This window comes from Astatotilapia calliptera, chromosome 7 (assembly GCF_900246225.1).
Source record: "Astatotilapia calliptera chromosome 7, fAstCal1.2, whole genome shotgun sequence".
NCBI lineage: Eukaryota > Metazoa > Chordata > Actinopteri > Cichliformes > Cichlidae > Astatotilapia > Astatotilapia calliptera.
In genome coordinates this window covers 16,153,007-16,213,954 of record NC_039308.1, presented here as the reverse complement: position 1 = coordinate 16,213,954, position 60,948 = coordinate 16,153,007, and the positions used below count along the sequence as shown (strand labels likewise).

The 60,948-nt window shown below is 39.7% G+C and overlaps 3 protein-coding genes and 1 long non-coding RNA gene across 7 annotated transcripts in view; 1 reads left to right on the top strand and 3 right to left on the bottom strand.

Annotated features, from left to right (window-relative positions):
- Positions 1–4,482: 4,482 nt before the first annotated feature.
- On the bottom strand, positions 4,483–13,569 carry cacfd1 (calcium channel flower domain containing 1). 3 transcript variants are annotated; one of them, XM_026173375.1, is made up of 7 exons: positions 12,681–13,569; positions 12,198–12,314; positions 11,995–12,081; positions 9,060–9,132; positions 8,381–8,506; positions 8,121–8,228; positions 4,483–7,723 (listed from the first exon to the last, which is right to left on the bottom strand). In XM_026173375.1, exons 1-7 carry the CDS (start codon positions 12,787–12,789, stop codon positions 7,633–7,635), a joined length of 711 nt encoding a protein of 236 aa, XP_026029160.1. In that variant the 5' UTR covers positions 12,790–13,569; the 3' UTR covers positions 4,483–7,632. The 3 variants fall into 3 exon arrangements, with proteins under 3 accessions (XP_026029160.1, XP_026029161.1, XP_026029162.1); XM_026173376.1 differs by having other exon boundaries at positions 12,220–12,314; positions 12,681–12,739; XM_026173377.1 differs by lacking the exons at positions 11,995–12,081; positions 12,198–12,314.
- A 394-nt stretch (positions 13,570–13,963) lies between these two features.
- Positions 13,964–17,028, bottom strand: ptcd2 (pentatricopeptide repeat domain 2). Of its 2 annotated transcripts, XM_026173367.1 has the most exons (10): positions 16,876–17,028; positions 16,481–16,573; positions 16,267–16,396; positions 16,064–16,181; positions 15,882–15,960; positions 15,692–15,783; positions 15,481–15,594; positions 15,225–15,299; positions 15,037–15,150; positions 13,964–14,747 (listed from the first exon to the last, which is right to left on the bottom strand). In XM_026173367.1, the coding sequence occupies exons 1-10, from the start codon at positions 17,003–17,005 to the stop codon at positions 14,526–14,528; spliced, it is 1,167 nt and encodes a 388-aa protein (XP_026029152.1). In that variant the 5' UTR covers positions 17,006–17,028; the 3' UTR covers positions 13,964–14,525. The 2 variants fall into 2 exon arrangements, with proteins under 2 accessions (XP_026029152.1, XP_026029153.1); XM_026173368.1 differs by lacking the exon at positions 15,225–15,299.
- A 5,707-nt stretch (positions 17,029–22,735) lies between these two features.
- Positions 22,736–42,858, bottom strand: map1b (microtubule-associated protein 1B). The gene is made up of 7 exons (XM_026173350.1): positions 42,414–42,858; positions 40,616–40,717; positions 32,683–32,765; positions 31,824–31,964; positions 26,499–31,641; positions 26,096–26,334; positions 22,736–25,046 (listed from the first exon to the last, which is right to left on the bottom strand). Exons 1-7 carry the CDS (start codon positions 42,595–42,597, stop codon positions 24,891–24,893), a joined length of 6,048 nt encoding a protein of 2,015 aa, XP_026029135.1. The 5' UTR covers positions 42,598–42,858; the 3' UTR covers positions 22,736–24,890.
- A 17,078-nt stretch (positions 42,859–59,936) lies between these two features.
- The window catches only part of LOC113025534 (uncharacterized), a 1,792-nt gene continuing 780 nt past the window's right edge, over positions 59,937–60,948 (top strand). The window contains exons 1-3 of the long non-coding RNA XR_003272809.1: positions 59,937–60,117; positions 60,473–60,510; positions 60,818–60,902. This is a non-coding gene — a long non-coding RNA (uncharacterized LOC113025534). The remainder of the gene's footprint in view (positions 60,118–60,472; positions 60,511–60,817; positions 60,903–60,948) is intronic.

The following is a 60,948-nucleotide window of genomic DNA, read 5'->3' as shown; positions in this document are numbered from 1 at the left end:
CATTTAAACTAACATAATCATCCTGCTGCAACCAGGTTTCTGTAAGGCAGAGTAAATTAATTTGTTGATCAATTATTAAGTCATGTACTAACAGAGACTTGGAGGAGAGAGACCTAATATTTAATAATCCACATTTCACTGTTTTACTCTTTGGTTCAGATGTGGATACTTTATTGTTCTTTCTTTGTAATTGTTTATGTTTAAGTTGTTTGTTGCTGGTTTTTAGTTTGTTTTTTGTCTGTTTGGGAGCTGACACAGTCTCTATGGAGATGGGTTTTTGGGGGGGTAGCAGGAGGAGAGAAGCTGCAGAGAGGCGTGTAAGACTGCAACTCTGCTTCCTGGTCCCAACTCTGGATAGTCATATTTTGGGGGGGTTTAATAAATTTGTCCATATTTCTAGAAATGAGAGCTGCTCCATCCAAAGTGGGATGGATGCGGTCTCTCCTAACAAGACCAGGTTTCCTCCAGAAGGTTTGCCAATTATCTATGAAGCCCACATCATTTCTGGGATTTAACCTGCAGTTAAATGAGCATCCATGTTTACCACCTGAGCTACAAGCTGTGCTTTAGGCCATTTTTATTTGCTTTGTAAATATCTCTGTCCACTGTCTGCTCTTCTGTAATCTTAGTATCTGGTCATTGTGAATATGAAAAGGTCTCATTAATGATGTAATAGACTAATGGAAACATTCCTGTTTGATCTTATCCACATGCGGTGCAGCTGATCTACATCTGGCTGTGTTAGTGTTATTTCACACTTATCTAATCTGCAGAACACATCAGGTAACTCCTTGTCTAGTCATCTGACTTTAACAGCTGTTATTAAACATAAACCACACAGAAGACTCAGACTGTGACAAATCACAGAGTTCAGATAATGAAAACATGCGGAGACATAATTACACAAGACATAAACAGGCTTGTGATGGGAGCAGGTTTGCAGTGAAGCATCATTGTATGTATGTATATGCTTAGGGCCATACTTTTTTGAAATTTTGCGCCTGTTTTTTCTCATCTAACAGTCAAGATCTGGTTGAAGTTCAGCTTTAATTAAAGGGATTTAACAAAAGTATTAAAGTAGATGATTGCAGCTTCACAACATCAAAAACACTTTTGAGGGAGTAGGTGTATCATTGTCAAAGACACCATCATGAATTTAAATACAGAAAGCATAGAACAAGGTGCAAACCACTAGTTACACTTGAGTCCAAGAGTGTCAGACTAGATAATACCAGAAAACATCTAAAACAGCCTGCACTGTTCTGGAAAAAATTATTTAGAATAGATGAAACCAAGATGAAGTTGTATCAGAATGATTGGAAAAGAAAAAAATATGGAGAAGGAAAGAAGAGCTCATGATCCAAAGCATACTACATCGTCTGTTAGACATGGTGAAGGCTATGTTATGGCTTTTCATTGATGATGTAGCTGCTGCTGGGAGTAGCAGGATGAACTCTAATGTGTACAGAGATATACTTGATCATACAAATGGACAATGAGTCAAAACATGCTGTAAACATTACCCAAGAGTTTCTCAAGGCAAAGACATGAATTCTTCAGTGGCCAGAAGAAAATAGAAAATAGAATCACATGTTCAAACATGAGAACTTTATTCAGAATTCTCAGAGCAGTTTTACAGATAGCATTATTTATGTGTTGCACATTCCAGGAAGCAATGCAAAATGTAATACTGATGTATTGTGAAATGACTCACTACAAAGGAAATTTAAATAGTAGTTAATAAATAGGTAATTTATTATACAGCATACTTTAGGGGAAGTGCTGGTAAATCAAGTCAGACTGGGTTTATTTTTCATGAGTTTTTAGATACAAATAATTCAAAGAAAACTAATAAAAAAGCAATAGTGTATGGCAAAATGTAAAAAAAAAAAACAGGGAACTCTGGAGTATCCTTAATTTCTGTGGTGTGACACTGAGATGTGAAGCATTTAATTTTTCTTTGATCACTGCTTTTAAATTATATGTGATTTAGATTTGTCCGACATGACAGCAAAAAAAGGGGAAACAAATTGCAGTTTGATTTTACTGCAAGCTCGTGATAGAAATATTAAAGTCAGTAGGCTAAGCAAAAGAAAGAGAAACTATACTTGATGAAATCAAATAGGAGTGCTAGTTTCGTCTGGGAAAAGAATTAAGCTTGTATGTTTTAATAAAATCCTCAAGGTTATTTCCTTCTAACTCAGTTCAGTGTGGTTGATCAACAGTCTGGTTTCAATTTCCATTCACCTGCAGACACTGATCCATGTTGACAGGGCATAAGAAATATCAAAAGCTTGCCACTGTAAAGGGCCACCACTCAAGATCAACCACAGTTACAAACACAGTGGTTTGATTGGGTTGGATGACACATAGCATTATAAAAAATGTTTTTTAAAAAGCCCAAATATTTTTGCTTGTAACAATACAAAAAGCGGAAGCATAAGAGATAACACTGAAATCTCTTTTTAATGATAACAGTAATATCTATCAATATCATCTATGTGACACTGAAACCTTTCTATGAATCATCTGCACACAGTGTGTCTTTTGTCCCGCCGCTCCCTGAGCCTGATTCTGCCAGAGGTTTCTTCCTGTTAAAAGGGAGTTTTTCCTTCCCACTGTCACCAAGTGGGAACTCAAAGGGGGTTGTCTGGTTTTTGGGGTTTTCTCTGTATTATTGCAGAATCATTACCTTACAACCACCTTGAGGTGAATCTTGTGATGTGGTGATGTATAAATAAAACTGAAACTGAATGAAATTCAATAAACAGTTGTCACAAACACAGTTTGTGCAGTTTAAAAAAATGGCAGAGAGGACTTCATGAAAAATAAACAAATTTTACTTGCTTTCATTTGGTTTTTCAAAACATAAAGGGGCCATTTTTTCCAAGATTATCATTCAAAGTAAGGCTTATTTGTCTGAAAGGATCTTAAAATGTCAGTGGGAAATTGTTTTATTAAGAAAACACAATCAAAGGTGCCCCAAAACATTCTAACACTTAACAAAATTACCCCCAAACCCCCAGCGTATAACAGAAATCTTTTTATAAAATTTAGTCTTTCATCAGTATTCATCTTCTTGCCTAACTCCACACTTCAGACAGAGAGATGCTTTGTCTTTTGAAGCTTTCAGAAGGAGCAGGATGTTCTGCCCAGATTCAACCACAGCTGAATAATTTAAAGAGGAAAAAGGTTCTACCTAGCTGCAGTAAATGGAAATAACATTTGAAAAAGAACTGAAAAGAACCACGCGTGACTGTGACATATCATACTTACTTTTCCCAGGTGTACAACTTTTTAACAAGAGTAATCATTAATGGCAAAAAACAAAATAAATTAAAATAAACACTTCCAGTTCTAAGGTTTTGCATATGAGAACAGCAGTTCAATTCAATTTAATTCAGTTTTATACATATAGCACTAATTCACAACAACAGTTGCCTCAAGGCGCTTTACATTGTCAGGTAAAGTCTCTACAGAGAAAACCCCAACAATCATATGATCCCCTATGAGCAAGTACTTTGTTGACAGTGGGAAGGAAAACTCCTTTTTAACAGGAAGAAACCTCAAGCAGAACCTAGTTCAGGGAGAGGCAGCCTGGTTTGGGATGAGGGGAGGAAACATGATAAATCTAACCAGGACCCCTAGCAGGTCTTAAAATTGGATGAATGACAAAACATGATATATTACACCACACCACTATTTATTAAACAGAAACCAAACCAAAACTAAGAAGCAGCATGTGAATACTAAACACATCCTTAATACTTTCTCCCACTTTTTATAGAGAAGCTCAGGAGGTGTGTGCATCTCCATTAAAAAACAGAAGTTTTGGCAGCTTGTTGACATCAGCAAAGATCTTGTCAATGCCAGTCAATCTGGGTGTGGTTATACAGCCACTTAGAAATAGCGTGTCATTCTACAGTCAGAAAGATTATTCAAGTGGAAAAGCATTCAACACAGTTGCCAATCTTCCCACGAGTGGATGACCCCAAGGTCAAAGTGTGCATTACTCTGCAAAAGAGCTACATCTCCAACTCTTTAGTTAGGATGTTATATGAGAAAACTTTTGACAGCAGAAGTAGAAAGCAACTAAACAAGAAGAAGAAAGCCTCTTCTCTTAAAAAGAACATGGCAACACAACGTAAGTTTGTAAAGCTGCATTTGAACAAACTACAAGATTTCTGGAAGTCCTCTGGACAGATGAGAACAAAGTGGAGATGTTAGGCCGTCATTTTTGCTAAATAAGTAATGCATGTCATGTACAGTATTTACCTAATAAGAGGATTTGGTAAAAAGCAGTTTTTTATTATGTCTTATACACGAAATATTTGAAATGACAGAGGACAGAACTGCAGTTACTAAGTTAGATGGGCTCTGACATTAATATAAACATGTAAACTTTGACCTGATCATCGTGATAGAAGAAATACAAACCTGAGAGTGATACAAAAAGGTACAGAAGAAGCCAACACCACGCAGTAGTAGCAATTTTGTTTATTCACTAATTTGTAACATGATCAGGATTCACATCACAACACACATTATTCACATATCCCTTACAGCACAAGATACACTCAACACCTGCAGCAATTTGTTTTGTTGTGGATGGCCGTGGACAGAGAAAGCAGTGTTAAACAGCAGTGGAGCGCTTTTATAGTGTTAGACTTTAGCATATCACTGGATTGGATGTGTGTGAAGGCTGTTTTGTGTGTGTTTTAATTGCATGACAAAATGCTTTTCACGTTGACTCGGGTGATACAGTAAAATCGTAGAGTCATGCTTCGACTAGGACCTACGCACAGGCTGGTTGTGTGTGCTGTGCACTGTTAACTATGATACCTGAGAGCTGATGGTGATGGTATGAATAATTCACTCAGTCAAGACTTAAGGTAGAAACAGCTGTAAGAGGTATGTGTAAACACTTATTCCATCCTTATTACTGCTAAAATAACAATGGCAAGGCCCAAAAACAAACCACACACACGGTACACTGGTGAGCACTGCATACCTCATTTGAGTGAAACCATTGCGGTGGTGACTGTGTGGGATACAGACCAATTACTCCCTGAATCAAGACACTTCCCTTCATTAAACTGTGGATGGGTTTTGGTAGAGCATAAGAGAGCAGTATGTCAGACACAAAGAAATCAGCAGATACTTATTAACGGATTCTAAAGCGGGAAAAGAAACCCCAGCTACACAAAGATTCCCAAATGAGTGCACAGTTTTGCTCCTCGTTTCATGACGTTTCACAAAATCTACATGCCACAAGTTGGCGACTGGTCTCTTGTCCGTTAGCAGCACAAGCAGGTTTTGCCATTCAACTGAAAGCTACACAAATACCTCAACTGAACTTAAGCCAACTGAAAAGTTAATGTATAAAAAGCACAAAACAAAAATAAAGATAAAAGGTCTCTATCTTTGGATGCACCAGATACATTCTCCAATGTTAAAAATATCCCTCAAATATGACGTCAAGCTGCAGTTTAGACCTGTGTGTGCTCAGAAGCTATGCTACTGAAATCACTGGCCAGAGATTTATAAAAGGTTTTGGTTGACAGACATTAAGTGCCTAGACTGAGGATGTCACACATAAGGCTTGGGGGCCAGAATCAGTCCGGCAAAGACTCCAATCTGGCCCACAGAATGGCTTTGATATTGGACTTTTAACTGTGTTTTCATGAGCTTTAGAGCTTTTTATACACATAAGGACCTCCCCGATTGCCATCCATACTACCCTAAAGTAATTAAGTAATAGATAAACAATTAAATCACAGAAAAGATTGCGTTTTTTCACTATTAAATGCAGAATTTTTTTTCTACAATGAGTCCACATTAGAATCAGCACAATCCTTCAGTTTTGTAGTTACCAGAACATTTTTTTCTGTAATTTTACACATTTATTTGTGCTCATGCATTTCGTTCATGTACTACAGCAACATTTTTTGATCATGTAGAAAAATCTGCACTTTTCTGCATCTGAGGGATTTTTAAATGTGTAGTAAAATGTCTTTACACTGACAGAACAAGGAGTTTCAGGTCCAGCCCACTTAAGATAAAAACAAGTCACATGTGGCCCATGACATAAAATGACTTTGACATTCCTGGTCTAGAAATTTCTAGATTGTTGATAAAAGGTCATGAAATCAAAACATAGCCACATACAAAAATATTACACGCAAATCATATGTTGTTAACTCAGTAAAACCAAAGAGGAATGTTAATTATCGTCAGAAGACAATAGTCCTTAACATTCTCAAATACAATAATACATTCTGGAGTGACAGCGCTTATCCCCGCAATCGCTTTTTATCGTCCAGACTTACTAAGTGAAGCAAATTCGCACATGAGTGAAATCCTCAGATAGTATTTATAAGTGTGGTTAGTGTTTTTTCTGCGTTAAATATTGCCGCAGGTAGCAGTAAACTGTGTATCATGTGATTTAAATATTCTCCTCCTTGTATTTTGTGCGTTGAGAAAGTAAACTTCTAGAAATACATACGCAACAGGGCCAGTCGCAAAAGTTTGCACCACTTAAATGCAATCTTGTCGCTGCAGTGTCATTGTGAATGCTGACAATGTTATTTTTTTGTTTTGAACGCCAAACCCAGTTTGTGCCGGTGCAATGCGCAAGTAAACATAGCTCAAAGTTCTCTAGCAGATCCGGTCTCAGCCTTCAGAGGATACAGAAAATAAACCTGTGTCTCTCAAGATGAGCTGTGGCTCATCCGCAACTTGAGAAGGCTTCCCTCCCCAACTGATTCTGAGTATTACTGAAGTGTGATCTGACACATGTGTGATGCACATCATGCCTCGCAGCTGCAAACGTAGCCTCCTGAGGCTGAAGAGAATCCCAAAATGTGACGAATCTGATCTGAGGACAGCTGAGAAAAGAGTCACGTTCTTCCAGGCAATAATTCCACTCTCCCAGCTCTGCGAGGGCAGCTCTGTTTGCTACAATTCCTGCTCCTGATACACGCGGTTCTTTACCTCGGGACATTGTGCATTATTAAAGTGTAATAACTTTTTTGTTGTTGTTTTTTTTAACCCGCTGATGTGTTGCACTGCTGACACTGTGTACCACGCTGTGCCCAAAACAAAAGTATACCCACTCTGGCCACACGGTTGTTAAATTGCATTGAGACACGGTGCCACAGCAGGGAGGCACACTCACACGCAAAGAATGCAAAGGGGCGAATTCCTCTGACACACAACTCTGAACTGCAGCCTTAAAGTCAAAGTGAATAACCTGAAGTCAAATATGTACAATTTACAATCACATTAATTTCTGATCAGATTTCCTGAAAGGCTTTATGGGCGACAACAACGTCAGTTTAAAAAAAAGAAAGAGAGAAAAATAAAGGCTGTATGACTGAAACCAGCAAAACACAACAAAACATAAAAACTAAGTTTTAAATATAAGTGATCAGGTCACAATCATGAATCCCGTTCATAGGGCAAGTACCAAATAACAGGCTGAATCTGTTTTGCAGGTGAGCGCAACAAGAATGTAACATTTTAGTAAAGAAAGGGGTGCGGAGAAAGAGGTAGGATGGATAGAGGACAGGAGAAAAATCCCAAGTGTAGAACAGAGGAGGAGGGAAAGAAACAACAGCTGGTGAAAAGGCCTCACTCTGGAGCCCCGTTTGTCGTTCCTGTCATCCTCTCTTCATCCCCCTGTTTCTGATGCTGCAGTCTGGCGTAAGTCACTGCATCTCCCCTGGAAGAGGAGGGAAAGGAAAGACAGGGGTGCAGGAGAGTGATGGTAATAATAAAATGTTAAGTTCAGGGAAGTGTGGGGAGGAAAAAAGAAAGAAAGAATGACAGGAATAGATGACACTGTTAACTGCAAGGTTAATGGACAGCTCATCTTGAAAAGTGAAAAGTTACTTTACGTGAATAAACAACAACAAAAGAAACCACATAAATCACATTAGAACTGTTAGAGCATTTAAACTTGAGATTAAAAACATGATAACTTGTTATAATGAAACGTTTAATGTTTAATGTGAGAGCCTGTTTCAATGGGATATAATGTGGGTGAGATATCAAAAAACACGTTATTGCACAGTCTGTACTGTGTAGATATTTCAGATGCATTATATTTTCTTTCTTACTTTTTGCCTAAAGAAGCGAGGCCGTACAGCACTCCTGTAGCAAAGGCGATGGCGTTCCCAAACAAGGTTGTAAAGGAGAAACTCAAGAATACAGGAAACAGAGCCATCCTGAGAACAGGCAAAGTCATTGAATCTGATTAAGTACATTTCCAAGATTATATGCGATGTGCACAACTATCAGAAAACCCAAGTTCCAAATGTTTTTTATTTTTCCCCCCATATAGTTCATTTCTGTCTCCAGTGGCATAAATCATCCTCACCCACAATAGAAGAAGGCCTTCTGCCAGGGTTTGAGTTTGTCTGCACGAGCTGCGACCGCATTAGCAAACTCGATGAACTGACAACAAAACGGGACTTCACAGAGGAACAACACAAAGGCGTTCAACCTTGAGAAGGAAGGAGAGGATACGTAAGCACGGCAAGGAAATCATTCTTTGCCCTTTCCTTTTACTAAAAGCAGCAGCTAGTTGGAAAAGACGTATTGTGCTGTCATGGAAACAACAACAAAGTTCTCACAGTGAGCCAGCTAGCCAAATTGGAGATACAGTTACCACTTAACCTGCTTATAACTTAAAAATCCTACCTAAAATAAAGAATTGTTAAGGCACTTTGGCGCAAGATGCTCCAATTTACTCTTCATTCCTCCTTTGTTAGAGTAGGTGTGGTTAGGTGCTATATGAGACTTCTGCTCAATATCAATGTATAGTTCGCTGAAAGGCTCTTCATTTGGTGTTTTTAATCATTACTTTACACAAACTGGACCAGAAAAGGCAACTTTCTGATTGTCCTTGAATGCGCTACATCACCAACACACAGTGTTGCCTAAAAAGAGGTCATTTGGTATTATGTTTACTGCATTTCCACCTCTAAACTGTCCTTTAAACTATCTAGCTGTGTGGCATGTGAATATTACAAAAGTGCGACACTAATGGGACTTACACCATCCACACTCCAGCAGCAATGTTTAGAGGGTTCACAGTGACACAGTTCCACACTCCTGAGATGGCACAGGCTGCATGATTTGGACAGGACAAAACACAAAGCAAAGGGCTGTTATTATGACACCACAGAAGCAGATCATTGCGTGATAGAGAAAATAATCCGTCCCATACATCCGGCTGAAGCTGTTAATACAGTTCAGCCACTTCAGTGTCGAAAGTTGTGTGGGAAAGTTGTCATGTGTAAGCTGCTTAGTGACGTGGAAAATATGAAACTTACGAATGCAAAAGGACGACAAACACAGAATGAAAGAGGTCTCGTGAGCGCTACAACTGTGCTCTGTGTTTGTTCTGAAACAAATAAACGAAAATCAAATAAACTGGTCAAATACAGCACGCCTATCTCGATGAAAGGGCGATTATGAAACAAGGCCTGGCCCAAAGATTAACTACACAGAATAAATTTGAGAGAAATCAGGTCAAAAATCAAAGCAGGCTGCCTTTTTCATGTACAAGAGAATTTGTTTCAGAGTGTTTTAATAATAACTGCATCATAACTTTAATAATAACTGCATCATAACCCTCTTTTTGGCTAGCATTTGTTTGAAACCTTTTAATCCTTTCACTCGCAGCATTTCTCCACAGTGATTATGATAGACAACATCTACTCAGTGTGAGGAAGATTTTCCACTGCTAAGACGCAGAAGGTCCACTATTGTATGTAAAAAAATAAATATGTGTACAGCAGAAAATGAGACAGACCAAAAGCTCAGTAGAAAATGGTGAGTTCAAAAGCTGTGTAAAAAAGCCATGTCTACTTCCTACGTGTAAGGATTTCTGGCAGGCTCTAATGTATCCAACTTGGCATCTCACATATCACGGATGTGTGTGAAATAAAGCAATTAACACAGAAAATGAACTAATGGTGTAAATTACTGCCAGTTTGAGTCACACTAATGTAATGCAGTCAACTGTAAACACAAGAAGTGCTATCTATATACACGATATCCATGTAGAATAGAACAGGTAAAGTTTTGGGGTTGGCTCTTATTATATCTTCAGTCTGCTGTGTGTGTGTGTATATCCACTACATTGAAATTACAATACTTCATATTAGGGCTGGGCCATATTATACCGTTCACGGTAATACCGGTATAATGTTAGGCAACGATAGGAAAATGAAATATCGCGATAGAATGGGAGTAAAACGCGCGTGCGCAGTGCCTTTGTTTTCATACGCACATGGCCGATTGTTGAGTGAAACAGATGAACCAGAATTGGTTTGTAAAAATGGTGCAACTTCCGTGATGTGGAACTGGTTTGGTGTTTGTCCGTCAGATACACAACAAAGCACATTTTTTGCAGAACATGCAAGCGGCCGTTGTTATTGTCGTATTTGTCGGACTAAGATGCTCTTAAATCTGGGAGTAATCTGGGTCCTAAACTCCGTATCTTCAGGTCAAACAACACTGCAGCATCACTTAGAGTTAAAAACTGTCTAAATTCTTTCATCTTTAATAAAACGATCAGCATTGCTGCTTTACCAGGTGTAACTATGAAGTTTAACTTCCAGGCATCCATGAAAACAAAAGTTATTACATTTAACGGAGTTAGAAGTTAGCAGGAAGCTAGCGGAAGTTAGCTCGCTAGTTTCGCTAGTTACCTAAGCATGATATAGCATGTTCTGACTGAGAGATTTCTGAAAAAATTCAAACGTACAGCTCTGCTATCACTTCCAACATAAATGAAGACAGGAAACTAAACAGCAGTGACGTTTGTAGGGTTACTGAAGTTGGGCTAGCTGGTATATAATGATGTGCTACGTGATCGCTAGCGACACAGCTATGTTAGCATAACATAAACAGTGAAGCTGGAGGACGAACACTAACACTTTTCCACTTATAAAAGTTAACGTGAAGGTTCTTCATGGTTAGAGACAAATGCAATCGCATGGCAGGATGCTGTAAACGGACCAAACTTCAGTCAGGAGAACAACTGAGATAATCCATCCACAATACGAGGTTAGTCATTAATATACTGCAACAACATGGGAATAGAGCAGCTGCCAGAGAATTCAACATTAATGAAACAATGGTACAGAAGTGGAGGAAGCAAGAAGAATGAGTTTAATAAAGTTTGATTTATCTGACTGCTTTGTTTCGCTTAATGTGCCTTATAATCCTGTGCACCTTATGGTCCGAAAAATACGTACTGCACACTGCAGTTTAATGTTGCAAAGCACCTCTTTTTAACTTCAGTGGATATTATACATGGTTATGCTCAGGATATGTCAGCCCATTTCTACTAGAAATGCCTTTTGGTTAAACTTTCAGCAAGGAATTTGCATTTGCACTGTTACATTTTTATAAAGCTTTAATGTACATAAAAACCAGCTTCTTAAGTGAAAATAAATGGAAGGTTGTCTTTTTGCGCTAGTAATGTTGTGGAGTTGTATTTTGTCTCGCATCAATTATATCGTCGGTTATATCGTTATTGCAAATTTTCAAATATATATCGTGATAAATATTTTTGGCCATATCGCCCTGCTCTACTTCATATGTGAAGTCCACAGCTATTTTTTTTAAAAAGAAGATATATCTGAAAAAAATCTCACTGCTTCTAAATCTTATGCTAAATACTGTATTAAGTAATATTGAGGACAGGACTCTCAGCTCTGCAAAATCTGCAAAACAACAACAACAACAAAAAGGAAATGCAAAAGGTTATTTGCCAGTCGTTAATGTTATAAATAAAAAAACCCACCTTGCACTAAATCGTGAAAACCCTTGAGTGCAGAACCCCAATCTATGTCTACACAGAGTTGTATTTTTAGGGTGGAGTTGAGAGAGTATTCAAGTCTTGCAGTTTTCACCACTGTGGTAACTAAACCAAATAACACCACAGAGCAGCTTCATGCTGAAACTCATCCACTGCACCTTCAGACAATCCAGCTTCCTTAATAATACAGAAGCCACTGAATATGCAGCTGTTAATGTGATACGGCCACGGTGACTCTGGTGTCACTGTGAAGGAGAGATGGATACAGGGAGAGGAAGGGTGGATCAGGGATACTGCAAAAACTGCAGAGCCAGCAGTTATATTTAAATAAATAAATAAATAAATAAATAAATAGCCTCACATGAAACTCCTGAGGGGAATACCTGAGTATGTGCACCGCGGTTCGTTTTGGCAGAACAAGCTGCTATGGCATGAAAAAACAAACAAACAAACAGACGGTGCCCAGGAGTGGCTGCTGCTGCAGCGAGGGGGACAAAGCAGTGACAAAGCTTTTGTTTAGTGGCTGTGCAGTTAAATTGCGGCATATTCACAATCTAAAACAGATGTTACGTTATAAAAAAATGCCATGTCACTCTGCAGCTGCCCCTCATCTGCATACTGAGGAGGTCACATAACAGTATCAATTACGGCGTAAAGATTAATCACATAGCTGTCACACAAAATAAGTAAATGTCGTGACCTGGCACACAGCAGCAGCAGTGGTCATAGTGCACAGTCTGTGGTATTAACTAAAGCTAAGCGTGTTGTCATGGCAGGATTTGGGTTTCTGTGGACATAACGTTATTTACTCGAGGAGTGACATAAGACTTTGACAACTACTTACATATTCCTCCCAAAACCCCAGCTATTTTGCAGAGCCATCTGTACCACCATGTCATTCCATCATCATCCGGAGCGGATTTTGTAGGCGCTGCCGTCTCTTCGGTGCTCATTGTGTTTTTCTAGCTACGCTTGCTAAAGCTAACCAAAGCCAGTATTTACAAATGTCAGACCACCAAACACCCAAATATGAATCTCTAAATTAATGTAACAGTACCCAGCAAACTACTTTCTAACCATCTTACTCCGACCTCGCAGTCCCTTCGAATAGTTTTATATCTTTTTCAGTTTATACGTCTTTTTTAAAATAAATTATTTTCTTTCCTTTGTCTGCTCCAGTTGGGGTCAGCTGCCCGATGTTACGAGGAGCTTCTACACACGGCTTATGACAGTCCCAGCGAACCGGCAAGCTAACGCTAAAAAGCACCGCCACCAGCGGCCGCTAGGCGAGGATGTCGCCGCACCGCCTCATATAACTTCAAAATCAGTCACATAAACAAAAAAACAAACACGCTCTCTTTCTGCTGTTTCCAAACTGTCCAACCGGTGTGTTCAGGTTAATTTAGCAGCTCAGTCTTTCGCCTCTTTACGTGTTAAATAGACGTAAGCATTGCATTGTGGGAAGGGTCTGATGTACGTCACGGTTTGTTTACATCCGGGCAAATTCCTACGGGCGGGTTTGGTTGGCATTTGTACTTAATTTATGCTGTTACAGTAGAAATACTAGCATTTCACATCCATCTGTTGGCATTGTAATAATTTTCTACTAAAGTAATGTTATTTTTAAGTTGTCGCATTAGGTGCTGGGAGTGTACACTCAAGACTAGCCACAGTATTGTGGCTGGTTAGTACCATTTAAGACCTCTCCCAACTAAATTACATGTTTAAATTACAGAAATCTCAATTTCTTTTTCAGTATCTACTAAATAGAATTTTCCTTTAAAAAACAAATGTTTCTGTAACACATTTCTTTTATTCTTCATAGTACAGGCCATGTAGAAACACTGAGTTGTACAGTTACAATTGAATTTCTTTTTCTCATAAGATATCTCAGGGATTTTTAAATGTGTAATTAAATGTCTTTAGACTCACAGATCTGGCCCACTTTCCCCCCATTCATATAGATAAGACACACTAAACCTTTAAACCACACTAAAGATGTGGGAAATATCTAGTGTCGACTACAGGGAAAACTCACAACATACCCAGTGTTTGCTCTTTACAATCGCCAGTGTCCTCTTTAGAAAGTATGAGAAAGCAAAATCATTTGATTCCAGCAACACCCCCCAAAACTTTAGATTTTTAATAAATCTGTCTTTGAGCACTCATTCATACACATAACACACTTCTCCCCCAACAAACAGAAAACCCACTTATGACCTCCAAACGAGCCTTACAAATAAACCTGTCCCTGTTTCTGATTGCTTGGTAGCTAACGATAGTTAATGCATATGACACAAGACTGTCAAATGACTCAGCATTAAAGATGGCAAGCTACCTTTTCACAAAAGTGTTGCTTTGTGCCTTCACATAATAATTCATTAGTCTAAGAGTATGCACAGGTACTGTGAATTTATTTTAAACACATTTAACATAAAATATTAAAGTGTTCTTTATTGAAGATGGCATAGACTCTGTCAATGATGCTGATGCAGTAGAAAAATAAACTTTCCTCTTGGCAATTTTGCTTCTTTAGGTGCAATGCTATGGGCTGTTGTATCTGCACTGGCGAGGACAAGCGTGTTTTAATAGGCTGCTGGTCAGGGCCCTTAAATATCATATGAGTGCGTTTATAACATCAAAGTCAAATCTGGGAAATGTCAGAGTGTTTAAATGGACAACTCTAGCCTCACTCTGACAGTAAAGTGGACTGTAGAGGCTTTAGAGTTCTCCGGCTAGTTCTCCTCTCCAGTGTTATTGGCGCTGGTTTCCTCTTCCCTGTGGGCGTGCGGCACAGCATGTCATCGAGCGTCTGCTGAGTCACCTGACCGTCTCTTTCAAGCTGAGTCACTACCTGCTCCACTTTTATTATATGCGGCCTGCCTTGACTCCGCAAACGTAGCAAATCCACCTGAAACGGATGACACCAAGTCAACTCTTGGGCAGATGATTGTTCTCTCAAGCTTGAGAGAACAATCTGAGTAACATTTCCTCAGAGTAGCATGGATTAATAATAACAGCACAAGGATACATCAAAATTCCTTTGGACTAGATTTTCCAATGTTTAAAACAGGACAAAAAATGTGTAGAACTTTAAATGCACCACTCATCTTGTAAGCATTTACACTAACAACAATTATGTAATCCTAACCAATCGCCTGGCAGCTGCAGTAATTTTAAGTAGCTGTAGTTTCACTTACCACCTCCTGAGAAAACTCTGGCTTTTTTACAAAAGATGGACTTTTTGGCAACATGGCTGCAGAAAGGATAGAAATAGCCTCTGCCAATGCTCCAGACATTGTTAGTATTAGGACCTAAAGTACAAACAAATTACACAGAATGACAGGAAGAAGTAATGCACATTACATTTTACATGCTGCACCTTTACCTTAAAGTTTTGGCATAATCTGCTGTCGGTGCTCATAATTTGTGAAAATAATGACTGAGCCTTTTCAAGGTCACCCTGGAAAACACACACACACACACACACACACACACACACACACACACACACACACACACACACACACACACACACACACACACACACACACACACACACACACACACACACACACACACGATGCTCTAAATATGTGCTATATCTCACTTCATGCAAAAGAGGTACATAATGTAAAACTCACTCTTCGAAGTGCTAGTGCTACAGCGAAACAGTAAGTATGCCTCGGGATGAACTGCCCTCTGGTCTGTTCCTCTTCAATGAGCGCGATGCAGATCCGGTAGGTCTCTGCCGTATTCTGACCAACACAAAAACAGGGCATCGGTCCAAATATAAGAATAAATGAGGTTGTAATGTTGAATGGACATAAAAGAGTAAAATATCTGAAACATTACCAGCTTATAGCAGGTACCAGCTGCTAACGTGAGTGTGTCTTTGTTGAATGGTATGCCTTGGCTCCTCATGGTTCTTAGAACCTCCAAAGCATCTGCAATAGTTAAAAGTTTGCATTATTATATAAATATCATAATCACTGTGGGAGAAAAACAAACAAACAAAAAACACAGGAGTTAATCTGTTACTTACTTTCAAAGGAGCCTTTCATGAACAACATGTCTATGGCTATATTAAAGGATGTGGTGTCGTGGAAAAATCCTTTCATGATCTGTTCAGACAGCAGAAAATAAAATGTTATTAGTCAAACACTAAAGTATATGCCCAGTCTAGTTATTGTTGTTTAACTCAAGTTTGGATGTTACCCAGTTTACCTTGTCTGTTATTGTAGCAAAAGCCATGCTCTCCAGACCCAACTCATAGCACAGTCTCATGAAGAGAGGACCAAATTTGAAGTCTCCATACAACAAGTTACGGTTTTCTGTGTGATACCTTATGAGAGCAAGCCAGCAATGGGTAAGTGAGATTTGGATGGATTGTTTTTTAACAAATATCCCTGTATGAATGCTGCACTTACCTATAGATGGCATCTCTGGCTATTTGCATGTCATCTGCTGACTGGCACAGGTGAAGGAGAAGCTTCAAATCATCCCGCAATATCAGCTCATTCCTTTGCAGCTTCTGACTGAATAGGTTAATATAATTCCCTGTAGTGTGAGGTTTACACAAAAGTAAGTTTTATATGACATAAATTTGCAGAGCTGGGCCAGTGGCAAGAATAACTACTTTACCTTCCGATCCATTGACATGGTGAGCCACTGCCAGCTTTCTTTGCTGGAAGTCTTGTAGCTTGATAACATCTTCCGACAACAAATGCCTTTTTGCTGTAGGGTGGTTAAAATATGTGAATGAATCCATAATCAGTTACCCATACATGGCAATCATATATGGGCAAAAATAATAATAACTATACGAGAAGAAAGCTCTTACGAGTCCCTGTGATAAGGTAGCCGTGCATAGAATAGCTTGCACAATACTCACATAGCCAAAGAGAACAACTGTACCTTGCTTTAATTCACGTGTGCTTGCTTTACAGGGTGCTAGCTCCCCCGCTATGCAAACCAGGCAGTTTTCGTACTACCTTTTAAGAGTGACAACATTTGTTGGCGACTTTTGTTTGTCTTACCTCCTATGCAGCCTTCAATCCAGCCTAGCTGTAAAACACCGTAAAAAACTCCTTTAGAGGGCTCATATAATAACGACCGACAACATTTACCAAGTCTGCCCAGCGCCATATCTCCCACAGGCTGTACCATGGCAATGAAATCAAAGGGGATGTTATTGGTAATAATAAAGCAAGGTTTTAAATAAAAAATAATTTCCGCCCTGGAAATTAAGCCATATCAAAATAAAACACTTAAAAATGTCAATATTTTATTTAACCTGAATAATATAATTAGTTATTATTTTTAATTCCGTCATGTGCAATTTCCAGTTGGTATGATCCAAAATGGCACCGCTTAATGACCCGGCTCAGTTTCTTTAAGCAGGTCGAAGGAGACAGATTTTTTATTATACATCAGAAATGATGTGATCGTCATTTAAAACGAAGCTTTAACTATGTTATTTGAATCGTGGTTTCCAGAAAGGCCACGCGAAATTTTATTACTGAACAAAACGGCAGCAAACAGGAAAATGTGTTTTTCTGTTAACCAGCAGGCGGTGCTGTTGTGCTGCAGAACATTTCTGGTTTGGCGTCATTGCTTGGAGCAGCTACAGTGTTTGTACTGTACCCACACAGTGAGGTATAATATACACAGTTTAATAATGTAAAATGCAGGGACTCAGAAAGTCAACTATGAGTTTACACTCATATGGTATTAGTCTTTGTTACTATATTGCTGTTTACTGTAATATTTGTTACTGAACAAACAAAAAAAATGTTTTATTTATATTTAAGTCATTTCTGGGCCTGTTTGACATTTACAGTGCTAAGATAAATTCACCTCCTCTGTAAAATGTTTCTTCTGTTTCAAGCTATCATTCCAGATCCCCTTGTTGCTTTGGGCTCCTCTATGTCTATATTTTTAAAAGGTGAATCAAAAACTCACATCATGTTCTCTAATGAGCAAACACCTATATCATGCCAAATCATATTTTGCACTTACAATAAAATAAGATAAGATAAGATAGGATAAGATAAGATAATACAATTTGTGTAAGAGTTCCATAATTTACATTATAAAATCCAAAACCATTCCAAACTTGTATGCCAATTTCATGTCATGCAGAAAAAAAAAAGAAAATATGGGTTACAAGTAGGGCTATGAATGAATTCATAAATTTTTTAAAATATATTTTTTATTGAGCGTCAAGAATGTAATACAAAGATATACATGTAACGAAGTTACAATGCTTCTTTTTATATGTGTACCCCACCCCAAGAACATATTGGACACCAATCCAGAAAGAAAGAAAAATAAATAAATAAATAAATAAATAAATAAATTTAAATGAGGTACATCAAAATTCACCATATTTAAAGATGTGCACTTAAAAGGCAATAGTTTGCACAAAATGAATCGTCATCATAACAATAAGGGTATACGGTAGCTGCCAAGCGAGTATCAGATGGGTATGGTTTAATTTTCTCTAAATGTTTTAACAATGTATCCCAAACTGCAAAGAATCTCTCCTTCAACCCCTTGAGAGTATACTTTATTTTTTCCAGCTGTATAAATTGTGTCAGGTCACTGAACCACAGAGGCAATTTGGGTGGCTTTTGTGACTTCCAATGCAATAATATCCTTCTGCACGCAAGCAGTGTAGTAAAAGCTATTATGTTTTTTGAATTCCTCTAATTACTTTAAAGGAACATTACTTTAACATAAAAGGCTGCAGTAAGTGCCAAACTCTGCTGCTAGTTAGTGTACCCATTGACCCGGACAGTATTATATAATCATGCCTTTGCATGCTTTTTTTTTTAATCTTTCTCATGGTGGGGGTGTAAGAAAAATGTCAAAAATGTTAAAATTCAGACAGACTACTACAGTAAAAGAAAAATATACATGTTGTTTATTAGCAGTAAATCAATTCATAAATGGAACCCAGTATGCAGTAGTTTTTCACTCTCTTTTTTTCTCATTTCCTACAGGTTTGCATGTTTAGGTGGTTTCTCCCTGAAGGCAGTGGGCAGCTATAGATGAAGCAATTTTTCAGTCTGAAGCTGTTTTGCAAAGCAGTGTAAGTTTTAAGTTTTGAAAACGTAATTCCTATAATTGAGGTATTTTCTTAAATGAACTCCTAAGATGGATAGTCTTTCACAGAGAAAATAGGGCTGTGACTGGGAGGATCCCCAACAGTTGCCTTGGCAACATGAACTCAGCCCATCCGGCTGAGATTGCTGGCTCAGCCAATCAGACACAGGGCCTTGTATAATTTATGGTTTCCTGCAAGGTGTATGTGTCTCTATGGGTTTCTCCTTCTCTCCCTCTCCATCTCTCTCTCTCTTTCTGTTTTTATAACAGCATATGGCTGTTTTCACATACTTTAAAACCTGTGTTGCTTATCTATAACCACAGGCTGAGTGATCAGTGTGATGGCAGCTTGTGCAAAGTTGCTGGAATGATGCAATAATCGACAGGGAGCACGACACTGTTTGTAGGGGTTCTATTTTAGCACTCAGACTCCGATTTCCCTTGACAAATGGCCAGGTTCAGCTGACAGATCACAGCACTTACATCTTCTTTGATTTATCCCTGCGTGCACTTCCCTTTAGTTTTGGAAATTGCCTGGGGTGCCCCATCATCATTAATAAATGTCCCCACTGAGACAGTTTTGGAGCAGAAAAAAAAAGAAAAACAGCTGGCAATGATTACTGTGAGAGGCTGGTTGTGTTAGACATATAAAGCCACAGCTTTTCTTCATCTGTAGAATGCCTTATGATTACACTGATTGCAGGCTGATCTTAAAGGCCCATGGCTGTGCTTAGGGTTTGAAGAAACAGTAGGGATTCTCCCTTATTTGCATAACTTATAAATAAGTAGTAGGCCAAAGGAAATATGCATACATTATAAAAGAAAAAAGGCTGTCCGTTTACTAGAGTGCTGTATATTAGCTAAAAGCCCTGAAAGCTTGGCTTGCAAAGCTCAGTGTTCACTTGCTCTGAGACATCAAACATGTGAAGCTGTGGTCTCCCACTGCACAACAAAATGACTCTGAATGGTGAAGACATTTCCTATCATCTTGATCTGCTGTGTTCCTTCTTGGTGATCTGTTCTTTCTCAGCCGGTACCTCTGGAGCATCAGATCTGAAAGGCTCTTGTGTTTAGTTCATGCTGCAGAAAGTCTGAAATAATCAGTCTCCTTTCTGCCTTTTCTTTTTCATTCTTCATATTCTTGTGACACGTTTCTTGTTCTCTGTGTAGCTATCAATCTATCCATATATTTTTGTTTTTATCTTTAAATCTGCTGTGAGCTGCACACTTTGGAGTGGCATTGGTTTGTTAGCATCTGTTTAAGCATCTTCCAACAAACAATAAAGCATATGTAATTCATGTTTTTGTATAGCTTCGCTGGCAATGAGATGCCAATGTCAGAACAACTAGAAAGCACTGCAGACAATTTTACACTAACGTTATACTTTTTTTTATCCATCAACAACTTTTACTGTGCACACTTAGTTAATTAGTTTTTAAATATATATTTCTTTTACAGTTTGACAGATTCTCAATAGTTATGCATGAATTGTTTCAACAAAGTGATCGATCAAAAGTAGCTAATGACTTGTATCTTCAAGCCTTTTAGTCATGGCTGTGCTTTGAGCTGAATAATACCAATGCTAATCCACAAATGCTCATTATTTTTATTTGGAACATTAGCATGATAATGTTAACTAAATGGTAACAAACATCTAACAGCTTTGGACAAAAATGACCTGTGACGGTAAGAAAAACTAATTCATTTTGAATATAATTAAATGTTATGTAGATTAATCTGGTTGTCAAATCAATCAGTAATACAAAAAAAACCATGAAAATATGAATGTAAGTATATAATCTATTGGCAGTATATAAACCAAAGCTTAAAACACATTTACAAGATTATATTAATACCCCTACAGATTGTATTAAAGCACTCTCACTCTTAGCTATTTTAGCCTCATCACATCCCCTTAGACTAACTAAATGAGGCTTCCAGTCCACTCTGTAAATCTCTGTGGGGACATAAATCTCTCCTCAATTCTGACTTTCAGGGACATTTGTTGGCAATGAGGCTAAAAGAAGTAATTTCCACTCGGCCACAATTTCACTTTACAGCCAACAATCCCTGCCACATGACTGAAAATGAACAGATAGTGTAGAGGAGTTTCTATGTAGCCAGTGACAGATTTCTAATGATAGATATAGTACCAACAGATGCAAATACAGGTGCTCTTAGTTTGGGTGGCTAAACCAAGGCATGCTGGGCATTTAATTTAAAATAAATAGAGATCACTGTATAAAGTAGATTATATTAGTATGTAAATTTTGTTCACTTGCAAAAAATGTAAATGTAAAAAAAAAAAAAAATCCTCAATGTACCTACTTTTTCTGAAACTTTTACTTTAGTAACATTATGAGGCTGACTGTAGTTTTTGTTACCGTGGCAGGAATTTTCAGAGGTCCGTGGTCCTCAAGAAATCTTATAATTACCTTGGTGACAAGGTAATTATATGACTTTAAATTGAAACTAGCACTCTATACCCTGTAAAATAGACTCACTGGACACTGTATTAGATACACCTGTTCAGCCGATTGTTAATGCAAATATCTAATACACAATCACATGGCAGCAACTCAGTGCATGAAAATATGTATATGTAGAAAAACAACAGCAAACTAAAAACATAACCGATGCCATGCAGAAGAGCACTGCTGAACACACAGCACCTTGAAACTTCAAGCAGATGAGCTACAGAAGCAGAAGATTGCACCGGTTGCCACTTCTGTTAGCTAAGAACAGGAAACTAAGGCTACAGTTCACATCAGTTCACCAAAAGTGGACAACAGAAGACAAATGGTAAATTCAGAATTTAGCATAAAAAAATAAAAGCATGGATCCATCCTGGCTTAGGCTACTGGTGGTAGGCTGCTCATGGTATAATGGTTTGAGGGATATTTTCTTGGCCTCAGTGCCAGTTGAGTATTGTTTAATTATTTATAACACAATTGCCTACCTGACTATTGTTGCGTACCATGCCCGAACCTTTGTTACGATAATGTGTACCCATCTTCTGATGGCTGCTTCCAGCTCAATAACACACGATAAGAAGATCAGATCATCTGAAACTGTTTGCTGGAACATGACAGTGAAACTTTACTGTACTCAATTTGTCTGTCTGCACAGTCTCCATATCTCAATCCGCTAGTGCACTTTTGGGATGTGTAATTTTTACATCACTTATGTGTAGCCAACAAGTTTGCAGCAGCTATGTGACGCTATCATGACAATATGGACCAAAATCTCAGGAAGAATGTTTCCAGAACCTTGTTGAGTCTATTGAGGAGGATGTCCATTATGGACAACACTCTCATTGCCTGCATGAGACTGTGGAGGACATGAGCAGCTCATTTAGCACATACATACCATAATATACAATATATGTGTGTATATTATCACCCCCACTGCACTTTATGTACATATGAAAAAATCTCTGAGGCTATTTGACTGTATATAGCAGCCATTTCTAAATAGCACAAACCACTCTTGTATAGTTTTTTTTGGTTTTTATATTTGTACACTATTTTTCATATTTATTCATTTTTCTTTTTTAAATACAGCTGTAATTCATCCTGACTCATTCCTGCTGATGTAACAACAGTTTCCCCAGTGTGGGATTAATAAAGTCTATGTCTCTGTCCAATTATTAAGTAGTAAATGTCTAGTAAGAGCAGACATTACGCCTGGATGACTTCATCTACCTAATGAATTTGTGCAAACATGAGTGGTTGTCAAAGGATCTGAGTTTTTTCTGGTGTAAGAAAGAAAAAAACATACCAAAAGTCTTATTTTTTTCAACAGATTTTATTGTGGTTGTTTTTTTAATGTTTGTTCCTTAGTAGTGGTTCCTCTTACATTAGATTCACCATATGGGTAGAGGAAATATTGCACACAAACATCAGAAAGCACTAAGGAGTATTTTTTACTTGAAACTAAGTCCTATAAGTTACACATGAGTCCGGGGGAAAAGGGCAGAGACGATCGATGCAAAGATCACAAGACACCTATACCACACAGCTGCAGACAAACATTATTAAAGTTCTCCTGGGAGAAAGATCAGGAGACAAGGCAGATAAAGAGACAGAGAGAGAAAAAAGAGAAAGTGCAGAGAAAGAAGAGAGAGAAAAGAGTAGTGTCAGTTCAAAGTTTGCAGGTTGCTGTTTGCTCGACAGTAAGGTTGTAGTGTTAGCTTCAGGTTGACCTGCAGGAAAACTGCCTTATTGTGGTATCATGAACACCTGGCATCACTTGACTCATATCTCGTACCGTTTGTGTGTCGAGTGAATAGCCCCAAATATGAAAAGCCTGTTTGAATTGGTAAATGTTTCTCCAGAAGCTGGCCTGTCAAAGTTGATCTGTTGTCTCTGTACTGTTAGTTTGTTATGTGTCGTGTTTGTGTTTAAAGTGTCTAGTCTTGGTTTTACATACTTTCATCTAAAACACACAAGTCACTCACTTTCACCTCTGTGTGCTGCCCCTCCACGAGAGAAAAAAGCTTCTACTAGAGGCTGATTCCCTTCTCATTCGTGACTAATTTTTCAGCCTCCTTATGCTGAACCCTCCACCTAGAAAATCTACAATGTGCTGCATTCAGTATCATGTTTATATCAACACTGTGACACTGGCAATTCCTTGGAGCATAGAATACATGTGTCATGGCAAGATTTGCGAAAACCCTAAAATGCTCCTCAAATGTCTTTATTTAGCCTACGTAGCCCTGTTGGTCTTAAAGCAAATTTGAGCAAAACCCCCAAGAAAAAAAAAAAAAAATACTAATTTATCATAACTCATGCATGTCTTCCAAACACTTCATCTGCCACAAAGCTATTTATAATTATAGTACAATGCTTTAGAAAAACAAGACATTTTAAGGTTTATGAAAATATCCTGCTTCACCAGCTTTCCAGTGGGAAAAGGCTAGCTCCCCCCATTGCGCATTGATTACATACAAAACGTTCATAAGAAACAAGATTGGATATTCTTTTCTAGAAAGAACTTAAAATCTGTAAATAAATCAGCAAGCTGAAATAAAAGGCATTCCTCTTTGTAGATTATGCAGATGTGACAAAGACAGGGGAGAGCGCCATGAAGCAACTTCCTGTTGCACAGTGTAAAAGGCTGCCTGGACGATCAAGCACGTTAACTGAAATTTAAACGTAATAACTTACTTATACACAGACAGCGGCGTAAACCAGACAAAAAAAAGACGCTAAATCAATTAAAATCCAGCCAGCTCAAAAAAAAAACAAAACGCAGAGAACATTTTCATAACGGTGGAGCAATCAGATTTGCCCGTTATGAATAAGATAAGTTAGACATCATTAATGTTAATCAGTGTTCAGTGTCCATTCAAGTAGAATCATATTTGCTATCGTTCAACTCTATAACCTTTTAACATCATTCTTAGGATTGACTCCCGGTGCTTAAAGCCACCTGTCTAATCTGCAAGATCTGTGCCACTTCTTATACATTCACTTTGATTCCCTAAGGCAGTAACAGAAAACATGCTATATTTATCCTTTGGTGTGGATAACAGACATTTTCTTTTTCAAGTCGTCGTGTTTGCTGAAAGTGGTTAGGCTGATTGAAAGCTTTCTCACGTATGATGTGGGGATGCAGAGGAAAACTCGATACATCAACAACAACATCATTTTCTTGAACTTCACTAGACTCAGCATAACTGGACAATCATAGCTTGGCTTGCTTATTTGGTTTCTTCTCTCCCCCAGTACTCTACCTGCATGAAACATCACCCTTTGTATGGACTCCTTCAGAGCTGATCTGTGTTACTGTTAGTACATAGGAGGAAAGTTTGGTAATCAGTCCTTGTTGCCGATATTTATTTCATTCTGTGTTTAGGTGTCTGCTTAGGTTTTATGCTACATGAATTGGTTTTCTTACTTAAAATTGGGACCCTTCCTGATCTCTCAAGGAACAGGCCTACATTTCTATCTTACAAGCTGGGAAGGATTCGTCCTGCATGACGACAGTGCTGCTGCTGGCCAGTACCATGACGTTCAACTCCTGTTGCTTGTCATGAGTCTCCTGGTACCACTCTCTCATCACATCAGTGTCATGGGTTGGAATGAGCGTAACCTAACATGGGCGACAAAGAGACTCAACTGAAATGGCATCTTGAATTTGAATAATCATATATAAACATTAACTTTAGTTGAAGCAGAGGTTTGTTTGTTTGTTTTTTTTAATTTTTGCTGTACCTTAAATAGAAAAATGCTGCAAAAGCACACAAAACACAATGGAAATAGAAAAGAAATGATGCAAAAGCTGAAAACAATTAAAAATCATGATACAGAACAGAAGTGTTGAAGGGGAAACCATATTGTGTGTTGCAACGAGGTGTGTCTGATAGCACTGTGTTGATGTTGGTCCAGGATCTGCACTGCAAATGATGAATCACATTGTTGCAAAGTCATAGCTCTGCAATGTCAGGAAAAAATGCATTTGTTTACACAAAACTCTCTTCTGGAACAAATGGTAAGCATTTTAAGTGTTTTCTTTTTTATTAATTATATTATCAAGTTAAGTTTGCTGTTATCCAAATTTAGGTTACTCATGCTGCTTTGCTAGTGATACTTTTAAAAACATGAACTAATTTCTTGGATAATGCTAACTGAATGCTCAGACATCGTCATTGGTCAGTTACAACATTGCTCCTGGACTAAAATTATTGTGAATTTAGAGAAACAACTGGGATATCAGACAGTGCATGGAACGGCTGTGGAAGTGAAGTGACAAGGTAACAGTAACAGTTTGCTAATAGCAAACAATGTATTAACAGTATTATATGAATCACAGAAAATACATCTGACTTCTGCAACACTGATGAACCCTGTGCTTTTGTTAAGCATGTCTCAGTGCAGTCCTTTGCATGTTTTGGTTTCTGTCACATGTGCTAGTCTGTGACATTAGCGTATCCCCAGACACGCCTCTGTTGTGTTTTGTGAGTACTCAACTTCTGCTGTGTTTTTTTTTTCCATTTCCATTGCATTTTATTCAGCATCTGTTGTGTTCGGTGCACTTTTGCAGCATTTTTCTCTTTCCTGGTGTTTTCTTAAGTTGCAGTCCATTTGACCTCTTGGACCACTGTATTGCATTATTACATTATATTAATACTTGGTACTTACTTGCATATTGTTTCCCCACTGGGCTTTTCCTTCAAGCAAAGCATCAAGGACAGCCCGATTGGGTTCCTGAGCTGCCTGGTCATTGCCACTTACTACATAGTAAGAGGACCGCACACGCTTAAAGAACTCAGCATCCACATTTTTGGCACTGCAGTGATTAGGGATGTAAACCAAATCCATGTACATCGGAGGGCAGTTTGGTAGAGATGTCCCACCTGATACCTTTCCACTTCCTGTACCTGAAAAAAATGTAAATTTGCCTCAGATGACATTTAGGAAATAATAACTAAAAACAAAAGATACTGTGCCGCAAATAGATGTCAAAAACTGATATGTGATACACTATACACACACACACATATATATATATATATATACATATATATATATATATAGTACTCACCTGATGTGGTGCTTTTTACCCCTCTGGAGGCAGAGGTATTGGTTGCATTTTTGGCATCTTTCCCTTCTCCTACACCCTTCTTTGGAGAGGCCATCTTTGAGTCCTTCACTTTTGATAGACCAACCTTTCTAGATGGTGATGAAGATTTTTTGGAAAGTTTTTTCTTGTTGGGCTTTTCGCCTCCTTCTGTGTTAGCATTGTGGAGGTTTTCTTCAGCCTTGAGGGCCTCTGGATCGACCATGCAGACGTCATGGTGACCTGAAGATGGAGCAGGGTCCCTGAGTGCAACGGGAGGAGGATCAGCATGCCTGTAGGTGAGGGTTCTGTCAGTAGGCAGAGTCTCAGAGTCATCTTCAGAGTCAATGTTTGCATCTGCTGTAATTGAGGGGCACTCTTCTGTCCCTGGTGGAACATCTGAATCTGTCTGGGAGGGAGCAGATTCACTAATGGATGTTGGTGGTGTCTCCTCACATTGCCTGGTGTAGAGCTTACCTCCTGGTGGTGGAGGTCCTCCTCCTGACTTGGCCAGAGGTTTCTCATCGTCCAAGGCATTCTCTTCATTGATGAAATACTCCAGAGGGTTAGGGTTGATGAAAGATGGGGAGAGTTCTGTTTTGGGGTGACGGTATTCACATGAAGTAACTAGGCAGAGGTCCACATCTGTCTTAGATGGAGCACAGGGGCTCCTCTTAGTGGAGTCTGGGTCTTTGGAGCCACAGGCAGAATTATACTGATCACAAGAGAGTGGCAGATGTGATGGGGAAGGAAGTTTAGGGCTCACAGGGGATTTTTTCTCAAATGTATAATCATCACATTTAAAGGGATTAGTTTCCTTTGCCTGGAAAAGTGTCTCCTCTTTTGAAAGAGTGAAAGAAGAGGATGGGGAAGTAGCTTTTGGGGGTGAGGGTGACCTGTCATATTCTTGGTATGTGTCAGATTTATCAGCTATATCCTCCACAGATGGTGAAATGGGGCTGCTGCTTTCTTTACCTGCTGGACCTCCAAGCACAGGGGATGGCTCACTGGAATGGGGAGAGTGGATTAGTGAGGTTGCTTTGGGGGTGACTGGAGACTTTTCTGTTTGCTCAACCACAGCACGTGTCATCTCTGTCATTTGACATGGGGTTGTTGCAGAGGGAGTAGACTGAGATGCATCTGATGGGGTTGCAGAAGTGGCACAAACTGAATCATTTTCTTCAAAAAGTGATGGATTTTCCACTGCAGAGGTTGGGTCTCCAGATGCTCTTATGTCAGTTGCATCTGAAGGACTGTAGTCAACCTCAGTTGGGCCATTTTCTGTAGCACGTGAGCTGCCCACTGATGGGTGCTCTGGGGACTGCTTGCTGAAGTCCAGGGCTAAGGAATGGTCAGGGGATTCCTGACCAAACTCTATTGACATGGTAGAGTGCTCTGGGGATTTTGTATCCTGCATCTGTGTCCTGCTTTTTGTTTTGGGGGAGATGTCTGGGGAGATTGACATTGGCCTTGGGCTATCATCCTTGGATGGAGATCCCTCTGCCTCATGGAAAGTGGTTGGGGTCTGAACCACAGAGACGGACAAAGAGTCGTCTACTTCAGTTGAGTGAGGAGAGCCCACTTCGGCATGAAGGGAAGGAGAGTCCGTGGTTGGTTCTGGCAAGGAGCTGGTGGCCAAGGAAGCTGTGGATGCTGAAGCTAAATGTGAGAAAGTGTCCTCTGCTACTACTTCCTCCAGAGGAGTTCCAGACTTATCTGATGTAGTGCCCTCTGAAATTGACATTTTACTCTCTTCTTTGAACGCTGTGAAAGGGTTGATGTCTGATTCATGTTTGGTCAGTGGTGCTGAAAAAAAGACGGAATGACTGTTTTCTCCTGTTTTCTTAGGATCTATATCAAAGGGGGACTTTTCCTTCTTTGTTGGAGAATCAGGTTCAGCTGTTGGCGAGCTCTTTGGTGAGGATGCTACCCTCTCTACTGGGGAGGAACTTTCTAGTTCCTGTTCATGAGGCTCTGGGGTAACTCTGTTGGAGGAATCTTCTTTATCACTTGTAACCTCCACAATTACTGGACCCTGTTCTTTTCTTTCTTCTGATGCAGTTGCCAGAGCTCCCGCTTTTTCATCTACGGGTGACTGATAGTAGGGAGTGTGACCAGATGACTGAGGCGAATTAGCACCTTCTAATGTCTTATCATCTGGGCTAATGGAGGAATCTGCTGTTGCTCTGGTGTATCCTGCCAGTGTGGTGGATAATTCTATTGGAGGAGCAAACACTGATGGTGAATCAGAAATATCCTTATTGTCAACTGAGGGAGATCGCACAAAAGGTACTGTTGTGGATACTGAACTGAGTTTAGATGAATCAGCATCATACTGAGCCGTGGCAAAGCATTTAGCTTTTCCTGCAGAGAGAAAATCCTTAGAGAATTTATCTTCTTCTAGAGATGAAGGCGGAGATATTGTAGAAGCAGAATGGTTGTAGTCCTGACCTTCAGTGGCATCACTCTGAGAGCGATTTAAACATGGAATATCCTGAAGTTGAGAGAGCTTCTTTCTGTCACACTCTGATGTGTCAAACCTGCCAACATCCCGTGACGGAGACTCATTCTCGTCATTGGTGGCTTCATCGCTCATAATGTCCCTGGGAGTCATCATCTCATCCATCGGAGTAGGCACACTAGAGATTTCAATGGTGGACTGGGTGTGGCCAGATGTGACAGTGTAATCTTCAGGAGGTTCGTCTCTGTTCTCTTCATCGGAGGCTGTTGAACTCTCAAAGCCAACTGGCACCATTTCATCATGGATAGACGCAGCTGGAGACACTGGTGAGGACACTTTAGGTGAAGCAGATACAAACAGATTTTGATTCTCTGTTTCTTTTTGACTAATGAAATCATTTTCTACGTTGTTGTTTTCAGCACTAACTTGTTTCATTTCAGCATGTTTCTCTTGGTGGTGTTCTTCCACACTGGGAGGAAGATTATTTTTAACCAGTTCTGCTTTCTGTGGTTCATATATTTCTTCAGTCTCTCCTTTCTCTTCATAATCCCCTCCCTCAGATGTCTCCTCCATCACAGTGCCCTCATCATCAAACTTCTCTGATACGCTTCCATTGATTTTTCCCTTGAGTACTTGTTCATCTGGAGTCTCTCCACTTTCTCCTTCCACCTCAGTTGTGGTTATACCTTCATCAACAGACTCTAATGCCTCAGGTGACTCTTTGGTTTGAATCACTTCTTCATGGTGTATCATCACAGTCTCCTTTTCCACATTTTGTTCAACTGTTGCATCGTCCTCCATAAACTCTTCAGCTCTGAGCTCTTCAAAGTCCTTAGTGAGGTCCTCTGGTGAGGACATCAGAGATCTTTCTTCTTCTGGATCCACTGTCACTGGAGCAGCACTAGCTTCCACTTTGGTGGCATCCTCTTTTGTCTCCTTCTTTGCCACCTTTATCTTTCCTTTGTCTTTTAACTTTGATGGACCTCCTGAATCTTTCTTTGAAGCATCATCTTTTTTCAGAGGCTTTGGTTTGAGATTCTTTTCTTCACCTGCAGCAGATGCCTTTTTTATATCTTTTAATGGCCTTTTGGCATCTTTCTTTTGCTCTTTCTTTTCTTCTTTCTTCTCTTTCATAGGTGAGTCTCTTCTGATATCCTTTTTTAGACCTTTCTTTGCATCCTCTTTCTTCATTTTTTCATCTTTTTTGCTTTCTTGTTTAGGGGTTTCATCTTTTTTTGCTACTTCTTTTTTAACCTCCTTTTTCTTTTCCACAGACGCTTTGGCCTCCTTTTTAACAATCTTCTCTTTTTCAGCTTTTGGTTTCTTTTTTTCTGGCGTTTCGTTTTGGGCAGCTTGCTCTGCCTTTGCTTTTGATTCTTTCTCAGGTGCCTTTCCCTTTTTCAGTGGGACTTTTTCTTTTTTCTCCATCTTTTGTGTTTTTTCACGAGCTGATTCTGCATCAGCCTTTGCCTTTTCTGGTGTTTCCTCTGTGGAATCCTTCCTGATGTTTTTGACTGGTGAAGGCTTTGGGGTAGACTTGAGGCTCTCTTTGCTGTCTGTTCGGTGTTTCATCTTGGCTTGCTTCAGTGTCGGTGTTGATGGCATGTTAGCAGACACTGTTTTTTGAATATAAACGGGCTGCTTCAAGAAGTCCAGGTGCTTAAGCTTTTCTAAACCTTCAAAAATATGATGCTGGGTGGCATTTCCGGGAAAGAGAACACGAACAACCTTATCTGAGGGATTTGCAGGGTGCCACACAATGAGTGAAGCAATGGAAATCATGTGAGAGAGAGGGAACTCTGATTCTTTTCCATTCGGGAGCAGGATGGAAGTGGTGTCCTTTTCACTTCCTGTCCACTGTTTTATGAAGTGCTGCATGTCCTTGCTGTTCTTTGATGGATTAAGCACATACATCTCAAGCTTGCCCACGCCCATTTTCTGAAAAAGTATGATCGGTTCTATAGTGTTTCCTACAGGTCTTTGCAAAGGCTCAGTCCGTAAATTTAGTTTGTTAAGAAACTGCTGAGTGAAAGCTGCCTCCTCAACATTTCTGCGCACTCTGTAATTGGGTTCAGGATTGTCCAGGTTTTCGGGAAGATTCACAAACACAATTCCAATGTCTGGAGAAATCATGTTCTTCACCCAGTCGCTGTTTGCTGTTGAACCCTGCGACTGTTCCTCCTCGAGCTCTGCAATCTTCCTCAGCAGCATGCTATTGATGCCCGGAAGATTGTCGTCACCGATGTGGGTCAGGAGAATGGAGTCCACCCGGTCTAGATGTCTCACCAGCTTCCAAAAACACGACTTTCTGTCTGAACCTCCATTGATTAGCATGTTGAAGCCGTTGACAGCAAAGAGAGCGGAGTCACCGCGACCTCCGGGGAAAATGTAGCAGCATGGTTTGGAGAGCTTGAGGAATCCACCTGAGGTTGGTGGTTCTAACATGTCAAAAGGAGTTGGGATCTCTACAGATTCAGATAAGTACTCTGTGAACTCTGAGAGGCCCTCCATTTCAGGAAGGATGAGAGTGGAGTTTAGTTTAATGTTAATGAAGTCCTGCAGATTGTGTTTGTCCAAGTTGGAATTTTTCCATTCGCCTTGTTCGGGGCAGGAGAGAGTGAGGTTGGCTTTGTTTGCTGGGTGAATGGTGCTGAGCAATTCACCAATCTGGCCATGAGAAAAAATGATTAATGGAATCAGTAATGTACTTACAATGATTTCAGGTTCAGTATGTGTCTGTAAGTATATGGGTGTGGGACCACCACACATTTTTTCTCATTCTTTTTTTTACTTTTCAATAACCATTATGTAAATGTGTCATAAGAAGAACCCTCCCCATGTTTGCTCACCTCTTGGTCAGTGAATATGTCTATGAAACTGAAAAATGAGAACAATCCAGACTGAAGGATCAGCTCCCCGGTGTTTTCAGAGCATTGTCCTGACAAGACCAAAAGTTTGTGTCTGGCAGTGTCAGAGATCATCAAACGCACCTAGAAAGGAGAAAAAAATATACGTTGTCTGTGCACTGATTTGTTCAACAGTAGATAATAATTTATATAAACTTGGAGAAAAGTACTTATGTGGTGACTATTTACTGCAGCTGCAGTCCTTCTCAAAATAATTATATTAAAAAGGAAATAAAGAAGCTCAATACTTACGCATTTAGCTTAATGATAAATGTACTAGAAATACCACCTGCTTCAAGTCACTTATTTCCATTAGCTAATAAGCTTAATTGTTCTCTGACTGTCTATTGTACTGTCATCACTCTATCTCGCTGTCCTTCACTATTTCTGATGTTCTTTTTTTCTACTTCAGCACCATCAGTTTCTCTGGGCGGCTGGCCAAATCACTCCTGCTGTGCTCTGTGATATTATAAGTGCAGAGTGTGACTGCAAACAGGGAGGGAGTGAAGGAAACAACGAGAAGGCGCAATTCCTGATCCTCTCATATTTTTATTCTCCTTGAAGTTAAGCGAAATCCAAAATCTGTGCTTGCTATCCCTGCAATAAAGAACACATCAGTCCAGGTTCTTAGATTTCTTATTACACCCCCCCCCCCCCCCCCTTTTTTTTTTTGGGTTCTTAGTCAACATCAGCAAACACACCGGGCTGTATAATTACCTGTTTTAAGATTTAAATGTTTTGTAAATGCTGATGGGAGAATAATGGGAAGAAGCTATAATTTCTAGTAGGAAAAATGTTTTACCTCGGTACTGACGGCTTCATCTGAAGGGTTGATAAGCACAACGGTCTCCAGAATATTGCTTTTGTGGTGAAGAATTCTCTGGCCTGAAAAGAAAACAGAAAATAGATATAGTAAAATAAATGTCATGCTAAATGTCTCATGCTATGAGTTATATAGTAACCCTGCTGTGAATATAATTAGATAGAACCAAGAGGCATAATCAATCTACAGAGTAGCTGACCAACAGAAAACTGTGTATCAGATACAGCCTCTCAGTAATGATGATATCCTACTTTATTGTATAAAAGACAGGAAAAGAAGGAAAGTATTTACTAATTTGCCAACCAAACCAATTGGCTGATTATTCAAGGAAATAATTGGATTTATCATTTAATAATTGTAAAAATTATTATTATTATTGTATGATCTGCTGTACAATATAAAGCGCCAATAAAATAAAATTTAATTGAATTAAAAATCAAGTATTTTTTTTGCCCCTGTGCTTATTAATTTATAGCAAATTATATTATATATATTATATATATTATATTATAGCAATCTTATGTAAGTGACACAAGAATAATTTCTCTTTGATCTTTTTGAATTCATCATTATAAAACTCTCCTAATAATATTCATATATTAACAGCAATGACTGATTTTTCATGAAATATACATATTTCTGTTACACATGTTCTATTGCCTTGTTCTTCACTGTTCATGCAGGAAATTTAAGTGGCCAGACATTTACATAAATTTGTTGTTTGTTTTAATCACATGATTCTTTTAACACATGTACATACACGTTTGCTGTTTACTTTTAGCTTGTCAGTTCTGCAGCTGTTCCGTCACATTTTTTTGTCTCCCCACAAATACTTACATTGTGTTTTATTATTTTATTTATCTATTTATTTATGTTTTGCAAGCTCTTGTAGCTTTTTTTTAAATTTACGTTGTGCTTTATTCGACTTGCAGTGCGTTTGAACTCCCAGTTCCTATAATAACCCTGAGTTCTTTGTAACAGTTATACACTAAAGACACAAAATAAAAATTATTATTAACATTACTGATTATTCTGCCAATTAGTTTCTGCCTGTAATAACTGACCAAATATCTATTTAAAAAATGTCTATCAAATTTTCCCAAATATAAAGATGATGCTTTAAACTGGCTACTTTATTCAACAAACAAATATTTACATACTGCAAGGTTAAAGGACATGTTATCATGTTATTATTATTCCCAATTATTTGACAATTACTGACTACTCACTTCTTTTACAGTGCTACACAACTCCAGTCAGACTCGGCCTCTGTGAGAGGACAGACAGCACCGACATGGCTGGGTTATTATCTGCCTCACTCTAACACCCAGTAACGATTTGAACTCTGACAATGGCCACTAAAAATAGATGAATCTGCAGCAATTTGAGAAAGGTAATATTTCCTCTCTCATGAGACGGAGTGATTAGACAGAACACGAACAGTGTTGTGGGGTTAGGCCCGTGATCAATCTTCTAGGTTTTGGTTGATTGATTATGACTGTGACCCCACTGTGTGTGTGTGAGGGGGGTTTGGCTGTCCTCTGGCCCAGCGGATGAGACATGAACATGGTATCTTTAGCTTCATTATCCATCCCTACATGTCAGGCTTCACTCAGTCAACCCCACAGACCCTTTGTTTCTCCTCACTGTCACCAACATCAAGCATCAACTGATACCAAACTACAAGACACAGATCTTATTTTTATTCATTTATTTCAGTCAAAACAAACAAACAAAAAAATGTTGCTGCTATAATGGAAAGACAAAGGATGAGAATCTGCTTTGTGTGAAGTGCTTGGACCCAGACTGTAAATTCAGAAGCACCGTGTTGAAGACTGAGTGTGGCTTGTCCCTGGAGACGCAATACTCCAGCAGCTATCTGCCTGCTCGGCTGATTCCTCCATACATATTTCATATAGCAGCAGATTCTCATGAAGGAATGCACAACCATTAACTCTACTGCTTCACCCCAGAGAGTTATCATGCCTTACAGAAAACACTCTCATTCACTGCTGTGTTTCCTACACAGTAAATGACTGCTGGGGTCTAATAATCTCGGGGGTTCAGTAAAAACTGAAATAATGGTTCGAGGTTTTGTTCCCTCCCAGGCATTTGTCAGTTCTGTTTTTGGGGGTGTGGATGGAAAAAAATAATAATAATGAATTCTTCTAGAATGATTGTAATCTAGAGATTTTGTGTAAATTCAACATCATGACAGAACCTTAAACGACAAAAGGGTCATTGCTTTCATTTTTTTGAGTGCATAGTGGATATTTTCCAGCAGAATCTATTGAAGACCTTAAATGTGTGTCATTTTTTTCCAGTGAGCAGGCAATGAATGCATCAGCTTTATTTGTTTCTTTTATTTCTAGTGTTGGTACATTCACCTTCAAGATGCGAACAAGCTGTTGGTGATTTCTGTCAAACCGATTGGCCTCGTGAAAAACAGTTTTCCTTTGCACCTGCATTTTACCGGCATGTTGAAGATTTGTGTCTGTCTACTACAACCATCATAAAACCCCTGCTACTCAGGGGGTGGAAAAACCTTCACCAAAACCCATTCTGAGGAGGGAGTGGTCTGACCGGTGCTCCTCTAAGAAACAAAGCCATATCTGTAACCGCTAATGCAAAAGAGACGCATCTCTTTTGTCCTTGTCCCTCTTCGTGGGTTACGCCCTGCTTACTGGCCTTTTATGTGATGAAATAGAAAGTATAGCACAGCACTCCTCACAGGAAAAAAAACAAACTATCCATCACCACCGCCATGTGTCTGATTTAACTCATCAAAAAGTGACAGATTGCACACAGGAGCTTGTTTGACCCTGACAATTACTTTGATCGATATGAAAATCCTTAAAACCCAGTGCGTCTCTGTCTCAGCGGGAGGTGAGGTAATGTGACATGCATCGCTAAACATTCTCCTTCTGGCTGAATAGGAAGAGGACGACCGGTTGGTTTTTCCCTCTCTGCAACTGACCGAGCCAGATGGGAACATCAATGAGGATGGCACCCCACCAAAAATAGATCAGTGGAACAACTAAATTCAGCACTTGCTTTAAAGCAAAAGGAAGGACTGGATCTGCTCCTCTAGATCCCCAGTATTGTGTGTGTCAGCAAGTGTATTTCATACCAAAACAGTGACGTCCAGCAGAGACACTGGCAAAATTTTTACTGTGACTTTTGGATTTGTCTCCAACCAAGCATATATAACATGTCTGGTAATGGAGCTAATGGCAATGATCCAGCTATTAACTTGAAAAGCAGTCGATCACCTGTGGCACCATATTGATTCTCACTGCCAGCATTCAGCTTTTAACATCTTCATAGTCATTACTGTAGGAATTAGCCCATGCAATTGAATGAAAAGCTGACAGATGAAAGGCAGTTATTATTACAATTTTTTTCTATTGCAGTGCTTATAATATCAGGGGATGTGGGACTTTTTATGATGCAGGTGAATAAAACTGCTGATCTGCAGTTGGAGTCAGGAATGAAGAGAAAACAGACCATTAGGAATATTTTCTTCGCTGACAAATGAATAAAAGTCAACACAGTTTTTAAATATCATCGATCATAAATTGCAGTCTTGTCTTCAAGAATCTCATTAGCAAGGCTTCTTCATGGATTTGTGGTTTAGACATGTCTTTTGAGGCTTCACTGCTGTCTGCACTGATGGCAGAGTGATGGGAAATCTATAAGTAAACAGAAGTGTCATATGTCTATAAAGGAAAGGCAGGTGGTCTCCCATCTAGCCTGCTCTTCTTCCTCTCTTTTCCTTGTTACTGTGAGGGCCAGGCATCCTGTGCGCCACGTGATTGACGGTTCGTCGTTCATCAAGCAGACAGGTAATTGCATTTGCCCTCCTGAGCCGGATTTCACCCGCTGGTTTTCCTCTAAAGAATAATCTCTAAGCAATGAATGAAACCACCCTACCAGCTAAAGAGAAAACTCAAGAATGCAGCATTTAAAGATGTTTCATTGATTTTTCTTTATTACAGCTAAGGGTAAGTCCCACTGAAAATCAACTCATAAGCTCAACTCACTACACAGCCCTCCGAGAACCAATGCTGATTCATTTCTGACAAGATGCTTGATACAACTTCTGTTAGCAAGGATTAACTTTTTTTTTTTTTAACCTTTTATGTTTCACTCAGCTTCGATGTTGTTTCCTGTTAAATCCTAATTTATAATTAATAAAGTCATATCAAGCATAGTTTTAATTCAGGCACAGGGGTGCCTGAAGGTCACAGTCATGGCTGCAATTGGAGCAGATCAATTCATCTCAGTGCCAGCCCACCTCTACTGATGGCTCAACTTCTATGGGTCCAAAGGACAAATCTCATGTAAGAAGTGGATTTAAGCTGCCATAGCATGCCCATAGTGTGCAAGTGCAAGCTGCTTTGCAGCCCATTGCCAATTCAGCTTCTAGCTGCTGCTCCTGATAATATACACCTTTCTGTGAAAAAGTATGGGGAGGTACCGCATCCATCCAATTCAATTCAGTTTAATTTATATAGCAACAAATCACAACAACAGTTGCCTCAAGGCCATACAAAGCACTACAATTATTTTAGAGAAAACCCCACCAGTCAGATGAGCCCCTATGAGCAAGCACTTGGTGACAATACAACAGGAAGAAAACCCCCTGGTTTTCTTCCTGTTGGGGGTGAGGGGAGAAAGGTAGGACAAAATCCATCCAACCTCCATTCTCTTAAGAGGTTTTCCCATTTGGGGTGTGGTGGGACTGGAGCCTATAGAAGAGTTTGCTGGTAACACCCTCCAGAGACCACTAGTCTTAGATCACTTAGCATGGGCTAACACAGAGACAGACACCTATGGACAATTTAGAATCACCGATTAACCTAGCATGCATGTCTTTGGACTCTGAGAGGAAGCCAGAGTACCTGGAGTGAACTCACGCAGGCTCCAGGAGAACACACAAACCTCACAGACAGTAGAAGGAACCCAATCAGCCAGCGGGTTCGAACCAGGAACCCTCTTGCTCTTGAAGGACCAGTACTAACCACAGTGCACCAGGTGACAGAAGTGATGTTATTATTATTTTTAAATCTTTTTTTTTAAATTAACAATATTATGATTCAAAAGTTTAAAATATATATCTGTGAATTAAAAAGAATCATGACATTTTACATAAAACCCTACAAACCCGTCAAATTGTACAGTTCACATCAAGCTGAAATCAAAAATTTAAAAAGGTAAAAAAAAAAGAGTTGCCAAAAGGAAAGAAATACAATATGAGAAAATAACATTATTGATTTTTTGCCTGCCAAGACATTGACTCTCAAAGTGTTCTCTTCATTCTGCTGCGTGTCTCTCTGTGTGACCTTGCTTATTTATCACCCCAATCTCTCTTCAGCCTGTTCTTACTCCATTATTTCCTCTTCTCTCACCACCCCACTCGCCTGTGTCATTGTCTTATTTTAAAAGCCCTTCCCCTCACCCTCTTGCTCCCTGAGTCCTCCCCGTTCCCCTCCCTTCTTTATTTTCATGGACAGACACCGCCACTAGGGATTCGACATTGCTAATTACTCCCAAATCAACTGTGCATCTAGTTGCAAGGCAACAGTACACTGGAGGAAAGGGCAAGAGTGGAGGATGGGAAGACGGGATAAAAGGGAGTGTGAAGCTGGAGTGCTGTTAAATGTCATTCTGGATGAATCCTGCCTCTCAGATGACTGTATTTCATTTCTGAGATTTGATACAGGGATATTAATGCATTAGAATCGACCTACTGATTTAGTTTGCAGCCACATTTATCGGCTCGATCAATCTATTAAACATCTAACCACATACGAAGCTGGTCGTTCTCAATGTGGAGCAGAAGCTTTAACTGCTGGGGACTGTCAAGGCCATGTTGCCTACTGATACACCACATGTCCTGCAACACTGAATGTGTTTCATCTTCATACAGACTCCTTCACTTTGCAAATGACACAAAGGTAAAAGTGCCTTGCAAGAAAATGCTGACAGGGTGTATCCTGTGGTAGGCAATAAAGCCTACGTGTTTAGGATTCCACAAGGAAGCTATTCAGAGAGTGCAGAATTATTAGGCAAATGAGTATTTTGTCCACATCATCCTCTTCATGCATGTTGTCTTACTCCAAGCTGTATAGGCTCGAAAGCCTACTACCAATTAAGCATATTAGGTGATGTGCATCTCTGTAATGAGAAGGGGTGTGGTCTAATGACATCAACACCCTATATCAGGTGTGCATAATTATTAGGCAACGTCCTTTCCTTTGGCAAAATGGGTCAAAAGAAGGACTTGACAGGCTCAGAAAAGTCAAAAATAGTGAGATATCTTGCAGAGGGATGCAGCAGTCTCAAAATTGCAAAGCTTCTGAAATGTGATCATCGAACAATCAAGCGTTTCATTCAAAATAGTCAACAGGGTCGCAAGAAGCGTGTGGAAAAACCAAGGCGCAAAATAACTGCCCATGAACTGAGAAAAGTCAAGCGTGCAGCTGCCAAGATGCCACTTGCCACCAGTTTGGCCATATTTCAGAGCTGCAACATCACTGGAGTGCCCAAAAGCACAAGGTGTGCAATACTCAGAGACATGGCCAAGGTAAGAAAGGCTGAAAGACGACCACCACTGAACAAGACACACAAGCTGAAACGTCAAGACTGGGCCAAGAAATATCTCAAGACTGGTTTTTCTAAGGTTTTATGGACTGATGTAATGAGAGTGAGTCTTGATGGGCCAGATGGATGGGCCCGTGGCTGGATTGGTAAAGGGCAGAGAGCTCCAGTCCGACTCAGCAAGGTGGAGGTGGAGTACTGGTTTGGGCTGGTATCATCAAAGATGAGCTTGTGGGGCCTTTTCGGGTTGAGGATGGAGTCAAGCTCAACTCCCAGTCCTACTGCCAGTTTCTGGAAGACACCTTCTTCAAGCAGTGATACAGGAAGAAGTCTGCATCCTTCAAGAAAAAACATGATTTTCATGCAGGACAATGCTCCATCACACGCGTCCAAGTACTCCACAGCGTGGCTGGCAAGAAAGGGTATAAAAGAAGAAAAACTAATGACATGGCCACCTTGTTCACCTGATCTGAACCCCATTGAGAACCTGTGGTCCATCATCAAATGTGAGATTTACAAGGAGGGAAAACAGTACACCTCTCTGAACAGTGTCTGGGAGGCTGTGGTTGCTGCTGCACGCAATGTTGATGGTGAACAGATCAAAACACTGACAGAATCCATGGATGGCAGGCTTTTGAGTGTCCTTGCAAAGAAAGGTGGCTATATTGGTCGCTGATTTGTTTTTGTTTTGTTTTTGAATGTCAGAAATGTATATTTGTGAATGTGGAGATGTTATATTGGTTTCACTGGTAAAAATAAATAATTGAAATGGGTATATATTTGTTTTTTGTTAAGTTGCCTAATAATTATGCACAGTAATAGTCACCTGCACACACAGATATCCCCCTAAAATAGCTCAAACTAAAAACAAACTAAAAACTACTTCCAAAAACATTCAGCTTTGATATTAATGAGTTTTTTGGGTTCATTGAGAACATGGTTGTTGTTCAATAATAACATTATTCCTCAAAAATACAACTTGCTTAATAATTCTGCACTCCCTGTAGCTGACTTAGATGTAATGGTGGACACTGCTGAGAAACGCAGCTATGAAACTGTAAATACTCAAGTACTGTGCTTCACAACATATTTTATGACAGGGGTAGATCGTGATTGAAATAAATTAAAATAAAAAAGGGGGTCTTTTATATAGTGATTGTTTTTACTTTTAATACATTAAGCGTATTATTTCTCACATGACTGCAAAAGTGTATGTCTTTGGTTTCTGTTTACGACACAATGGAAGCTGTTTGAAAAATCTCAAGACATTAATCGGTGTGAAACGTTGTGGCATAAATTTCCAGTTTACCTCTGACATCTGCAGAGAAACGAGCCGAGTGTCTGGACACAAAAAGCTTGAGTTCCTGGTCCAGGTTGCAGTCAATTAAGTTGGCGTCCCACGAGCGGATCCCTACAAAACAAGCACACAAGCACAAACAAAACTGTAAAAAGTCACCTTCCCTCGTGAATTATCTTCCTAAAATTTACAGGAAAATCTTGGCACGAGCAAGGATTGACTTTTAATTTGGCAAGAGGAATGAAATCTATAATAGGAAATATCTATATCCCTATTTCTGTTTGGCCACGGTGCCAGAAGCAGGGACGACCTCTGTTGTGCTGACTCATTGCGGTGTCATCCTCTCTATAATTTTGCAAAGCCAAGGCCTAATGAAGGCTTCCGAGAAGTTATTTGATAGCAGCAGTGAATCAGTGTTACTCTGAGGTGAACAGCAGACGATGGGCTGAAAACACTTATTTTAGCAACAGGGCCTAAACCTTAAAAAAATAAATGACAGCATAAGTTAAAAATCGAAACACCATTAAATAAGATAATTTTTATTTTAAAGACAGCATGAAGGGGACAGCATAAATGTATTTATTGAATTTTTTTCCCACCCAAGGTCAAGTGTAAATTTGACAATACACAGAGAGAGAGAAAGAGAGAGAGAGAGAAAGAAATGACTGTGGCCCCAACAGGTTCATCTCCAAAGTAACCTCTTATTTTTTTTAATTAAAGAAAAATTATTTATTCATTTTTTGTTTGGTACATCTGTATACATCATCAGCAGATTTAACCTTTAACAAAGAGCCACACCTACTCTGTGCTTTTACTCTGATAGTGCCTGGAAAATCTAGAAGTGTGCAGGGTAAAGATAATATGAACCCATCTTAGTTTTACGCCCACGCAGATACTGCGCCATTGCCCCCCCTACAAACAGTGCACTATGGCCAGTGAGGCAGGCCTCTACAGCAGCTGTAGCCTTTCTAAAAAACGCCCCGCTTCACTTTGAAGATGGGTCCTCCTGGCTTTCCGTAGGGACCGCAGTGCGGACCGAGCCACGCCCACAAGCCGGTGTGTGGGATGAGAGAGAAAGCTGGATGCAGGAGGGTAGTGATGGAGAAATATTCCCACGGGGATGAAGGGGGAATTCGTTGATTGTAATTCAAGGGCGCGTACTGTAGCAGTCTCGAAACGCAAACTGTCAACTCCACGACACAAACCGAGAGAAAACTCTCGTTTCCTCCTTCAGGCCGTGAACTGTGACACAAAAGCAAGGTGCTGCGAGAGACCCTCAGAAACCCGATTCGCTTCACTGCACTGACGCACAATCCGAATTGGATGCTGAATCATTGCTCGTCAGCTTCATAACAGCACCAGGCCCACGTGTGTTGTGGCTGGCAACAACTCAACCCACTGATATTATGTGATAGAAAAAAAATGATACAGAACTGCCCCTGTTGGTGGGTAAAATACCCGAGGGCGAAGATGTAGTGATTATTTTCCTCTAGCTCACAGTGATGTTACTGGGAGGGGCTGACAGATAGCACCACCGCAGTCTACTTCAAACAGCTGCCCAACAAATAACACTCAGACTGTGTTCATTACTCGTTGACACGCGTAATTCCTCACCACCGTTCACAAAGCAAAGCGCTGCAAATAACTACAGCTCCAAAAAAGAAAAAAAAAGAAAAGAATAAAACCCCCGCACAGATTATGTGACTTTATGCTGCCAAACTTCCAGTCTATCCGTCTCTGTTCCAGCTGTTTTGAACACGTCAAGAGGAGCTCTCTGGCCTACACCCCCTTTCACAAAGCCCCATCTTACCTTTCTCTATGTCCGCAATGGCACACTTCAGATGCTCCTCCGTTACGATCTCTCCGATAACAACCAGCAGGTAGAATTTGCTGTCATTAAAGTGCTGCGAGGGGCTCGAGGATGTCAGCGACGCCCCGGTGTTGCTTTGGCCGCCTAAAGTCTCCATGTCTGCAGATTCAACCAGGGTTGCCATCCTCTCCTGCTGTCTATCTTCTCTTTTTTACGCCCCCGCTCTCTCGCTGTCTCTCGTTTGCGGATCCCAGCCTCCCTTTATTCGCTGCAGAGCTTTGGAGTGGTCTCCAGACATGCAAGTGCAGCCTTGATAGGAGTGGCCCTTGCTTTTTATACCAGCAGACACAGTGTCACATTCGGTAACCGGGGAGAGACGAGGGCGCCGGAGCTTTTTTTCCGCATACTCACTCCACAGCTGATGTCATCCGCAACGAATCAAACGCATCCGGAAGTCACTGAGATTTTATGCTTTTCATTGTTTTCATCGGTGCTGGACTCCTCACTACTTGTTACTCATATTAAAAAAAATACTTAGAGCACTGATGTTTCACCCCTCTGGGTTCAGTTTCTGATGTTGGGTTGTAGTAAACGAGTTGTACTTCTGTTAGCGCAGTGAAAATCTTTATAGACCTTTCTGACGTGCTTTTTGAGATTCCGTTTTTAAACAGACTTTTTATTTACTTTAAACCGAGATTTCATCTTTTTAGTCATTTAATTGTTTTTATTTTTTATTTTTTTTACATGCAAAAACTATAATATTCAAAGACAATGAATGCAAATTGCAAGGACCGTACTCAAAGATCAGGGCAGAAAACCCCTGAGAGATTGACTGAAGCCATGGTAGCTATCCATCCATCCATCCATGCATTTTGATAACCACTTATTCACTTTATGATTGCTGGGGGGACTGTCACTGGGTGAGAGGTGTAGTACACACCAACAGGTCACCAGTCTGTTGCAGGGCTAAGTATTATATGTCCAGACACATCAAATCACTTCAAACCAAAAAAGTGTTTGGCTTCTAATCCTACAAATATCCTTTATGCATCTGTTCACGGTCCCTCTTTGATCTCCCATAGAGTCTACTAAAAAGTTTCAAGGGAGTCACTCGAGGAAAATTCTTTGATTCTTGGAATCTTAGATCTCACAAAACACAAGTCTTCATGTGAAAGCAGTATCAGATATTAGGGTGGGTTAAGTCAGAAAACTACAAACAGAAAGAAAATGAGAAGAGTTGAGATCACAGGATTCCAGTCTGTCATATTTTCTTTGCAAGTGTGTGTGCTGTGTGTGTCTGTGTGTGTGTGTGGTGTGTCTAGATGTTAAATGCAGTTGGCAGTGAATAATAAACAGTTCTGTCTTTTGATATGAACATAAAAGATGCTCCGTTTTCCCAGGAGAATAATCCTACCGGTACTTGCTAAACTTTGGCCTCTGTGAACACAAACAACTTTAAAACTACGTTTGAGCATTGCTAGAAAAAACATGGCACAAATATGACAGAGACAGAAAGGGAGGTGTAGACCAAAAAACGAGTCAGACAGATACACATATACACGTGCGCACAAATCCAGAATTTCATTCTAGATTTCCCTCTGGCAAGCCTAACGGGCCACTGCAGGTGTTTTATTGACTTAAAAATGCTACCAGGAGCAGGAATCCACTCAGCAGCTCCTGGATGTGAATATTTCAGAGGCTTTGTGGCGTGGTGGGTTGGGTTTGATTCTATTCTCCAAAGGCCATTGGAGGTCATATCAAACATTCATCATACACAGCTGGGAAAGAAGGATGCCATTAAAAATACAACACGGTGCCCCCAGAAGTCTCCCAGATACAGACAAGGACGAAATGGATGTGAGTGTGTGTGTGAGTGTGTATCTGTTTGTGTGGCTTGAGGGGGATGGTGATGAATAGAGAGCCAATGGCAATTTGATAGACAGGAATGTGTGTGTGTGTGTGTGTGTGTGTGTGTGTGTGTGTGTGTGTGTGTGTGTGTGTGTGTGTGTGTATGGACAAGCCATTTAAAAATGAACACTGAAAGATGTGAATGATTCAAAACCCAAACACTCACGTGAGTCTTACAAAACACCAAGCCCCATTTTGTTGGATGTTACTTAAAAAACAAACCAAAGAAGTGAAATAAGCTGTTTAATTCATTTCTTTGGAAACCAAAGAAATGTGTTCTGGAAAAGAACAAAAGATGCCTACAGTGGCTATCAGACAACAGAGGGTGGGGTAAGTTTATACATTGCATGTTTCTTTCATATTGTTACTTATCTGGTTTTGAACTTTGGTCTATTAGATGTTACATAATTTTGTAACTTTTCAAAATGAGTCACCTGCTTAATCAGAATCAGAATATTTTATTAATCCCGAAGGAAATTATGTGGTTACAGTGGCTCCAAGACAATAAGAACAGTAACAGACCGAAATCAATTAAATAATACAATGTTATTCTTCACATGCACGAATAAAATTTGAACTATTGTATGATTTAATTGATTTCAGTCTGTTACTGTTTTATTGTCTTGGAGCCACTCTAACCACATAATTTCCTTCGGGATTAATCAAGTACATTGCAAAGTTACTAAATTTAATTTACTCTAATATATAAAAATAGCTTAATTATAAATATCCAGAATATTGCAAAGATTAAATATGTATGACTGACATTTTACTCTAAACTGTAAAAATTTGTTATTTTCATTGTAGAGCATGTGCAAAAGGGTGTAACTATTTCACTGTACTGTGCATTAGATGGAGGAGATGTTCAGGAAGAGAGCCACAGGCAGGAAAGATTGCCTGTCGTTCAGTGGTGCATTTGGGTAATCTCAGTGTCTCACTGAACGTGCTCCTGTGGCCAGCATGTCACGGAGTGGGTGGGAGGTGTTGTCCAGCATTGTCCTTATCTTGGACAACATCCGCCTCTCTGACACCACCTTGAGGGAGTCCAGCTCCATCCCTACAACATTGCTGGCCTTGTGGATCAGTTTATTGAGTCTGTTGGCATCTGCGACCCTCAGCCTGCTGCCCCAGCATGCAACAGCATGGATGCATGGAGGATACCACTGGCCACAACAGACTCCTGAACACTGTCCGATAGATGTAAAACGATCTCTGTCACCTCAGAAAATACAGACGACTCTGGACCTTCCTATAAACTGTGTTTTTAACCCAGTCCAGTTTATTATCTCTGTTTACTCCGAGGTATTTATGGAGCACCTGCTTAGGTTGCCAGACAGCATACTATTGCTAAGCTAGCTAAGAACCTAGTGCAAGCTAAGAGAATGCTGACCTCAGCCCAGCAGCCAGACCCTGAACTTCAACGAGTAACAAACTGAGGCACAGCCAGGCTGGAGCCTCTGTTTCTACCTTTTCATGTTTCTAAAGCAGAATCACTGTGGCGATCGCTTTAAACTCTCTTTGTGCTGATTTTCATTCTTGCTTTGCACTTTCAGCTTTCTGGTCGTACATAAATACTACGAAAAAGATCATATGTGTGTTCTCATTTGGATAGGGATTTGTGTTGGTCCGTGGGACTGTAGCCCCAGGTTTACATTGTTAAATGGTAATTATGAGACAGTGTGTTTCAGCTATTTTATAGAGTAACATGAAAGTAATGTAATGAGGGAGGAATGACCTTATCTTTCAAGTAATAAAGTAACGCACTACATTACTTTAAAGAAAAGTCTTCTGTGTAATATGTATAATAGTTCGTTTTTGAGTAACAACCACAATAGTGATCACAACAAAGAGGTGAACACTCGTCTAAAATTTGTTTAAAAAGAACACAGAAAACAACATGAATATATACAAAATACAGCACTTTTCCCTTGAAAGTAAATACTACCAAGTGAATGAGCTGTCTTGGCAGAGGTTTGCGCTCTATGAGTGCTTCATATATTTTTTCTTCTACTTTGCATTTGATGCAGTTTGATCCCTTAATTCTATTAATGAACATTTTCCCATCTCACCCTGTCAGCTTTTGTGTCAACCAAAAGTCCATTTTTCTTCCTCTTTATTTTCAGTTTAAATATATTACTGGGCCACATATTTAGTAACTATTTTCTATGCTGATGATGCATAGTTTCACTTTACTATGGATCCAGGTAACACTGAAAGCCTAGAACTGTCATGGTCCTGGGTCGTGGACCCAGCGTTTTGTGTTTTGTGATTATTTCCCTCTGTTCTAGTTATTCTGTGTCCTCCCCCCTTGTGTCCGGTTCGGGTTCTAGATTTCCTGTTTTACTTTGTAGGTCTGTGTCTCGTTATGCCCATTAGTTCCAGCTGTGTCCCCTCCTGTGTGCCATTTCCTCATTACCTGGTGTGTGTATTTATAGTTGGTGTCTGCCTGTGCTCCTCGTCGGCTCGTCTGCATTCATCCGTGTGTCTCTGCGTTAATCTGCATTCCTCCGCGGTCCATGGTGTCCTGTCTCTGCCCCGCACCCTTTTTGTATGGTCCCAGGTTTGTCACTTAGTTTCTCCCAGTTTAGGTTTGTCATTACTCATGCTTCATTGCCTGTTTTTTGCCACTGCCACCGTGTAAATAAACTTCACTCGTATCATCAGTTTGCTGCATTTTGGGTCCTCCTTTTCCTCCACTCCACACGGCTCACTCCGCCAGCCGTGACAAGAACTACTCTGAATGGATTTTAGAAAATCAAGCTGCATTTATACTTATATTATATGGCCAGTGGTTCCTGCCAGAAAAGTTCTTATATCTCACTCTCCTACCAGCGATAGAGACGTACTGTATTAATTTCATTCTGATGTGCTGAATGACTTAGCTGACCTTAATGAAACACAGTAAATGGAAGGTTATCAGCTGAGGTCATGCCATTTTCCTGTTTCTTTTTGGTCCTAGTAAATGGCAAAAGCAGTAGTCTAGACACACTACAGACTAAACTGGGTATATGTTTAAACAAGCAACAACTTAAAAATACACATTGAAAAAATGTGTGCCAGAAGCAAATATTTCTAGCTCTGTTCCATAAAGAAATGAATAGGATGCAAAATCTGTTCATGCTGAATTAAATTCAAAGTTCAGATTGTTCATATTCAAATGCAAAGCAAATAGACTGAAAAAAGTCACCATTAAATCTTGCAACGCTTTCTTCACTGTTAAAACACTGAAATAGCCCTATATTTGGTGATGAAACAGAAGAATTTCCCTCTAGCAATGGCACCTTAATGTAAATGTAAAGCTTGAAACAGAGAGAAAATATGGCTAAATGTAATTAATGATTTTAAAAATTAATTACTCAGTTAAAATTGTTGTGTCCTTTATTTGGCACCCCTTCTTTGTCAGTTTCTCGGTCTCTGAAGTGATATAGAGTCTGGTTACATTTATCAATATTACAGTTTGACAACAATACAGCCTGGCCGGTACGATTATAATTATGATTTAGTTTTGTTTTCATTATAGTGTTTACTATGTTCTCTACTTTGTTAGCTTAGAAAGCTGTTAACCCTTCTGAGCAGCGTGTCTTAAAATTTGGATGACATTGTGAGATTTAGGGAGGGATTTTTTTTTTATTGAGAGCTGCACAGAAAAATCCATAATCCAGTCGTTTTAGCTAGTTCATGTTACATCACTCTTTTTGATTAAAAAAAAAAAGAGGAAACCTCGGCTTCATTATGCTTTACCTGAATCAAACAGAAGCTTTATTAATATTTTTGTAGCGCTTGCGTTAACTCCAGTTAAATATGTAGACTTAGTTTAAGTAAGAAACAAATTAAATTATATATATATATATATATATATATATATATATATATATATATATATATATATATATATATATATATACTTTTAAAACATTGTTATAACATCTCTTCAAGGGTTTTTCATTTTCAAGATTTCTTGGCATTGGGACTGCCATCTGTCCTCCGCCATCTGGGGCCACAATTAAGACATTAATAGAGAGAGTGTGTGTGGGTAAAACATCTTTTCAGTGGCTGCACTCGCTGGCTCCTCCTGTGCAGAGTTGGCACCAAATGCCCACAATGGCACATATGTGGATGGGAGGTTTTATTAGAACATTAATATTAATATTGATTCTCATTATTAGTTTAAGTTATTTACAAGTCCTCTGAAATCACTGCACAACATTTGCATAGTAAACAGTTGCAAATGGACACACATCATTTGTGCATCCCCCTAAGTCATGTTGCCAAGGCCCCTGTTGTGATGTAGCCAGCAGGCGTTGTGTGTTTGTCAAGAACAAAACTGTTCACCTTGAGAAAGGTCAGAATGCAATGCTTGTTTATGGAGAAGTGTTGGAACTACAAATGTTAAATCCCATTGCAAATTCATGCAAAAATCAATTATATCTTGTTTGATAAATGAATGCAGGACTTGCTGTAAAGTAACTAGAGCCTCAGTTACTGTATGTGTTCAATTATATACCACTATGTTTAAGGAAAGCAGTTAGTATATATTTATAAAGGGGAAAAGCACATGCCCACACTGCATTAATAATGAAAATAGGTCTTCCAGTAAACGGGAACAAACAGGTGCACAGACCACACTCCATCACTGAGGAGTCCCTCACGCCATGCCTGGTGTGTCTGTGGCATTTCTCTGGGCTAGTCTACACCCTGCTGAGCTGACAACACCAGTGTATCACAGAGACCTCTGTGTGTGTGTGTGTGTGTGTGTTTGTGTGTGCGCGCGCGCGTGTGTATACATGCAATTGAACAAGGCAGCTGTGTGATGAATGAGAGTTTCAATCAATGAAGTTTACATGAGTGCAATGACTCTCTAAAGCATACATGCAATATCCACTATACAAGAGCTCTGATTTCCATCTCCCTGATTGTCAAATGCGATCATGTTCAGCACTATGCAGGAATTTAGAAAATGCCAATCATAAAATAGTCAGTCTGACCTGTTTTTATGGACATGCCTCACAAAGGCAAGCCAGCAACTGTGATTTGTGTGTGTCTGTGTGGGTGTGTCTGCATGAACCCAACGAACCCTGTTGCGTCTGCTCTGGATAACACTGCTGTACTGATAATTGCAACATTTTCTTATTTGCATTCCAAACAAAATCTAACTAAATGTCAGATTTTGTTAGTCATTAGACCTTAAAAGTGATAATTATCCTTTATTTCATACATAGAGCTGACCAAGTGTTTTATCAGACCAGATATCATGCACCATTCCATCCTATAGCCATCGATACTCATTATTTTGCATGTGCTTACGGTCACATAACACAGCAACAGTATTGAATGTCAGTGGCAGGCCAGTATTGAATGCAGCAACATGTGTTGTGCTCAACACTTGAACAAAAAAATATGTATTGTAGCTTCTTCATGCCTCATTGTCGTCATCCTTTTCTGTTTATGATTGATCTTCCAATATCCATTTAGTTACCACCAAGTCCCGCAAGTGAGTCAAGAAGACTCCTGCACACACGCAGATGTGGCAAGTTTAATACTGGATCTTTTCGTTTCTCTATCAGTGTTCATAATGTGTGTGTGGCATGCAGTGTGAAGTAACCAAAGTCCTTACAGGCAGCTCTGCTGCTTGAATGACACCCAGAGGACCCAAGCAGCTGAATGCAATGCTAACGTTGCACTTCCCATGACATGATGTTATTTTCAAAGGCTTTAACGACTTATGGGAATGGTAGTTGATTAGATCTGGGAAAAATTATTAATATTTAGACTTTATTCTTAACATCTAGAAGAGTTCATCCTGTAGTCCTGGATGCAGATTTATAACAGCATCAGCCACTACCCTATTTATTATCACATGTACAGCAATTCATATTTGGCAGAGGATCAGTCACATGACTTTGCTGATTAATGAACTTCTTGATGCATGCTCAATCATCCAGGTAAGTAAATCTCCAAAAGTTGATTCTGTTCATCTGGACGTAGCGTTTCGTCACTCATCCAAGTGACTTCTTCAGTCTCAGCTGACTGCAGGTTTCCCCAATCTTATAAACAGTACATTTGCATAATTACTGAAACCAGCCCACTGAAGGAACAATGGGCTGGGAGGTCAGTTCCTTAATCTTAATTATGCAAATTCCCATGTCCAGTGATCAACAACCACTGACCAAAACCCACTGATCAAAGCCCACTGATCAATGGCCATGAGTACCATTCACAGAGAGACTAAAGTTTATGCAATGTACTGTTCATAAGATTGGGGAAACCTGCAGTCAGCTGAGACTGAAGAAGTCACTTGGATGAGTGACAAAACGCTACGTCCAGATGAACAGAGTCAACTTTTGGAGATGATTAATGAACTATTTTTCTAGAAGACATGCCCCACTTCAGAAGCTGAAAGTTCACACACCACACCTGACAGATTTATTTAATCTATATCAAAAATATAAAGATTGATCCTGAGTTGTATTCGTTCAAGTTAGTTTAATTCAATATTTTCCACTTGGTCATTAACATCCGGGGCACAGGGCAGAAGCGCTGCTCTATGACCACCAGCAAATCCAGCCACTGCTAGGTTAACAGCTTCTCACCACTTTACAAAGTGAACTCCTGTCAGGGAAGAAAGGAGATCGTAGCTGTTCATTATCGTAGACAAGTGTAGGAAGTTTGTCAAAACTTGATTGATGGCTCCCTCTTGTGGCGATACACCTGAACAAAAGCAGGGAATTCAGTTCATGTTGCTGTTACACTGGAGAACTTTTGTCCTGTTTCTTTTCCTATTTTGAAAAGATGGCCATTAATATTTAGTTTCTTATTTTACTGTAAATAGGTAACTGAGCAACACTGGTTATTTGACTGGTGCTTGTTTTACAGGAACACAGGCTATAGATGTCACCTTAATTCAATTCAGTTCAGTTTTATTTATAAAGCATCAAATCAAAACAACAGTCACCCCAAAGTGCTTTATATTACAAAAGCAAAGATCCTACAGCAATATAGAGACAATCCCAATCAGACAAACCGCTATGAGGACAGTGCGAAGGAAAAACTCCCTTTTAACAGGAAGAAAAGGTAGAACCAGGCTCAGGGAGAGTGGATATTCTCTTTAGCACACAAATTATTAAAATAAATTAATATCATACGTCAGGTATTTGTGTGCATTCTTGTGGTGGGAGAAGACAAGAAACTTTAGTGTTTAATTTTTAGTTATCAAGTTTTCAAAATATAGAAGCATAATTCATGTTTAAGTTGCACATTAGTGTCATGAAAGGTTGAGGTAGAGCCAGATTTAGGTACTTGAGTATTATTTAATTACATTATATTTCTGGTTCATAGCAGTGGTCATAGTAGCCTCGTCTAATTTTTTGTTTATTGTTTTTTAATTAAATCATAGCCTATCTTATAGAAAGCTGATCATTTAAAGACAGGTTTACAGAACACATGCATGAAAGCAGCACACAATTGTTGCAGATTAAGTACATGAACACAGTGTCATGTTCAAGAAACCAGTTTTAGATGATTTAAGCTTTGTCACATGGTGCTTGATCCTGCTGAAAACAGCCATCAGGGGATCTGTATACTATGGTCATACATGGATGGATATGGTCAGCAGCAACAGTACCCATGTATGGTATATATTTGCTTAGTTGATACCCGTAAACTGTGCTAAGAAAACAATCCCCACACCATTACACCATCACCTTCAGCAGCAGCAGTCTGAACCATTGATTTAAGGTAGGATGGAGCCATGCTTTTGTGTTTTTCACATGAAATTCTACCACTTGAATGTCACAGCAGAAATTGAGACACATCAAGCCATCAACATTTTTCCAGTTGTCTAATTTCACAGTTTTGCTGAATCCTTATGAACTGACATGTTGTGCATTGACAGAGAATTTTTTTTCTGCATACCTTGGTTGTTTTTTGTTTTCCTCCTTTTGAAAATTTTATTTTGAAAAATTCAACATAGAGCAAGACATCACATAAATTAGGATACTTAGAGAGATATGTCCAGGATCAATAGAATCAGGAGGGAAAAACTACTACTAATAATAATACTGATAATAATAATAATTATTTTTATTATTAACCCCAAACTTATATGGAATAACCAATATACCCCAAGTCAGCAGCACTGATATGATGGAGAGCCATATGAGCCATCGACTTTACCTAGAGGGCAGCTCTCCCAGGTCAAGCATAATGTCTATTTTTGGAGATTAAGTATCGGAATTTCAGGAGTGGGATCACGCCTCCAAACACGCTCCTTCCAGTTCTCATCTATATAGGTTCTCCCAGTTATACAAGCTCGTCATTCTCGTTTACGTGCCCCAACCTCCCTCCCCTTTTCACTTCCTTAACCTCTTCGCTTCTATTTAGTACATGGCAATCTGCCAGGCCCGGGAGCCGCCGCCAGTCCCCTTTGAGGCCTTCCCCAAACTGCAGCTCAACTCATGTCCAAGCCATTCACCTTTACCTGCTAAAATGCTGTCAAACCTAAAATGAGGACATGGGCCCAGCTAGTGAATACTCGTGTGGGAGTTATTACCGGTGTTGTAGGACTCTGAGTCGCCTCAGACATCACTGGACAAGGCCAAGACCCAAGGGAGAGGGCCTATTTATGAGTGGGTTGTTGGTCATGTTTCTGCATATTTTGGTTGAAACGTGTGGTTGTTTGAGTTACTGTTGCTTTCCTATCAGCCTCAAGCAGTCTGGTCAACCTCTTCTGACCTCTGGCATCAACAAAACATTTTCCCCCATATTTTCTCTTTTTCAGACAAATCTCTGTAAAACCCAGAGATGGTTGCATGGGAAAATTCCAGAAAATCAACGCTTCCTGAAATACTCAAACCAGCCTGTCTGACCAGCCTGTTTGACACCACTAACCATAATTTCATAGTTACTAAAAGACATCAGCTGACACAAACACCATCTCACTACAAACACCTGGACCCTGAGCTGACCCATGAATGAACTGCACACTAAGGATATATTATTACCCCTCCAACCTCACAAAGTGCAAGCCGTCATTAAACTTCTGTGAACACGGTATGACTAAACCTTCACAGGTAAAAGAGCTTCCTGCTGTCCTGTCACAGGAAAACATTTCACGGTGGCTTACGAAAGCACAGCTTGCTATCTCGAAGCTTTATCTCTGTGAGTCAACATTCCGTTACTGAGTTGACCTCGCAAAACCTCAGTCATTATGAAACGCGCTTCCTCCTTAAACCATGTAAACTTGTCATTACCTGAAATCAACAAACAAAGAGGAGGTTTTGGCAGTGACCGTGAGTTACAGAATGCACTGGAGCACAGTCTGTGAGGTCTTTTCAGACTTTTATCACGAGCCAAATGTGTGTCAGCTTTTTTCCTGCAGGGACAACTCAGAGGAGGCTAAAGTACAAAACGAGTCTGAACGTATGTGGCGTTCTGCGCTGTGTCATTAAAGTACAACCAGAGAGTGGAGCTGTGGAGTCACAACACATAAACTCCTGCAGAAGGAAACTACTGTGTCCTGCATGGGGGATGTGTGTGTGCATGTGTGTGTCATTTCCAAACCACACACTTACGGTATCTGTAAGAAATCCAGTTTTTCCTGTTAAATGCTTACAGTGCCGAAGTGCTTACCGCAACTACAAGTGTGTGGAAGACTCAGACATGTTTTATTAATAAGGACTTTGTGTGATTTAATGGAGGAAACACTCTAAGGATTATGCAGTGTTTTACAATTAAATGTGCAAAAGCATGTTCAGAAACATTCACCAAACAAACACAATTAAGTGCTTTTGTCCATATTCATCTCATCAGCTGAGAAAAATGGATTTTAGGACTGCATGATAAGCATCTCTGGAGATTCTGTCATGACTTTTGTGGATAACAATTGAATCCTTTTGTTATGCCTCAAAAAATTAGTGGTATGCACCAGGTTTTAAAGATCAACTTGGCTAAGTGCAGAGTTCCAAGCATCCAATAATGTTTTAAGTTCAAAAATGGGTTCCCCTTTGCATTGGAAAATCCAATCTCCACAAGCTTAGAGACATATATGTTTCTCCAATGAAGTCTGAGCGTGACAGGAAGAAAACTTCGAAAGGTTGCGGGCTGATGCAAGGGGTGACCGATTAGTCACCTGGGGATTATTACAAGAAATCACTTAAATTCCTTCGGTGTTTTGCAGAATTTGGATGCACCAAATTGCAGGTCAGGTTCCACGCAGGCCTTTTGTTGCTTGTTCAATTTTCTTTTGTTATTTATTCTCTCTTTTGTCCCGGGAAGCCGAAGTCTGACGCCAACCCTCGTTTCTTTATATTTGTCTTCCAAGGAGACAGACTTGAGCAATAATTCCTGGAAATCTATCAAGTATTTGTTTCGACATTGGCTGCTTTTTCACTCATTTTCAGTCAAGTCTTCACCTGACCATTTTCAGAGGAATCTTCTTTTTTTGTTTGTTTAGCCACTTAACACTGACCTGTGAATCATTCGAGTATAAAAAGGCACCTAACTCATGGGATGAATCAGCATTGTGTCTACACAAAACGGCCAACTTCTAATTTTAAATCGTATCTTTAAACACTTTGTTACACATAGCATTTTTTTCCCCCATGTTTGACAAACATACAATAGTAATTTTGCACCAACAAGGTGATTCCCAAAAGAACTCTCAGCTAAAAAATTAGGCATATTTTTTCAGTTGCAGGATATCTCAGGGTGTCCCCAAAAATATCTGAGGAAACTGAACAAGTGGGAAACAAAAGAAGAAGTAAAGGCTGAAAAACTATCTAAAGCAGATGTTTATTACTGAATATAGTTTTTAATCATATTGAATAATTGCAATATAATTAAATATAATAAAAATAAATGGATATACTTATAAAATATATTTTTTAAATGTTTTAAAAAAAATTATATTGAATAATTTGGCGTAGCAATGTGGCATGCTAGTTAGCACTGTTACATCACAGCAAGAAGGTCCTGAGTTGAATTCCACCAGCAGGCCGGGTTCTTTCTGTGTGAAGTTTGCATGTTCTCCCCACAGCACTACAGCTTCCTCGCACAGTACAAAGACATGCACTTAGTGGGTTTAGGGTGATTGGTGATTCTAAATTGCCCATAGGTGTGAATGTGAGCATGAATGGTTGTCTATGTGTTACCCCTGTGGCAGACTGGTGAGCTGTCCACGGTGTACCCTGCCTCTAGCCGTAAGGCAGCTGGGACAGACTCCAGCCCCCCGTGACCCTGACAAGGATAAGTGGGAGTGGATGGATGCATATAACTAAGTTCACACTGTCTATCCAAAGGAAACATGCCTGCTTTCAGGTTTATACTTCAAGACTGCACTATTATGTTCGAATAATCTAAAGTAAATTTAAAAAGTTTTAGGTTTTAGGGCATTTCTGATTTGTAAGCTTTGGGAAAGGTCACTGACGGCTGATGTTCACTATTGGAAATGACAGCTTCTCAAATTCATCCACATATTATTACATTACATTTAATATAAACATTCAACATTGTAGGCCGTAAGTAAGCAGAAAATAAGGAAAAATGTGACGTGTCTCTTTTAACTTTCAGCTAATTCTGTGGCCGATTAAGCCATGTTGGGCAATTAAATACAATTGTATGTTTTGCTTTGAATTCTGAGTGTTTCCATTTCAACAAAACCCATTAAGGCAACACTGGGTAACATCAAATCCGCCAACACCATTTAGTGGAAATACTTGGCACCCACTCCACAATATTGCACTTGGGATCACCCTTCCCGAAACTCGGCTTAGCGATGACTGCAATCAGTGTCACAGTTTTCTGAAGTAACAATACATCAAATTATAGAAAATGTGCAGAACTTTGAAGCCCATACATGCAGAAAAATAGCCACTTTCCCATGGATAAGTGTAGATGGAGGGAACTGATAAATATTTTAGTATAAACTTTGCCACGTAATGAACAGCAATAAATGACATTTTTCAAAATGTAGGAATAAAAACCTACACAACAAAACCTACACTTCCTTTGAAATTCAGAGGCTTTTCTTGTCTCAGTACAGTTCTTCATTTCAACAGCTTTGTGCATTCTGAGCCTCACTTCTTTAATGTTGTAACATCTCGTTCTGTGCTGATCGGAGCAGCAGGAAATTGCTGCGTGTCCATACTGTGCTGTTCTGTGCTCCGATGGTCTTTTCTCTGCTTCTTATCAGTTTGAAAGCCCAGCCAAATTTTATCTGACTCCTTGGCTGTATGTTATCCACCAGGGGACTGACTGATGTTGATCCAAAGCTTTGGCACTAACACCGCACACTCACGCTCCATTCATTTAACCTTTCCAACTGCCTGTAATAAAGCACTCGTTTTAATGGACCTGTTGGTTGTTTTCTTTCCACACTGCAGAGATTTTAGAAGGTCATCAAATGCTAAAGGCCATCAAAACACACCTTTTTTTTTTTACTCTCCGCTTATCCCACTCTGCCTGATGTGCTGTAGTGTTGTGAGGAAGCTGTAAATGGAGTATTTATTAAGTAAACTTAGTTAATGCTGTTGAATAATGTTTTTAAACTGTTGTTGGTTTAATTTTGTGGTTACTTTATGGGCTACTTTCGTGGTGCTTTGTTATATTGAGGGATTTTTTACGTTACGGGTACCCACCCTGCTCACCTGTGGATCATCACCCACTTGTGCCTTAATGATCAATCACCATCTCCTTCTTCAGCGGTGGCTGACAGTCATTCTTTGCTGGATTGTTGGCCTCCCTCGTTAGTAAAACCCCGGCTCAGCACACGGGTATCTGACCTTGTTCCCAGTTGTGTGATTAACCTTGGCTGCGAATAAAACTTTCGGATCTGTAGACGTGACTCCTGTTTCTGATTCCTGCTCACTTGCTTAAGACGTGACATTGCTCTAAACCCTTTGCATTTTCTATTCATGAAAGCATCTCTTGAATGGATAGTACACTCTGACAATGATATGCCTAACCCCTAATGGTTGTTCTTGACTTGATTTGGTGATTAGGTCTTCTGTGGTGTTTAAGACACTTTGGCTGTTGCTGACCTGGCCAGTGTATAGCCTCTTGTTAAGAATGTACCAAATTGTTGGGGTGCTGGTTTAACTCACTGGAATAAGCAGGTGACCATATGCTGCACGTCTGACAGAGGCCAGCCTAGGTGACTGTGCTGACTGTGACAGGAAGATGGCACCTTTGCTCGGCTTGACTTCTATCTGTCTGTGTTGTATTGTATTTTATGCTATTATATCAGCCCTGACGTTTAATATATGGAGCTATGCTGCTGCGATTTATGACCGTTCTTCCTTGCTCCACATCAAAGAGTTTATGGAACGTCTTTATGACGATTGGGACAGTTATAGGATAAATTTCCCCCCACCATTTGTGTGCTCTTCTACCCCACCAGATTACTTCTTGCTACCTACGAAACATGCCTTAGGCAATTACAAGAAGAAATCGAGGAAAAGAGGCTGGTGGGCCGGCTTCCAGGTGCACATTAGATGAGCCTACAGATCGGAGATTTCCCGACTGGCCTGGAGGCGTCCCCGGTTTCTGCTGCCAGTTACCCTTCCAGATCAGAATCAGAATCAGAATACTTTATTAATCCCGAAGGAAATTAGGGTTACAGCAGGCAGCACGCTAATGGCGCATGCGCACTTACAAAGGAACCTTCTGACCAACTTTACACAAACATCACATTGGGGAGACATGTCAGAAAGGTAGGCTGATAGGAAAAAAACAATGAAAATACATAACATGAGGTAAGAGGAGGAGAAAAAAAACTCCACTCAGACTGAGCTCCTAGTGGGAGAACAGTTTGATAACAGAAAAAACACCTCAGCACAAAAAGCACATGACTATCAATACACCACAGAAACACAAGACAAGCAACAGGGGCGGGTAAAGGGTAAGAGAGAGCCGGTGTAGACAGTGCTTCCGGTCCTGCAGCATGTCTGCGCTGGTCCAGTCGACTGCCATCTTCCCCGGTAGGGCACAAGCATCGAAGGCGTTTGGAAAGGGAGGGGGGATCAGTGTGTGCATATCAGTGTATGTGTGTGTGTGTGTCCAGAGTTCAGCTGAGACAGTGACCTTCGCCCCGCCAGGCTAAGTAAACAGTCTTCCAGCCAACCCAGGTGGCCTTGCATGGAATGGGGGGAACAGTCTAAACACAGTCGTTATCAGGGTGTTTTGTTCAGCTCCAGCCTTGAGGCTGCAGCTGGCGCTGAAGGGGTCTCCGCATGAAGTGATGGTGGTTTTTACTTTAGTGCGAACAACTCATATGAATTTCAAAGCTGTTCTAACAGTCCAACACTGGTCTCTTAATCTCCCGTTGGAGAGCTGTGAGCTTTCTATGATGTTATCCAAACTTACGTTCCGTGATGTTGTCATTCTTTTTGCTCAAAGAGCAGGTTCTGAGAACTCACGATCGCAGTGCACTTCCCCAAGATGTGATCGAATTTGCGCTCAAAGGTGTGTTACAGCCCGTCTAGGCGCGGCCAGACCACAACATAAAGGGTGATCCATCCCCGTCCAACCCCAAGCAGCACGTCACACACTTAATATTTTGTGACAGGGATTTATTTACAATAAGTGCAGTTAAACAAAGGAAGGGAGCATATCATAACTTCAGGGTGAACCCAAGGCCAAAACAACAAACAAAAAGTAACCTATCTCAGGAAATAAACACAACTTACCTACTCAAAAGAACTAAACCAAACGACAATCACTTTCCTCCCTGCCTAACAAAACAGGAGAAAACTGATCAACCAAAAAGGCGGTCCACCCCTACATGCTCTTACATTAACATAATATTTTGACACAGTGAACGGTCTGCCGGTTGGGTTGGGCCGAGGATGAATGAATTGGCAGTCCCTGGCGGTCTCTTCTTATCCGCTGCCTCCCAGTCCTATTCTTCTTTTGAGTCGCAAACAATTAAGGTGGGCTCTATGAACATCTTTTATTGTGTTTTAGTCTATCGCCCTCCTGGCCCTGCTATTGTGTTCTTAAAGGGTTTTACGGAGCTGGAGAAAGTTTTGATTCTTGGAGATTTTAACATTCATATTGATGATGCCTCATCTAACTCTGCAGCTGAACTTTTATCTATATCTAATTCTTTTAACTTTGTCCAACATGTCTCTGATCCGACCCATTTAAAAGGCCGTACCTTGGACCTTGTCTTTTCCTTGGGCCTCCACATTGGCAACGTGTTTGTCTAGGACGTACATTTGAGTGATCATAATTGTGTCTTTTTAAATTCAATTTTAGCTCTAAACAAACACCTATGAAGTTAAAAACTCATAGACGGATAATAACAGACTACTGCTGAGAGATTCTCGATTGTGCTTGACAGTTCTCCACTTTTTACTGGAAATGATGTAAATAATCTCATTCAGTCCTTTAATAGAGAATGCAAATCCATTTTGGATCAAGTATACGGTGTACATTTTAGGACATCGTCAGGTATCAGACAAAAAATTGTCAGGTGTCAGTTGTCAAAAAAAAAATTGTCAGGTGTCAGAAAAAAAATTGTCAGGTGTCAAAAAAAAATTGTCAGGTATCAGACAAAAAATTGTCAGGTGTCAGACAAAAAGTTGTCAGGTGTCAGAAAAAAAGTTGTCAGGTGTCAAAAAAAAATTGTCAGGTATCAGAACACAAGGTACCAGAGAGAAAATCTTCCTGCAGGTGGCGCTGTTGTCATGTCCCACCCGAATTGATTTCCAAATACGTCATCAACGTGTGACCGTGGGAGAGCGTAAGGTCATTGACCTCACCGGAGTTTTACCGTGGTTCAGGCTCCTAACGACACAAGGTAAGTTTAACTTTTTCTCCCTTTTGTTCATATTTTTGCCACAGTTGTGTTATATTAAGTTGCAGTTATGTTGTGAAAGTTACATATCAGAGACGGAAAGCCAGTTTTGTACGAAACCAAATCAGTACTATTTTTGTCTGGCTAATTCATTCTAGCTAGCGACAGTGGTGAAACGTGATTCAAATTTAAACTGTTCAGTAATTGTTTTGTATACATTTCAGCAAATGGACAAGCTGAAAGCTCACGAGCAGCCTGCATCCTTTCTGTCGCTCTTTTTCTTTATTTCTCTTTTCTATATTGCTACTGTCGGGATATTTTTTGATCCCGATATGTTTTTTTCTGTTGTTGTTTTTAGACTTTGCTGCAATATGTCATCTGACGATGATGAAAGGAGTATCCGACTCTGGCTGGTTCCCATGACTGTACCAAAAAATATATATATATATATATTTTTTATTAAAAAAAGAGCATTAAAAATAAATGACTAAAGTACACTTATTTATTAACTACTGTTCACCTCTTTCATATCAAAGAAGTGTATTTTTTGCTACACATGTTTTATTTGTGGGCACTGAATAGACGATGCTTTTAGTGTAATAGCCACATAAAAAGATTTAGTACTTTACTGGTTAATTACTTATGTTCAGTGTAAGAGGTGGGTGATCAATTAGACTGTTGTTGTTACACTTAACCTTTCAAGATATGATGATAATAACATTGTTCAACAAAGGCTTAAAACAAAAGGAAATCAGCTGTGCACTGAATTCATATGGGCATAAAATAAGGTAAGTCTGCATTTCAACAGTTTCCGTGACAACTCTCTAAAATGAC

What these genes read in the sequence shown, in the direction of transcription:
- ptcd2 (XM_026173367.1), bottom strand. Translation starts at nt 17,005, where the DNA reads ATGGTACAGCCTGTGGGAGATATGGCGCTGGGCAGACTTGGTAAATGT. An exon ending in CATGAAAGGCTCCTTTGAAA is followed by an intron (nt 15,784 to 15,881) that starts GTAAGTAACAGA and finishes TAACTATTGCAG; the next exon opens with ATGCTTTGGAGGTTCTAAGA. An exon ending in CTGGTACCTGCTATAAGCTG is followed by an intron (nt 15,595 to 15,691) that starts GTAATGTTTCAG and finishes TGTGTTGGTCAG; the next exon opens with AATACGGCAGAGACCTACCG.
- cacfd1 (XM_026173375.1), bottom strand. Translation starts at nt 12,789, where the DNA reads ATGAGCACCGAAGAGACGGCAGCGCCTACAAAATCCGCTCCGGATGAT. An exon ending in GGAAGCTGGATTGTCTGAAG is followed by an intron (nt 9,133 to 11,994) that starts GTGCAGTGGATG and finishes CAAATCATGCAG; the next exon opens with CCTGTGCCATCTCAGGAGTG. An exon ending in GCTGCTGGAGTGTGGATGGT is followed by an intron (nt 8,507 to 9,059) that starts GTAAGTCCCATT and finishes TTCCTTCTCAAG; the next exon opens with GTTGAACGCCTTTGTGTTGT.
- map1b (XM_026173350.1), bottom strand. Translation starts at nt 42,597, where the DNA reads ATGGCAACCCTGGTTGAATCTGCAGACATGGAGACTTTAGGCGGCCAA. An exon ending in TTTCTCTGCAGATGTCAGAG is followed by an intron (nt 32,766 to 40,615) that starts GTAAACTGGAAA and finishes TTTTCTTTTCAG; the next exon opens with GCCAGAGAATTCTTCACCAC. An exon ending in ATGAAGCCGTCAGTACCGAG is followed by an intron (nt 31,965 to 32,682) that starts GTAAAACATTTT and finishes TCTCCTTTCTAG; the next exon opens with GTGCGTTTGATGATCTCTGA.